Genomic DNA, 72089 nt, shown 5'->3' on the forward strand with positions numbered 1-72089 from the left:
TTTGTATCCTGCAACTTAATTTGTCAGTTCTAAGGGATTTTTGGTGGAGCATTTACAATTTTTTAAAAATTATAAGATCATGTCATCTGCAACCAAGGAAAATTTTATTTCCTCTTTTCCAATTTGGATACACTTTATTTCTTTCTCTTGCCTAATTGTTCTGGTTAGGATATTCAGTACCATGTTGAATAAAAGTGGTTAAAGTGGATATCTTTGTCTTGTTCTAGTCTTTAGAGGAAAACCTTTCAACTTTTCCCATTCAGTATAATGTTTGCTGTGGGTTTTTCACATATGGCATTTATTATTTTGAAGTATGTTCTTTCTATACATAACTTGTTAAGAGATTTTATCATGAAGGGATGTTACATTTTATCAAATGTTTTTTCTGCATCTGTTGTTATGAGTGTATGTTTTTTTGTCCTTTATCCTGTTGATGTGATATATCACTTATAGATTTTAGTATGTTGAACCATCCTTGCATCCATGGGATAAATCATACTTGAATACAGTGAATGATCTTTTTAATGTACTGCTGGGTTCAATTTGCTAGTATTTTGTTGAGGATTTTTACATTTTTATTCACCAGGGATATTGGTCTATAGTTTTCTTTTTTGTTGTGTCTTTGTTTGGTTTTGGCATAAGTTTAATGCTAGCCTGATTAAATGAGTTTAGAAGAATTCCCTCCTTTTAAATTTTCTGGAAGAGTTTGAGAAAAATTGGTATTAGTTCTTTAGATGTTCAGTAGAATTCTGCAGTGAAGAGATGATGGGAGACTTTCTATTACAGATTCAATCTCATTACTCATAATTGGTATGTGCAGGCTTTCTATTTCTTCTTGGTTCAACCTTGGTGGGTTGTATGTATCTAGGAATTTATCCATTTCTGTTAGGCTTTCTAATTTGTTGAAGTATAGTTGTAATAATCTCTAATGATCCTTTGTATTTCTTAGGTATCAGTTGAAACATCTCATTTTTTATTTCTGAATTTATTTGAGTCTTTTCTGCTTTTTTTCTTGGTTAGCCTAGCTAATGGTTTGTTGATTTATCTTTTTAAAAATCAATGTTTTATTTTGTTGATCTTTTTTATTTCTTGTCTCAATTTTACTTCTGCTCTGATCTTTATTATTTCTTTCTTTCTACTAAGTTTGGGTTTGGTTTTCCTGCTTTTCTTAGTTCCTTCGATGAATCATTAGGTTATTTACTTGAAATCTTTCTACCTTTGTGATACAGGCAGTTATTACTATTAACTTTCTTCTTAATATTGCTTTTGCTGTATTACATAGGTTTTAGTATGTTATGTTTCTATTTTCATTTGTTTCAAATAGTTTTTAAATTTTCTTCTTTGTTTATTCACTGACCTATTGGTAATTCAGGAGCATGTTGTTTAATTACCATATATTTGTACAATTTTGAAAGTTCCTCTTGTTACTGATTTCTAGTTTTATTCTATTGTGATCTGAAAATATACTTGATATGACTTAAAATTTTAAAAATTTGTTGAGACTTGTTCTGTGGCCTAATATGTGGTCTATCCTAGACAATGTTCCATGTGCTGGTGAAAAGAATGTCTATTCTGCAGCTATTGGGTGAAACGTTCTGTAAATGTCTGTGAGGTCCATTTGGTCTAGAGTGCAGTTTAAATTCAATCTTCCTTTGTTGATTTTCTGTGTAGATGCTCTATTCAATGCTGACAGTGGGGTGTTGAAGTCCCCAACTCTTATTGTATTAGAGTGTATCTCTTCCTTTAGACCTAATAATATTTGTTGATATATCTGGGTGTTCTGATATTGAATGCACATGTATATTTACAATTTTTATTTTGTTTTGTTTTGTGTTTTAGATAGGGTCTCACTTTGTCTCCCAGGCTGGAGTGCAGTGGCATAATCAGAGCTGACTGCAACCACCTCCCAGGCTTAAGTGATCCTCTGATTTTGGCCCCCTGAGTAGCTGGAACTGCAGGCATGTGCCAACATGCCCAGCTAATTTTTTGTATTTTTTAGTAGAGACAAGGTTTTGCCATGTTGCCCAGGCTGGTCTTGAACTCCTGAGCTCTGAGAGATCTGTCTGCCTCAGCCTTCCAAAGTGCTGGGATTACAGGTGTGAGCCACTGTGCCTGGCCTACAATTGTTATATTCTCTTGTGAATTGAAAGCTTTATCATTACATAATGACTCTGTCTCTTTTTACAGTTTTTGACTTAAAGTCTGTCTTATCTAACATAAGTATAGCTATGCCTGTGTGCTTTTGATTCTAATTTGAATGGAATATCCCTTCATTTTCAGTCTGTATGTGTCTTTACAGTGAAGTGAGTTTCTTGTAGGCAGCATGTATTTGGGTCATGATTTTTTAAATGCATTCAGCCAGGCTGTATCTTTAATAATTTAATCTGTTTACATTAAAAGTTATTTTTGACAGGTGAGGACATACTCTTGTTATTTTGTTAATTGTTTTCTGGTCAGTCATTTTGTATATTCTTCTTGTCTCTTCTCCTGTTATTATTGTGGTTTGGTGGTTTTCTGTAGTGTTACATTTTGATTCTTTTCTCTTTCTCTTTTGTGTATCTTGTGTGTCTTCTCTACCAGTAAGTGCTATACCTCTGTGTGTTTTCATAATAGTGATTATTGTCTTTTTGCTTCCAGATGTAGGATACTTTGAGCATTTCTTGTAAGGTTAGTCTAGTGGTGATAAATTCCCTCACTTTTTTGATTGCCTAGGAAAGACTTTATTTCTCCTTCCTTTCTGAAGGCTAGTTTTGCTTTGCATAGTATTCTTGGCTGGCATTTTTTTAAATTGAATTTCAGCAATTTGAATATATCATGTCATTCTCTCCTGGCCTGTAAGGTTTTTGCAGAGAAATCTGCATTAGTCTGCTGAAGATTCCCCTTATATATTTCCTGGCACTTTTTTCTTGCTATTTTTAGAACTCTCCCTTTGTCTTTGACTTTTGACAATTTCACTCTAATGTGTCTCATTAAAGGAGGATCTTTTTGGGTTGCATCTATATGGAGACTTTTGAGCTTCCTGGATCTGAATGTTTGTATATTTCCTTAGACTTGGGAATTTTCAGCTATTATTTCATTACGTATGTTTTCTATGCCTGTTCCCTTCTCTTCTCCTTCTGGAGTTTCCATACTATAAAAATTGTCCCATGAATCTTGTAATGGTGTCCCATGAATCTTGTAGGCTTCATTGGCTCTATTTTTTTCCTTTCTGACTTTTATTTTAGGCTCAGTGGGTACATGTGCAGGTTTGTTGTATGGTAAATTGCATGTTGTAGGGGTTTAATGTATAGATTATTCTGTCACTCAGATAATGAACATAGTAACCAGTAGGTAGTTTTTTGATCCCCACCTTCCTGCTACCTTCCACTGTCAAACAGATCCCAGTGTCTATTGTTTCCTTCTTTGTGTTCTATTCATTCTTTTTCATTCTTATTTATTTGCTCTCTGACTGGGTAATTTCAAACAACCCATCTTCAAGTTCAGAAATTCTTCTGCTTGATCAAGTCTGCTGAGCTTCAGCAGCAGACTTGCTGTTGAGCTCTTGTATTTTTAATTGTATTCATTGAGTTCTTCAACCACAGGATTTCTGTTTTGTTCTTTTTAATAATTTCTATCTCTTTGTTTTACATCTCATTCACATCATAAATTGTTTTTCTAATTTTGTTGAATTGTCTATCTGTATTTTTTGTATTTCATTGAGTTTCCTTAAGATCATTATTTTGAATTCATTTTCCTGCAATGTATTGATTTTCTTTTCACTGGACTCTGTTACTAAAGTTATTATGTACCTTTGGTGGTGTGATATTTCCTTACTTTTTCATGTTTCTTCTGTCCCTGTATTTATGTCTATGCATCTGATAGAACAATTGCCTCTTCCAAATGTTGTAGAGTGACTTTCATAGAGAAAGACTTTCATCTGCAGTTGGATTTTAGAGTGCCAGTTGTGATGGGTGTGGTGACCCTATTTCTGGATAGGTGCATTAGCATACTCTTTATGCAGCTTCTTCTGTTGTGTTCAATGTCAGTAATAACTGTGGACATCTCAGTGGCCTAGGCTGTAAAAATTTGTGACGGGGCAATGGTGGCAATTGTTGTTAATATCCTCAGTATAAAGGGCTTTTGTGGTCCTCCTATTGTTTTCTTTTCAATGAGGGGACTTAGCTGAGGGGATCTCTCTTGGTGTTGGGTCTGACATAGCCTACAAGCATCTGCAGTGGCACTGGATTACAGGTGCAAGTGCTTTAAGCAGTTGTGGGGTTGTGGTCTTAGGTTCACGGTCTCATGAACTTATCATGGCACCTGGGTCTTGGGGTGCAGGTTTGCTCTTTGTGGCAGGGTTGGATGTAGGTTGCCCACAGAGCCAGGATCTGTGACTCTATGGCACCCCCTAGTAGCTCAGGCTCAGGGGCGGAATTGTTGCTGAGATTATACCCCTGAGGGGAGGGCACAGCCCTGGCCTGAGTTTGGGGAAGAAGGGATGCTCTAGAGGTTTGAGCCTGGGAAGCAGGGTATGGCTGCAATTTGGGAAGCTGAGCCAGTAGGGCTCAGTGATAACTCAGGTCCTATTGGATGAGGTACTACATAGTAGTGACTCTAGGCCTCGAGGTGGTCAGGGTTGGGAGTATCTCAGACTCAGTGAAGGCCAAGTGCAGTGGCAGTAAGTACCCCAGAATGGCAGAGCACAGCTATCATTTGGGCCCTGAGGAGTAGGGCAGAAGAAAGCACAGTGATGACTCTACTCCCCAGGAAGAGGGGTGTTTCAGCAGCTAAGACTTTAGTAGGCTAGTCCAGCTCCAGGGAAGCAGAATACTAGATCTGTTTGGCCTGTAGGGCTGAGTATCTCAGCTCAGCCATTGCTCCATTTCTCTGGGACACTGGATACTATTTCAGCTCAACCTTGGGATGTGGAGCTGCTAGCGGGCACCAATTCCTTAGGGGGCAATGTGCTACTTCAGCTCAGGCCTGGAAAGGCAGGACTGTTCTGGGTGACCCAGGAACCATTTCCCTGGAATGCAGGATGCCCTGCAGCTTAGGTACTGGTGTGTGTGTGACTGCTCTGGGTGGTCAGGGCACCACTTCCTGGGATGCAGGGTGCTGCTTCAACTTAGGTACCAGAGAAGCAGGAGTGCCATACGTGTACAAGGTACTGTTTTCCCAGGAGACAGGGTACCACTTCAGCTCTGACCTGAGGGGCTGGGTAGGAGTAGGTGGAAGACCTTTGCCTCTGCTTGGTTCCATAAGGAAGCGTGTAATAGCTGCTCACAGCTGAGCTTGGGGATGTTGGGCCACTGGGCTGGAGTAGCTCAGTGGTGGCTTAGCCTCAAGGATGAAGGTGAGCCATGGGTACTCACTCCCTGGACAAGACATTATCCATCCATAGTTTCAAATCCAAGATGGCACAGCACAGTAGTTTTGCAGGCCCCAGGATGTGGATCACAGTGTTGGTGCCTTCTCTAGTGGGACCACAGCTATGTGGACTCCAGGCAGTTCCCTCACTGGGCTTAGTTCCTGTGAGGACTGCAGGGGACCCCAGTGGTGAGGCCTGTAGGTGTCCAAGGTGTTCATGCAGGTTGCTGGGATCCTCTTTCTTACCTCATTACAAAGGAGAAAGTCTCTTCTCATTCCCAGCCCATCCTGATTAGGGAATGGGATGGTGGAGGCTCAGTGTTTCCTTTGGTTCTCTATGTGGCCATTCCAATTTTCTGTGCCCACCCGGATTTCTGTTACTCCTCTGATGCACAATGACACTCTCCTTCAGTTATTTTTATTGCAATGTCATTGTTTATTCATTGTTCTGGATGTCTTTGTGAGGGGGACAAGCACTAAAGGCTTCTGGTCAGCCATCTTGCTCCATTGAACCATTCTTGCTTTCTGAGATTAAATCCCACTTAGTCATGGTGTTTAATCCTTTTAATATGCTGTTGAATTTGGTTTGCTAATTTTTTTTGAGGATTTTTGCATTAATATTCACAAGGGTTATTACCCTACAGTTTTCTTTTTTTGGCAACATCTTTGTCTGGCTTCAGTATCAGGGTCATGCTGGCCTCAGAGAATGACTTAAGAAGTATTACCTCCTCTTCAAGTTTTTGGAAGAGTTTCAGAAGGATTGGTGTTAATTCATTGTTAAGTATTTGGTATAGTCCAGGCATGGTGGCTAATGATTGTAATCTCAGCATTTTGAGAGGCTAAGGTAGCAGGATCGCCTGAGCTCAGGAGTTCAAGACCAGCCTGGGCAATGTAGGGAGACACTATCTCTACAAAAACATTTTTAAAAATATTAGCTGGGCATGGTGGCATGTGTCTGTAGTCCTAGCTACTTGGGAGGCTGAAGTGGGAGGATTGCTTGGGCCCAGGAGGTAAAGGCAGCAGTGAGCTGTGATCACACCACTGCACTCCAGCCTGGGTGACAGAGCAAGACCCTATCTCAGGAAAAAAAAAGCATTTGATGTAATTCACCAGTAAAGCCATCCGTTCCTCAGCTTTTTGTTGTTGATATTGTTGAGAGGTTTTGATTATTGATTCAATCTCCTTACTAGTTATGTCTATTCAGATTTTCTAATTATTTATCAGTCAATTTTGATAGATCATGTGTTTTCAGGAATTTGTCCATGTCATCTAGGTTATCCAATTTTGAAGAATACGCTTGTTTAGCATAGCTTTTAAAGATAGTAATGAATTACACATGACATAATAGTAATGAATCACACATGACATATGACATAAAATTTAAAATTTACCATCTTACCCATATATATACATATATATATACATATATATATACGTGTGTGTATATATATATATATATATATATATATTTTTTTTTTTTTAGACAGAGCTTCATTCTTGTTGCCCAGGCTGGAGTGCAATGGCCCAATCTCGGCTCACTGCAACCTCCACCTCCTGGGTTCAAGTGATTCTCCTGCCTTAGCCTCCCAAGTAGCTGGGATTACAGGTGCTCACCACCACATCTGGCTAATTTTTGTATTTTTAGTAGAGATGGGGTTTCACCATGTTGGCCAGGTTGGTCTTGAACTCCTGACCTCAGGTGATCCACCCACCTCAGCCTCCCAAAGTGTTGGGATTACAGGCGTGAGCCACCATGCTCGGCCTGTCTTACCCATTTCTAAATGTACAGTTCAGTGGCATTAAGTATACTTAGTTGTGAACCATTACAACATCCATCTCCAGAAGTCCTTTCATCCTGCAAAACTAAAACTCTGTACCCATTAAACAATAATTTCCCACTTTCCCCTATCCCCAGTCCTTGGCAACTACCATTCTACTTTCTATCTCTATGAATTTGACTACTCCAGGTACCTCATATAAGTGGCATCATCCACTGTTTGTCCTTTTGTGACTGGCTTATTTCACTTAGCATAATGTCCTCAAGATTCATCCATGTTATAGCAAGTATCAGCCTTTCCTTCCTCTTTATGGCTGAATAATATTCCTTTGCATGTATAGACCACTTTTTCTATGTCCATTTATCCATCAATGGACACTTGTGTTGCTCCCACCTTTTGGATATTAGCACAGTGTTTTCAGTCACAAAAACCTGATTTTGAGAACTGTTTCTGTACTTGTGAGCTTTTGGACCTTGGGTAACTTAATTTGTGTAATCCTCAGTTTCCTCATCCTTAATAGGGGGATAATGATAGTGCCTTCATTGTAGAGTTATGAGTTAAATGACTATATTTGAAGCACTTAACACATAGTGCCTCCATAACCATTTGTTACCATCAGCATAGTGGTGCTGGAGAGTTTGTTTTTAGAATCAAATAGCCCTGTGTTCATCTAGTTATGTGACTAAGGGAAGTTATTTGAGTTACAGTTTCCTTATTTAAAAAATGGAAATAATAACACACTAATTATTTTATTTGACAAATGTTTATTGATATCTACTCTCAATATCTGCATTATTCTATGAGATGGGATACAGGTGAACAAAACAGAAAAAGTAATCCATGCCCTCGTAGAACTTACATTCTAGTGGTGTGAGAACTGAAACAGAAATAATTCTCAATTCATGTATTAAACAATACTAGGAAATGGTGCTTGTTTATCAAGACTAACAGTTTATGTATCAAACCCTACAAGACCCTCACCTCAATCCTCCCACCAATTCAAAGCTGGTATGTCATACATCGTCTGATTCCAGCCAATTCTCCTCCTTATAAGATCATCCTTGGCATCACCTAGCTGAAGCCTTAAATCCCCACAAAGACTCTGCTCTAACTTCTCATTTTGAAACACTACTAAGATTCTGTCAAAGTGGACTGCTTCCTTATTGCAGGAAATCTCATAAACCCAGTTTTGATTGACTAACAGGTTTTTCTGGTGATTGGGTAGTCAACAACAATAAACAAGTGTGTTAGTCTGTTTTCATGCTGCTGATAAAGACATACCTGAGACTGGGCAATTTGCAAAAGAAAGAGGGTTATTGGACTTACAGTTCCACATGGCTGGAGAGGCCTCACAATCATGGCGGAAGGCAAGGAGAAGCAAGTCACATCTTACATGGATGGCAGCAGGCAGAAAGAAAGCTTGTATGGGGAAACACCCCCTTATAGAACCATCAGATCTCATGAGACTTATTCACTCTCATGAGAACAGCATGGGAAAGACCTGCCCCCATGATTCAATTACCTCCCCCTGGTTCCCTCCCACAACACATGGGAATTCAAGATGAGATTTGGGTGAAGACACAGCCAAACTGTATCAACAAGATACATAAATTATATAGTTGTGATAACAAGATGAGGGGAGAGGGCTCATGGGGAGGAGGCTTTGCAGGGCAGATTGTTTTATTTGTTTGACTTTACTCTGAGTAAGGATGAGAAGCAATTGGAAGGCTTGAGCCAGAGAAGTGGCGTGATCTGCTTTATCATTTAGCAGGATGACTCTGGCATCCATATTGATAAATGACTGAAGAGAGCAAAGGGAACCAGGAGGTGGACATGGTGGTTCATTCTCATAATCCCAGCACTTTGGGAGGCTGAGGCAAGTGGATCACTTGAGCTCAGGAGTTCGAGACCAGTCTGGGCAACATGGTGAAAACCCACCTCCACAAATAATACAAAAATTAGCTGGGCATGGTGGCACAAGCCTGTAGTCCCAGCTACTTGGGAAGCTGAGGTGGGATGATCACCTGAGCCCAGGGAGGTTGTGGCTGCAGTGAACCATGATCACACTACTGCACTCCAGCTTGGGTGACAGAGTGTAACCCTGTCTCAAAACCAAACCAAACTAAAGTAAACTAAACTGAAGGTGGGAGCCAGGGACCATTTAGGAGGCTCAGACTGGGGTGGTAGGGATTGATCTGGGGAGAGGTGGTTGGACTCTCTTACCTATTTTGAAATTGGAACCAATGGAATTTGTCGATGGATCAGATGGGAGTGTGTGAGGAAACAGCTCACCTATCCTACAGGATGTCATGAGCTTTCAACATCACGATGGTTGTAATCTGTCAGTGCTCAGTAAACAGCAGCAATTTGAAGATTCTTACATGTTTCTTCTCTGCCTAGATCTGGGTGTTCCCACCTCTGTCACTTGCTAAACTGCCAAAGATGCCTCTTTCCCCTGGAGCACCTTCCTGATGCTCTCACTCAAGCTTAGGTGTCCTCCATATGCCTCTATCATCCACTCTCCTTTGCAAGCATCACATGTGGCCCCAGTGCTGTGGACTCTTGCAGCCCCTTACTTGTTTCTGTTCCCTTGCAGACTGCCCTCTCCATGAGGCTGGCCTCGTCCACCCTGCTCACTACTGAATAATCTGCACCCAGGACAAAGCCTACAACACAGCCGGTGTCCAGCCCGTGCTTGCTGATTATTATTAACATCTTTTTTTTTTTTTTGAGACAGGGTCTGTCTCTGTCACCCAGGCTGGAGTGCAATGGCGTGATCTTGGCTCACTGCAACCTCTGCCTCCTGGGCTCAAGCGATTCTCATGTCTCAGCCTCCCAAGTAGCTGGGATTACAGGTGTGCGCCACCATGCCTGGCTAATATTTGTATTTTTAGTACAGAAGGGGTTTTGCCATGTTGGCCAGGCTGGTCTTTAACTCCTGGCCTCAAATGATCCACAAGCCTCGGCCTTCCAAATTGCTGGGATTACAAATGTGAGCCACTGTGCCTGACCTTAACATCTTAATAATCTGTAATGAGGCAAAAAGGGTAGTTCCTTTATCTCAAGCATGAAGTTTGGGTTCCACTCACAGAGGCTCTATGCCTGTAATCCCAGCACTTTGGGAGGCCGAGGCAGGCAGATCATGACGTCAGGAGATTGAGACCACCCTGGCTAACATGTGAAACCCCATCTCTACTAAAAATACAAAAAAAAAAATTAGCCAGGCATGGTGGTGGGCACCTGTAGTCCTAGCTACTTGGGAGGCTGAGGCAGGAGAATGGCATGAACCCGGGAGGCGGAGTTTGCAGTGAGCCGAGATTGCGTCACTGCACTCTAGCCTGGGCAACAGAACGAGACTCCGTCTCCTCTACCAAAAAAAACAAGGGAGAAACAGCTATAATAAACCACGACTAGCTGTGGGCAAAATTGTGAAGTAGCCAAAGTCTTATGGAGTTTTTGCATTAATTTTGATTTTTTTTTTTTTTTAGATGGAGTCTCACTTTGTCACCAAGCTGGAGTGCGGTGGCATGATCTTGGCTCACTGCAGCCTCCCAGGTTCAAGCTATTCTCCTGCCTCAGCCTCCCAAGTAGCTGGGACTACAGGCGCACACCACCACACCTAGCTAATTTTTGTATTTTTAGTAGAGACAGGGTTTCACCATGTTCGCCAGGGTGGTCTCTATCTCTTGACCTCCTGATCCGCCCACCTTGGCCTCTCAAAGTGCTGGGATTACAGGCATGAGCCACCGCGCCTGGCCTAATTTTAACTTTTTAAAACATTTAATTAAAATGTTATTTAATTACTGAGTTTTTGGTATCCCTGTCATTTTTGTGCCCTGGGAAGGAAAGTACCTCCCCACCTTACCCAGCCCTGGCCCTGCTGGAGAGGCAGTAGGGGTTAGGAAGGCGCTGTGGGATGTGGGATTAGGTAAGCATGGCATTTTTCTGAGTGTTATATGAGGTGTTTTGAAGAGAAAGTCTTAAAGGCACCAAGGTGGGTGTACTAGTCTGCTCAAGCTGGCATCACAAAATCCCTAAGGCTGGATGGCCCAAACAACAGACGCTTATTTTTTCATAGCTCTGGAGGCTGGAAATCCAAGGTCAAGGTGCCTGCAGGGTAGGTTTCTGGTGAGGCCTCTCTCCCTGGCTCACAGATGTCCACCTTCTCACTGGGCGCTCACATGGACTCTTTTTTGTGTTCACTTGGAGAGAGTCATGGTGCCAGTTCCTTTTGTTTTCTGAGACAGAGCCTCACTCTGTCACCTAGGCTGGAGTGCAGTGGTGTGATCATGGCTCACTGCAGCCTCAAACTCCTGAGCTCAAGCAATTCTCCTACCTCAGCCTCCCAAGTAGCCAGGATCACAGGTGTGTGCCACCATGGCTGGCTAATTTTTTTTTATCTTATAGAAAGAGGGTCTCACTGTGTTGCCCAGGCTTCCTTTGCTTATAAGAACATCAGTTCTATTGCTTTGGGCACCCCCTTATGACCTCATTGAACCTTAACTACCTTCCTAAAAGCCTGACCTCTGAATGCAGTCACATTGGGAGTTATGGTTTCAACATACAATTATTTTGTATTGGAGGCACAATTCAGTCCATACCAGTGGGTACAAGCCCCCATTCAGATCGTGCTGCCTGGGGTAGGAGCTCGGTGCTGAGAGACGAACAGGTCAGGTTTGGATTTGGGCTCTTCTTCTAATTAGCTGTGTGATCTTGAGCTAATCACTTAACTTCTCTGAACCTCAGCTTCTGCACCTCTACAATCAGTGCATATTTCTTATCTCACAGGGAGATGGAGGGACTTAACTGAGATGCATATAAAAACCTTGAAGACAATTCTCAGTAAACTTTAGGTTTCCTCCCTTTAGCAAACTAATTGGAATTCAGGAAGCAGCAACTGGCACTGTAGTTAGAAGGCGGTTCTGTTCATTGACTTCGGGCAGCTGCAGGGCTCGAGGGTGACATTACACAGAGTCTGTCTATGATTTTTCTAAGTTTCAGTGGCTGCACACCCTTATCCCACATAAGATTAGATTTTCATGCAGACATTGGGCAAGAGTCCCAGGCCTCACAGATATTCTTGGGTCAACCAGGAACTCTCCATCGCTGTCGAGTACGAGGGAAAGTGCCGAGTCATGGATTTGTTTCCTTCAGATTTTGTATGGTTCTTATCATGTTCTTCAGGAAACATTAGCACACCCAGCTATTAATAATGATGATGGAATGAAATTTCTGACTAAATCCGGGGTGGAGGTGAGGGTCACCTGCCTGCCTGGCTAACCTATACTTCTATCTATCCAGGAAGGAAGGGAGCTATCTGGAGGCAGGCTAAGGAGATAGGAATGTCCAACATGCTGGGAATCCCTCGACTTCACGCAACAGGGCAACCCAAGCCTCCTGAAGGTCAGGCTTGGGCGGGAGGGGTCAGTGTTGTCATTGGCACATTTTCCCAACCAAGTCCAAAATCCCTTAGTAGGCAAAGAGTTGAGACAGGGAAACAGTACCTGGGGCCGCACTGAGAGTGAGATGATGGTCCTCATCCCAGCGCAGATGGAATCTTTGTTTAGATTAACAGAGGACTGTACATACACCCTCAAAACAGATTAGATATTTTCCCTGGGAACTTGCTGTAATTCTTACTCCCCTTGTCCCTCTTTTCCATGAAAGCATGAGGTTACACTGATGAATGCTCCTCCCTTCCTGCACCCCTTCTTTGGCCCTTGCCGCCGCTATGTCTCTTCAATTGCCCTAACAGTGTTGATGAGCAGAAATAGTGTCAGATCATGATGTCAGGAATAAGGTCAGATTTCTGTTTGGTGCCTAGGACCTTCCAAGATTTATGGCTATCAGTAAATCACAAGAGAGACTTTCCTCCCAGAAGATGAAGGACAGCTATGGACATGCCTCTCACTGAGTAGTCTCTTTTAGGCAATTGCCGGCATTACTGGGCGCAGAAGCTCATTTGTTTCCCCACAACTTGAGTGGAAAACTTCACTCAGGTGCCAGAATATATGCTATGCTCCCATTGCCCATCAAATCCAGACCTGACTGACATAAGGGAATGTTCATTTCAGCTATTATTGGCCCTTTCCCCTTATGGCATTCATCCTTGAGAAGTTTTCACAACAGAATTAAATTTCCAACATTTAAATCAGGTTAATGATTAACTCAAGGAAGCCAGAAAAAATTTCTGTTGGAATCTGTTATTGGAAATAGAGGAGTAACGTACTGCAGCTGACTGGAGCCATGAACTTGGTTAAGTCCTCAACATCTACAAGTGCACCGGCAATACAGAAGAACCACAGGCCAGAGGGGGCTTCTTCTTTTTTTTTTTTTTTGAGACGGAATGTCACTCTGTTGTCCAGGCTGGAGTGTGGTGGCACGATCTTGGCTCACTGCAACCTCTGCCGCCTGCATTCAAGTGACTTTCCTGCCTCAGCCTCCTGAGTAGCTGGGACTATGGGGGCCCACCACCACACCCAGATAATTTTTACATTTTTTAGTAGAGACGTGGTTTTGCCATGTTGGCTGGGTTGGCCTTGAACTCCTGACCTCGGGTGATCCACCTGCCTCAGCCTCCCAGAGTGCTGGGATTACAGGTGTGAACCACCACACCTGGCCCACAGGTGGCTTCTTAAATTAAAACTTAAATTAGTTAAAATTAAAAATTCAGTTCCTTAATTGCACTAGTCACAGTCAAGTGCCTAATAGCTACATGTCGCTGTGGCTATGACATAGAGCAAGCAGATATAGAATGTTTCCATCAGCGCCTATTTCATCATCTGAGAGGGGAGTGACAGGGACCTCAGATGTCGCATGAGACGGTGCACGTAGAGACTCTTTGCATATTATGAAGTGCAACACAAGCCTTGTTGTCAGCCTTGACTTGTCATTTGGATGGATGCAAAGTGGATTCCAGGTTCCTAATGAAAAGCTTTATGAAATAATCTGAATCTTTTGGTGTATCTGTTGAATGGTTTTCTAAGTCAACCCTAGTTTTTTTTCCATTATAATCAGCAGTGCTGAGAACCCACCTTTTCTGGGCAGAAAGAGGGTAAAATTCTTGTCCACTCTAACTCCTGGATTCCCACTGTCCTCAATCAATCAACACCTCCTCCTGGATAAGCGCAGGGACTCCTTTTTATCCCGACTCTTGTTCTCCTGTTCTACAGCAGCATAGTACCTTTGGGAGGGCATAAAGCTATCTTTCCTCTGCCCCCGCTGTCATACATAGACGGTGTCCCCTTCTCTCCACATCCCAGCCGTGGCTGCCCTCTCAGCCCCTCCATTCTGATGATGGGCCACATGAAGATGTTAAGGACCCTTGGCAAACTCCAGGGTTTCTTTACAATTAGTAATCTTTTCTGATGATCTGAAAGTGTGTTAGCACACTTCTCCCAATGCTCGACAGCATAAAAGGCTGTGTTCTCTCCTCCTCCAAACAACAGGATCTCCTTTCCCCCCCCTTAACACTCCTCCATCACCATCACCACAAGTTCCTGCTCCCCGCACGCTTGTCTTGGGAATCAAGCAGTGGAGATGTCTGCTGGAAGAGAAGGAGCTTGGGCCTGAAGTAGGTGTGGGCTGGCTCTCACCTCTGTCGTGGCTTAGCTTGTGACTTTGGCAAGTTACTTAACTTCCTTGAAGCAGGTGTTTGCCTGTTTTCTTTCATTTGCATAAATGAGGGTAATAGCATCTACTTTGCAAAACTGTGGTAAGAACAAAATGAGCTATGGGCTAAAATGCTTAGTGCGGTGCAGTGCTGGGCATGTGGCATTTGGCATACAGCTGGTGCCACAGAAATCAGTAGTTGTGTTTATTCAAGAGCCGTCCTCAGTTCTGGCGGAACATGGTGTTTACCCTTTCCCTTGTAAAACAATGGAAGGATCTCAGACACTTCATTGTCTAAACATTGTTGGATGGGACTAAATAGCTTCAAGTGAATGTGCCAGCTACAACAGGCATGTTGCAACAAATACTCTTCTTTATCCCCATAAAGCCATTCCCTCTTCTTTACCTTTATAACAGAATCCAGATTTTGTTTAGGTGTCTGGTGTCCAGGACTCCTTCTCCAGGTCCAAAGAAATGTTGACTCTTTATTGGTCCAAGCAATTGGGTTAATATTCTCCTTGCTGGTGATTCATCTAAGAATGGTCATGTGATGTACTTGTGATAAGTGAGACATAGAGGAAGTCAGGGAGGGGTAGTTCCAAGGACAATTTCCTTCCCATAAAAATAAAAGAAAAACAATTAGAGACATTGGCCCCTCTTCTTTCACCCAGAGTGGTTGTGCCCCTGTGGAATGACTGAACCTGTGGCCCTCTTGTGTCATGAGGGGACAAGCTTGAAGACCAAGGCCAACATGCTCAGATGGCAGAGGGTAAAGATGGAAAGGACCTGGCTCCATGAAGTCCTCAAGCTGTTATGTTAACCAGCCCTAGAATCATCCTATTTCTAGACTTTTGGTGAGATAATAAATTTATTTAAAAAATCAATTAAAAGTAGGATTTTTCTGTTATTTATAATTGACAGTCTCCTAAATGATTTCTAATACAAATAACCAATATGTTTGCATTCTAGTTATTTCTATATGTGTCTTATATTCTCTACTTAACCCTCTGTTCTTTTTTTTTGAGACAGAGTCTCGCTCTTGTCGCCTAGGCTGGGGTGCAGTGGCGTGATCTCAGCTCACTGCAACCTCCGCCTCCTGGGTTCAAGTGATTCTCCTGCCTCAGCCTCCCAAGTAGCTGGGGTTACAGGCATCCGCCACCATGCCTAGCTAATTTTTATACTTTTAGTAGAGGCAGGGTTTCACCATGTTGGCCAGGCTGGTCTGGAACTCCTGACCTCAGGTGATCTGCCCGCCTTGGCCTCCTAAAGTACTGGGATTTCAGGCATAAGCCACCGCGCCCAGCCAACCCTCTGTTTTTCTTAGATGGTATGCTGTATCTTTCTCCCTTGTTCAATCTCCTAACACCTGGTTCACCATCTTGCACATACAAAGCACTAACATGGAGTTTATAAACAAATATGAAAGTGAAATATGGCCCTTGAAATGACAGCTTGCTTCCAGCACAGCTTCCACCCCAAGATTTTAAGATAGACAGTGGAGGTGAGAGGAGACCTGAAGATGATCAGTATTGCAATGGAGTCTAGCTTTTTGTGTTCTCTATGTGGTATATCCTTCTTCTGGGAACTCTGACCTCAAAATTTGATATTACCATTGACTCTTTTCTCATTGTCAACTCCTCATATCCGAAGAGTTGCCAAGTTCTGGTCATATTATTTTGACTCTTCAGCTTATCCAAAGTAATTAGAGAAATCTGGGGGAAAACTGTTTTATACTGTCCAAGCAAATGACATTGGTCTGAGACAGAAAGGCCATGTAATTCTTTTGAATAGGAACTGCGTATTTTCAGGAGGGAAGTCTACTAGGAAAGCCACATGAAGATAAAAAAGCTGTTTAGGTTGGGCAGGGTGGCTCATGCTTGTAATCTCAGTGCCTTGGGAGGCTGAGGCAGGAGGATCGCTTGAACTCAGGAGTTGGGGGCAGCAGTGAGGTATGACTGTACCTCTGCACTCCAGCCCAGGCAACAGAAGGGGACCCCACAGCTTTTTTAAAAAAAGGTGCTTGGAGAATGGATGGAAAAACATGAAAACACCATAGGAATTGGCTCCAAGTCCCCAGTCCTCTGGACGTCATCCTCTGGTGTGAAGGCCTCTGCCCTCCTGACTGCTGGAGACTGGTGTCCCCTTCTCTCCACATCCCAGCCGTGGCTGCCCTCTCAGCCCTTCCATTCTGATGATGGGCAACATGAAGATGTTAAGGACCCTTGGCAAACTCTAGGGTTTCTTTACAATTAGTAATCCTTTCTGATGATCTGAAAATGTATTAGCACACTTCTCCCAACGCTCAACAGCATGAAAGCCTGTATTCTCTCCTGCCCCGAACAACAGGATCTCCTTTCCCCCCCTTAACACCCCTCCATCATCATTCTTCCCAGTGCACCGATGGGCAATGAGCACTCTGGATAGAGTGGCCCCCAGGGAGAAATGTTCCAGCTGGGACAAGTGACATTCTGTTGGAGAGGGGAATTGTGCACCTGCAGAGGTCTGAGAAGCTGTGAGTCCACACTGAGCTCTGTTGTCTTCATTCCCAGCCACGACATCTCCCCTGGGGGGCTGTTCTCATCTGAACAAAGTAGGCAGGGTTTTCAGGATGAAGCCTCACTGGGATGCTGTAAGTGATTCCATCTCCATATTGAGAAATTTTGTGTTTTCCATCCAGATTCGAGAAAAAAGAAATAAGAGGAAGAAACAAGTGTACCATGAGCGGAATAAAAGAGATAACAAGTCAGGGAAAAGTGCTTGGTGAAAAAAATGGAATAGAAAGACAAAATGGGCTGGGTGCAATGGCTAACACTTGTAATCCCAGCACTTTGGGAGGCTGAGGTGGGCAGATCGATTGAACTCAGAAGTTTGAGACCAGCCTGGGCAACATGGCAAGACCTTGTGTCTACAAAAAGTACAAAAATTAGCAGAGCATGGCAGTGTGTGCTTATAGTCCCAGCTACTCAGAAGGCTGAGGCAGTTAGATCACTTGAGCCTGTGGAGGTCGAGGCTTCAGTGAGCTGTGATCATGCTACTGCCCTCCAGCCTGGATGACAGAGTGAGATCCTGTCTCAAAACAACAACGACAAAAACAAGCTATTGGTAAGAGGCTTAAACAAGAAGACAGAAATAACCACAAACAACTCTGACACCAAAAAATAGTTCACATATAAAAAGAAAGTCAAAATGGTCCATGAAATATATAAAAATAAGTTAGGGATAAATCAAAGTAAAGAAGATAGTGGTGTAATCTGAGAAGACTGGCACATGTCAACCTGGCTGCTTTTACAAAAATCCTTCTTTCCTAGTCCTTTTTAAGAATGATGAGGCCGGGCACAGTGGCTCACGCCTGTAATCCCAGAACTTTGGGAGGCCGAGGTGGGCAGATCATGAGGTCAGGAGATTGAGACCATCCTGACTTACACGGTGAAACCCTGTCTCTACTAAAAAATATACAAAAAATATTAGCTGGGTGTGGTGGCAGGCGCCTGTAGTCCCAGTTACTCGGGAGGCTGAGGCAGGAGAATGGCATGAACCCGGGAGGCGGAGCTTGCAGTGAGCTGAGATTGTGCCACTGCACTCCAGCCTGGGCGACAGAGCGAGACTCCATCTCAAAAAAAAAAAAAAAAAAAAAAGAATGATGTATTGCTTGGTAAATGTTTTTGTAAGTTTTTTGGACATACTACAAATAGTGTGAAATAATTTTCTTATTGTTTAACTGAGAGTCACATGCTGTTCCTTTCATGGTCCTTTTCTTTATAGAACCTAGAATTTTAGTTGTGAAAAGGGGGCTGGAGAATACCTATTGTATAGTCATTTTAGAGAAAAGGAATCCCCAGTCTGGAACAGTGACTTTCCCGGTATTGTGTGGCTGGTGATCCAGGACAGCCAGGACCCTGCCCTGCCTGAGCTGGGGCTCCGGGCTGCTCCAGCGCCCACCCAGGCTCCTGCGCTCTCTCTAGGCCTCCCAATCTGCAGACCTACTCCTGTCTCCCCACCTAGCAAAAGTGATTACTGCTGTGGCTCTTTCTTAGGAGTCTTATGAATTTAAATTAGTACTTAAAAATTACTAAATAACATTCTAACATGAATATAAATTAGTATTAAAACAATTACAAAATAACATTGTAACATTTTACAATGTAATGCCTAATTTTTTTTCTTTTTCTTTTTTTTTTTTTTGGAGATGGAGTTTCACTCTGTTGCCCAGGCTGGGTGGAGTGCAGTGACACGATCCCAGCTCACTGCAACCTCTGCCTTCCAGGTTCAAGCGATTCTCCTGCCTCAGCCTCCCAAGTAGCTGAGATTACAGGCACCCAGCACCACACCTGTCTAATTTTTATATTTTTAGTAGAGACAGGGTTTCGCCATTTGGCCAGGCTGGTCTTGAACTCCTGACCTCAAGTCATCCACCTGCCTCACCATCCCAAAGTGCTGGGATTACAAGCGTGAGGCACCACGCCCGGCCAATACCTAATATTTATATAGAAATTTTACCATGTGCTAGGTATTGTGCTCAGGGTTTTATATATATTAACTTTTAATCCTTAAGTAACAATATAACATGTTAATGGTTGAAGGCTGACGGCTAATATTTATAGAAGTTTTACCATGGGCCATGTATCGTGCTGTTGGCAGTTGGATTGTCGCCTGTCCCCCATTCATATGTTGAATTCTTACCCCTTTGTACCTCAGAATATGACCTTATTTGGAAATAAAATTGTTATTAATTAATGTAAGTCCTAATCCAATGTGACTGATGTCCTCATAAAAAGGGGAAATTCAACACAGAGACAGGGGGAAGATGACAGGAAGACAGGGAGACAATGGGCATTTTCAGCCAAGGAGAGTGGCCTGGAACAGACCTTTCTCTCCCAGCCCTGGCAACACCAGCCCTGACAACACCTGGATCTCAGGCTTCCAGCCTCCTGCACTGTGAGACAACACATTTCTGTTGTTTAAGCCACCTAGTCTGTGGTACTTTGTTTTGGCAACTCTGGCAAATTAATATACCTGCTGAGCACTTTACAAGTATTAACTCATTTGATCCTTACAATTCAACCTATGAGATATGGAAATGGAAGAAAAAAGTTAAACACCACTGGAAGGAAGCAATCAACCTAATCCAGAATGTGGAACATTCCACAAGACAAATGATGTGGTTTCTCCAACAAAACAGTGATATGACTTAAAAAAAAAAAAAAAGGGACAATAACCACATCCAATATCCAGACCCCATTTGTGTTCTGATGTGACTAAACCAACTGTAAAAATACATCTTTGAGACAACTGGGGAAATTGGCTTTGGACTAGATGTGACATGATGTTAAAGAATGATTGTTAATTTTGTTAGGTGTGACAGTGGCACGTTAAAAAAATGCAATCCTAATTATCAGCGATGGGTGAAATGGCATGATGCCTGAGAATTTTTTCAAGGAATCTAGAAAAAAGTGTTTGGGACCAGGTGATGTATACATGGCAGCTTACTATTCTGCTTACTTTTAAAAATATGCTCTAAAACTTTAACTCATAGAAGCAGAGGGTAGAACAGTGGTTACCAGGGGCTTCGAGAAGGGGGAAATGAGTGGGAAGGTGTTGTTCAAAGGGTCCAAACTTTCAGTTATAGGATGAAAAAGATCTGGGGCTCTAATATACAGCATAGTGGTAATGGATGTGTTAAATTATTTTGATTGCGGTAATCATTACACAGTGCGTATGTATATAAAAAACATCATGTTGTGCACTCTGAATATATATAATCCTTATTTGTCAATTAAATATTTTAAAATAAAAAAACACACTAAAAACAAGTTTGAAAGCTTCCATAAAAAATGAGAAAACCTATGGGATTCTTTTATTGCTATTTTAAAGATGTGGAAACTGGGGCTCAGAGAGGTCTGGTAAATGCCTTGGAAGAGCTGAGACCAGTCAGTCTGAATTCAAAATGTAATTCCAAATAGGCATTTAAAAATATTAATATTAACGGCAAAGTGATAACGCTTACCTCTCCATTCTACACCAATCCTCTGTGATACGCAGGGGCGACATCATCCCCACTTCAGAGGTGGAAGCAGAAGTTTAGAGAGGTCAGGTATTCACTAAAGAATGCTGAAACCAAGAGTGGAACTGAAGTTTCTCAACTTCTAGTAAAATGCTGACAGCAGACCCAGTGGGCCAATGGCATCACATTTAAGAGAAAGGATTTAGGGACAGAACTTCTGGGTTGCAGTCCCCCTTGGTCAGCTCCCTTAGCTCTGTGGGCCTTAAATATCCCATATGTGAGTTGGACAGCACCACCCCTTCTGCTGGGCCAGCCTCCCAGGGCTCCTTGAGGTGCAGAGGGACTCGGTGAAGAGGTTGGCTAACTGCAAGAACGCTGTAGAAATGCTACTAGCCTTTTCTATCTGAGCACTAGTGTTTATCAGTTGGTGTGAAGACGAAAACGTGGCTAATGGGCCCTCAGGAGAGGCAATTTTGGGGCAAAATGGAGCAGAAAGAGTTTCTTACCATGCCATCAGATTTATACTCATCAGACTTCAACTTATTGAGATAAAATTCAGGGCATAGGTTGGATCTACTGAGGCCAGTCCTGGGAGGTGCTTGGTGTTCCTGACCTTTCTCTTGGCACTGGGGTTGTGGATGGTACAGTTTTAGCCCGAAGTTCTCAGAAGCAGCCTGCATTATCCATTAGGGCCTGTCCATCCAGTTCAAGTTCACAGTGATAAATCTCACAGCCCCTGAGGGTCCTCACAAAGGTGGGTGTGGTGTGCTGATAGCAGGCATGATTAAGTGCTTTCCTGTGTCAAATATAGCTGTAATATACTACAAACAGGCAGTCAGGCTTTATACAAACTGATCTGGCTGCTATCAGCTGCTCTGACATTTTATACTAATACTTAAAATAAATCTAGAAACAGGAAAGAAAGTACAGAATTATTGTTTTAAGCAGACTGTGAGAGCTTATCTTCAAAGTGGCAGAGGTTCTATTGTATTTAGAGAAACTGCTCACTCCTTGGGCATGAAGTTTGTTGCAGGGACTCTGGGCCGCCTTGAGCAGTTTCCCACGTGAGTGCTGAGGGCTGCCTCCAGGCAGAGCACTCACTCCTGCCCAGGGGCTCTGTCCCTGCTCCTTGCTCCAGGGAAGACCTTCCAGTGCACCTAAAGCCCCAAACACACTTTAAGAGGCAATTTAGAATTCCCCTTTAAAACAAACAAAAACGTCACATTTTCCCTTGTCAATATTGGTTTTGCCTTCGCATGTGGTGTCTCTGCCCTTGTATGTTTCACAGTTGAAAACAAAAGGAGGCTTCTGACTTTCTGGAGTTTCTTTCTGGACTGGGAGACCAAGGGAGAGGTGCCCATGAAATAGAGATCTAAGACTTTTAAAAAGAACGTGCTGGATGCAGTGGCTCATGCCTGTAATCCCAGCACTTTGGGAGGCCGAGGCGGGCAGACCACCTGAGGTCAGGAGTTTGAGACCAGCCTGACCAATATGATGAAACCCCGTCTCTACTAAAAATACAAAAATTAGCTGGGTGTGGTGGTGCGCGCCTGTAATCCCAGCTACTTGGGAGGCTGAGACAGGAGAATCGCTTAAACCTGGAAGGTAGAGGTTGCAGTGAGCTGAGATCACGCCACTGCACTCCAGCCTGGGCGACAGAGCGAGATTCTGTCTCAAAAAAAAAAAAAAAAAAAGAACACAGAAATCACTGAGGTCCTCTAGGAATTCTCCATTCTGGCAACACCTTGGTCACTCAGGGGGGCTTTTTAAAAATACTGATGCCCAAGATGTACCACCAGGGTCCAGCTTAATTGTTCTAGAATTTTTGAGGGGTGAGGATTGGGGCATTGGCATGTTTATAAACCTCCCTAGGTGATTCTAATGGGCAGCAGAGTGGAGAAACAGCCATTTATTCATATGGTTCATTAGACAGATGGCAGGAAGGAGTGGCTGCCGCCTCCCACAGAGTGTGAGGACCGGACCAGGGCTCTCCAGCCCCCTTTCAGGAATCTGCATTAGACACTATGATTTATTGGTGCCCTAACCAAGATAAATCTAAGAAGACACTGGCTGCTAAGTACTTAGTGCTACTTGAAGTCACGGGTTGGTTTCTTCCTCAGCTTTATCTCATAATTTAAATTAGTTTTTTTCTACCAACGTAATCAAAGGATCTTATTTTTTTGTGTCATTTCTGTAAAATGCCTTTATTTCTTGGATCCTCCTTCCTTACGCAAAACAATTTCGTGTAGATTTGAGTCATGAAAGACTTTAGAAAGATTGACGCTCATGTTCACTTTGTAAAACTGAACCAACAATTAAAAATGACCCAGCTGGGATAACACAGAGAACTGAGTTAAATTGGTGGCTGTCTTAAGTGCCACTTCTGGTGTTGTTTGTAAGAATGAGGAAGCCAGTTACTCCCTCTGCTCTGATGCCTGCATTTTTGGTGGATGTTTTCAAAACATTTTAAACCAACTACACAATACATGCAGTACATGATTATAGAGATTATATATTTGGAATTCTCTGGGATAGTCTCATTTTATTTTATTTTTCAGACAGAGTTTTGCTGTGTTGCCCAGGCTGGAGTGCAGTGGTGTGATCTCGGCTTACTGCAACCTCTGCCTCCCGGGTTCAAACGATCTTCCTGCCTCAGTCTCCTGAGTAGCTGAGGTTACAGGCGTGCGCCAGCGCGCCTAGCTAATTTTTGTATTTTAAAGTAGAGACGGAGTTTCACCATATTGGCCAGGCTGATCTTGAACTTCTGACCTCAGGTGATCTGTCTGCCTCAGCTTCCTAAAGTGCTGAGATTAGAGACAAGAATCACCACGCCCGGCTGTCTTATTTTATTTTTATTTCTGTATTTACAGATTGAGGTGGGGTTCCCTATGTTGCTCAGGCCAATCTCCAATTCCTGGTCTCAAGGGATCTTCCCGCCTCAGCCTCCTGAGTAGCTGTGATTACAGGTAGGAGCCATGCTGCCCAGCTCAATAGTCCTATTTTACATATCCTATCTTTATATTCACATAAAATAAAAAGGACCCAGAAATTTGACTACTTTGATATCCAAGTGATATCTCCCAGACTGTAGCAAAAATTCGATAAAATGCACAATCAGCTGTTGTGTTTCAGCTCCTGGTTTGGAGAAGATGATCAGTCTACAGACCTTCTGTTATGCTGATGGAGCCTGCCTGGGGCTCTAAGATGCAGGCATGGGCCCTTGCTCCTGCTCTCTGGTCTGTGCCTCACACATGGGGGCAGTGGCTCCTGAGGCCAGGGCTACAGTGCAGCATGGAGCCTCAAAGCCTGTCAGTCTTGTCAGCTTGTCCCGGCTAGCAGATCTTGAAGGGCAGCGGGAGATGCCGACGAGGCTGCTTTTGCAAGCCATCACCCGCTCTTCATTCTTCACGCCTTTGGTCATGAAGCCTTCCCTACTCCCTGACTTCCCATGTCACATCCTCTACTATCTCAGCCCCACACGCTGTGTGCTCTGGATGCTTGCTGTGTATCCACAGGCCTGCAGACTCTGCAGTCTCCCTCTTGGCTGCCTTGACAGCCTCTTCAATGCCTTTCCTGCTTCACCCTTGCTATCTTCCCACTCACTATCCATCCACCTGCAGCATCTGGTCATGCTCCTCATGACTAAAAAACAGACAATTCCTGGCCGGGCGCGGTGGCTCATGCCTGTAATCTTAGCACTTTGGGAGGCCGACGTGGGCAGATCACTTGAGGACAGGAGTTCGAGACCAGCCTGGCCAACATGGCCCAACCCTGTCTCCACTAAAAATACAAAAATTAAACAGGCATGATGGAGCATGCCTATAGTCCCAGCTACTCAGGAGGCTGAGGCAGGATAATGGCTTGAACCTGGAAGGCGGAGGTTGCAGTGAGATGAGATTGTGCCACTGCCCTCCTGCCTCCAGCCTGGACAACAGAGTGAGATTCCATCCAAAAACAAACAAACAAACAAACCAAACAATTCCTTAGGGGCCCCACTGTCTCTTTAACATACTTCCTGATGCCACCCCCCAGCCTCATTGCCTGCCTTCCTTTGTGCTCACTCTGCCCACCAGGCCATGGGCTGCGCTTGGGACCATGAATGGCTGCGTCCCCACTCCAGAGGTCCTGATTTCATTAATCTGGGTGCCACAGGAGCACGGGGATTTTATTGTGCAGCCAAGGTGGAGAAGCTCTGCTTAGCCTTTATGAACTGCTCACTGTGGCCCAAGCTTGCGTGCTTTCTTATCTCCTGGCCTTTGCATGGGCTGCTCTCTCACCCTGGATGTCCTTTCCCACCTACTTTTTTTGGCTACCTGTCCACAGAACTCAAGGAGGAGGCTATCAAAGAGTTCAGTGTTAGCTGTGGGGCAGGGCAGACTAAAGGGAGGTTCAAGGGAGATTCCACACTTTCAGGACCAGTAAATCATCATTTTGTAAGAATATGAGAGGAAGGGCGTTACATGGAGGAGAGAGGGCTACCCTCCCCCATGGAAAATGGGCTTTGTCTTTTCATTCTGGCTGGCTGTGGTTCCAGACCATGTCCTCTAATACAAAGAAAGATTGGAAATGTGATGCTTTGGGGACCTTGGAGGCCATTCCATTTGTGAACTTCTGTGTCCTTACACATTCTTGGCATTGCTTGCTTGCTTACTTGCAACTTTCTCCCACCTCTACATGTTACAGAGAGGTGGGGGCCTCAGGTCTCCAGGTCTCACTTGCCTAATTGGGGGTGGAAGGGGTGGAGGCAGGGAGGGGTTGTTAAAACCTCTTCAGGAACTGCACCAATCACAATGATCACTCCCCAAAGATAGGAATACAAATTGGCTTTGATCACTCCATTCTGTTTGTATAACCAAGAGAGCGGTTCAGCTATTAGTCAAAGCAGCTTGAAACTGATGTTTTCCCTCAACCATCTAATTATATTTTATGCTCACCCTTCCCCCACAAACATCCTTAACATTATCTTATTCTGATTTGTACAAGAACTTACAGATTTTATCTTAGAGGACTATCAAATACATATCAACAAAAACCCAAGTTCATGTAACTAAAGGAGAATTTTAGGTCAGTCCCAAAGCGAACCCTGTGTAACAATCTATTGCTATGTGCAATCCCAGGTGCTCACAGTACGGGTGGAATCGAAACAGCTGTGGCTATTAGACACCATAAATACTAGCAATGAACGTAAGACCTGGATTCACTCAAATCCCAGCACTGCTGTTTACTAGTGTGTGACCTGAGCACGTTCCTAGCCTCTCCGTACCCCTGTTTCCTTGTCTTAGAAACGGATAGGATAATAGTGTCTATCTCAGAGGTTGGTGTGAGATTTACCTAAGTGCCTTGTGAAGTGCTTACTTAGCACTTTATAGGCACTTAATAAATGTTAACTTTAAAAAAGTGGCTAGAATTTTTTTTTTTTCCTGGCAGGGCCTTCATCTTGATGTTAGAAATGCCACTTAAAAAAAAAAAAAAAGATTAGACTAAATAGTTCTCATAAATCAAAGATGACACAAGAGGCCGGATGCGATGGCTCATGCCTGTAATCTCAGTACTTTGAGAGGCTGAGGAGGGAGGATTGCTTGAGCACAGGAGTTCAAAACCAGCCTGGGTAACATAGCGAGTAAACGTCTCTACAGAAAAATGAATAAATTAGCCAGGCATGGTGCCCTGTGCCTGTAATCCCAGCTACTTGGGAGGCTGAAGTGGGAGGATTGCTTGAGCCCAGGAGTTCAAGGCTGCAGTAAACAACGATCATGGCACTGCCCTCCAGCCTGGGCCACAGAGCAAGACTCTGTCGTAAAAACAAACCAAAAAGTGATGGCACAAGACAGAAAGTCTCCTGTCTAAGTCTAAGTCCCGGTGTCACATGGACTCTCTGCTTTACCAACATGACCCTTGCAACATGCATTATACACCCAGGAGTGACAGCAGTGGTCCAGCGGCTCTGGGTCATCAGCTGGCTTGGTGGCAGAGCTGTAATTGGCTCTTTGGGTACCGTGTTATCCCACGACACCTGGCTTCCCGTCTGCATTGGGCATGACTTCCCTGCTCACACTAGACCAGGTGCTATCTTACCCCATATCACCTTTTATCATCCCCTGGGGCCTCGAATTAAGTGGATGTCAGAAACATTGATCATTTCTGAAAAGACAAATTTGTAACAGAAACCCAGAGGGACTTTTTCCTAAGGATCCTTTGCTGTCCCCCATCCTAACAACCCTGCCGGTAAAGGATGAGGACAGTGGCTGCGTGGTGGAAAACAGAGACCCATGCATCAGAAAGGAAAGTCATTGCAGTTGTTTCTAAAGCGTAGATCTGCAAGTTCACAGGATTTAACCAAACAGGTATTCTTTCTTAGTTCAAATGAGAGAAACACTGAGCATTTAAAGCTTGTAGCATCAGGTGTGGTGGAGAGCATTGTCTCTTGTGGTTTACTGAGAGGGTAAAATCTCTTGTAATTAACTTAGTGCCAAGCAAGCAGCATGATCAGAGCTAGATAACATCCAAAATAGGTCCATTAAAAGAGAGGAAGTCACCAAAAGAAGTGGGTAACTAAGATATTTAGGGTTAGTGCTATACATACCAGTATGTTCCCCATCCCCCAAGGTTTTCCTTCTCTTTAATCACCTCACAATAGGAAGTGCTGGAAGGCGACCAGGCAGGTACCTGCACTGGGTCACTCCATGTACCTGCACGGGGTCACTCATCCAGCTCTGGCTTTTGGACACATTGTCAGACAAGGGTAGGTTTGAATGCCACTTGTCTTTAATCATGTCATCACACTGATAGCCTCCTAGCAGCAACCATCAGTGTAGTAACTATGTGTAATTCAGACCTCACCTGGGAGGTGAATAGAGCTTGGGTGATAACACTGAAAAACGCAGGCACCCTTCACAGTCTGAATTTCACCAAGTGCCTTTGAGGTTGCATCAGTCTCGGGCTTCACAGGCAGAGGGAGGGGCACAGGCATAGTGATCACATTGTTCAGAGACAGGCATTGATTAGATGGCCCCTAACACTGGGGGTCAATCTGTCCAGGTTTAGGGGGTTGCTTTGCTGTGATGCCACCTGCAGAGTTGGGACAATGCTTACGAAAGCTGAGACCTGCAACCCTAAACTGGACAGAACCTACACAGATAAGCTTTGGGAAGATCTTTAGCCTGACTCTCTTCATACCTGCAAGAAGCCACTGTAAGATTAGGAAATGTAATTACATCTGATAAAGTGATTGCCAAGACATTGTTTGAAGAGAGGGCTTTATCAGCCCTATTGTGTGAAGATTAATAGAGACCTGGATCTCCTTCTAGCCACTGGTCTTGCGCCTCCAACAGAATGAAATCTGATTATATTAGAATGTTTACATAGTAGCTCCATCTTCCTTAGACTTTCAACACTTTATAATTTATTCCCTTTGCTATACACTAGCCTGGGAGCCCACAAATAACCTCCAGTAGTGGGACCTTCCCCAGGGCTCTGGACTGGTGATGCATTGACTGGCTTCACATTCTCCAGTGCTTGCTCTGTGCTCCTCCCTGAAGCATGTGCCTTGCAAAGCACTGACTTCATTACGTTACAATTCTGTTTCTCTGCCTCTCTCCCCACTGGACTGGAAGACCCTTGAAAGACAGGCACTTGCTTATTTTGTGTTCCTAGAGCCTAGCATGGATTTTGTCTTCTAAGAGACAGCCCCCACATACCTGCTCAGAGAAACCTGGGCTTTTCCCACTGGGGAATACTGGAAAGGTGGGTGAGAGTTGAGCAGATCAGAGGAATCCATGAGACCCCAGGAGGCTGGGTTGACTATTTACTAAAAGCCTGGAGGGGAGGAAGAGGACAGGCAGGTGGGGCAGAGCAGAGGAGAACATTCCCACAGCTGAAAAATGTTCACTCCAGTGCTGAACTGGAAGGGAGCACCTCATCCAAACTTCTTATTTCATCAATGGCGAAACAGAGCTTGAACAAGGTCACACAGAAAGATTACATCACGAGGAACGTTCCATGTGACATTAGCCATGAATACCACCTAAATGTCCACCACGCTTACAGAGATAGCATACATATTTCTATTCTTTTTAGGTTTTTTTTTTTTTTTTTTTTTTTTTTTTTTTTTTTTTGTGATGGGATCTCACTGTGTTACCCAGGCTGGAGGGCTGTGGGTATTCACAGGTGCGATCATAGCTCACTGCAGCCTTGAACTCCTGGGCTCAAGCAATCCTCCTGCCTCAGCCTCTGAGTAGTGGTGAGTGCTGCCAGGCCTGGCCATGTTTCTATTATTTTATAATTAGATAGGAAAGAAGATAACATTTTAATGAATCAGGGGATTGGGTCTAGATCTCAAGAATTGGGACTCAAAGAATCTTAAAAATACATGACATAGCTGGACACCTAAAAAACAGACACTTTCAGTTAAGATCCTACCACAACTTAGAAAATGCCACCTTAGTCTCTTTCTCCAAAACTAGGTTTGACTGAATGGGCCTAACAGGAGAGATGTTTACTGTGGCACATTTACCAACCAGGGCTCCACCTCCCTCAGCCTATTTCCACCTTTTACCCAGACCTTTGACTTAGAAGGGTCCCTGCTTGGCTTGAGTAAGCAATCAGCATGTCCCCAGTGCCCCACCCCAATGAGGAAAGGAAGAAATACAACTTTTGCAAATATGGAAAGCAGCTCTCAGTTAGTGTAAAAAGGAGAGCCTGGCAGGGCGCGATGGCTCATACCTGTAATCCCAGCACTGCGGGAGGCTGAGGCGGGTGGATCACGAGGTCAGGAGATTGAGACCATCCTGGGCAACATGGCGAAACCCTGTCTCTACTAAAAAAAAAAAGTACAAAAATTAGCTGGGCGTGGTGGCACACGCCTGTAGTCCCAGCTATTTGGTTGGCTGAGGCAGGAGAATCGCTTGAACCTGGGAAGCGGAGGTTGCAGTGAGCCGAGATTGCACCATCACACTCCAGCATGGTGACAGAGCGAGACTCTGTCTCAAAAAAAAAAAAAAAAAAAAAAAGGAGAGGCCAAGAAGAGGTGCACCTATCAGTAACAGCCCGGAAAGACCTAGGCTATGGCACATGTTCAGTACCATCCTTCTCTCCATATCTGGTCATCAACACAAAATAGAGATAACTTACTTGCATAAAGTATGCCCACCTACATAGGTCTGTCTCTTTGTTCCTCAATGACATTCCAGTGAGAAAAATAAGACAGTTATTGCCCCTATTCCATAGGTGGAAGAAGAGACCACAGAGGGGTTGAGCAGCTGGCCTGGGGTCACCCACAAAAGGTGAATGTCAGGGCTGGTGTTCTTTTCTTCCAGTTACACTTTATGGGCTCCTGTCCAGACATAGGAGTACTTGTTAGACACTGCAAGTACTTTAGACACCTACTTGAAGGGGTCAGCCTAAGAGACCCAGCTTTTCTCTTCTGAGTGCCCCCACCTCAGAGGCTTTCTTGTCTCAGGGCATCAGTACCAAGATCTGTCTGTATCAAGGTCCTCTGACCCAAGGAGGAAGGAAAAGGCAGAGAACTTGATCACAGAACACATTGGCAACCACCACATTTTCCTTCTTGGAAACATCTGGGTTTTCGTTTCCCTGCTGCTCAGTAGAAAACACGCAGCTATGTAAAACCTCCTAGTTAGAAGTCACCGCCAGCTCCGTGTAGGAGGTGAGATGTGAAATAAATGATTTCCATGTAATTTTCCATCATCCCAGGGCCTTCTTAGTAACTGTCTCCAGTTGGCTGGTTATTCAATCCTGGTGCAGACAGTGCCAATACAAAGATGTCATGTGACCCAGAAATCCATGTGCAGCAAGAACCCTTGGTAGCCATGGAGTTTTTGTTGTTTTATTCCAGGGATTTAAAAATCCACTTAGTGATTAATGCCCATTCCAGGCTTATGTACAGCAAAACAGTCTCTTGCAGTTGAAGTTGGCCTTTATATTTCCTTTAGAATGAAAGTATCAAACCATCCACTGATATACTTAAAAGCCTTAAGAGCATCTTCCACGTGTATAGAGTGTCCTTGTAGTTCCAAACGTGGCTTTGCAGGGAGGCAGTATCTCTGGCTTGGCAGTTCCAAAGATAGTTTTTCCTGGGTCTTCTTTCTTGAAATAGGAGCCATAGGTTTTATATATATTTAATAAAAATCAGAGAAAAGACAAGAGATTTCCAGTGTCCCCAAATCAGATGGAGGAGCCTGTAAACCATCCTTACTTACACGGCCAGCGTGGTGGCAGCCCAGGTGGTGAGAGGAACCATCTTCAGGGGGACAGACCTGGAGACTGAAAATGAAGGGAAAATGTGGAAAACTGGGATTTAACCAACTCGGCCTTGCATCTGCCACAATGGGACATTGTTAGGCCTGGGCTTCATGAAACAATAGACTTCGATAGGACATAATACCCATTCAGAGGTCAGCTTTACATCCTAGCTCTTGGGCCACTGAGCTCCCTTTGAATTTGCAACTGCTGCACACAATGTGTGTGTTACAGATTATTTGGCCTAAATCTCTTCCTGTTCTCCCTCCCCCATGACTTAACTTCTGCTCTACTCTTCCAGTAAGTCCAGGAGGGCTTTTCCCTCTGGAAATGTTGGGAATTTGCCACAGGGCTCTCCACTGCCGAAATCCACAGCACTGCTTTTCCTGGCCATTTCAAAATGAGATGAGCACATCGCATGAATGGATTTTAAGCACACATTCGTTCAAATGTGTCTGTACCCCAAATTCTCCAAGAGTGTAATCCATCCCCAGGCCAAATCACTGGGTGTTTTAGGTGAAGAATCTACTATTTATTAATGAAGGACCACGCTCATTTTTTATAGTGGAATGCATTGTAAATACAAACCATTGAAGCCTTCATAATTTTTTCAAAGATATAATCCACCAAAAAGAAAGGTGAAAAAGAATAAAAGCATGCTCATAAAAAGGCTTGTTGTAGCGAAAACCTGAATAGAATATTAATATCCAGTGTTATACAACTTTTACAACGTGATCTATCCTAGAGCCATTTTATAGTATAACACGAGAGCTGTACTGGCAAAAAATGATGTCGCATAAAAAAGTAGAACAGAAAACTATAAGAAACCATTTCTGCATATGGACAAATGATGCAAAGTAATAGCTAAAAATAAAAATAGTTGTAATAAGAATGTTTGGGGGATTTGGGAGAGTATGGCTCTTTACAGTCTTTAATTTATTTTATTTCAAATTTTTTTAAATTTTATTTTTATATAGAGACAGGATTTCACCATGTTGCCCAGGCTGGTCTCGAAGTCCTGAGCTTAAGTGATCCACCTGCCTTGGCCTCCCAAAGTGCTGGGATTACAGGCGTGAGCCATCGTGTTCGGCCTATTTTTTTATTTTTATGGGTACACAGTAGGTATATATATTTATGGGGTATTTGAGATATTTTGATAGCCATGCAATATGTAATTATCACATCAGAGTAAATGGGGTATCTATCCCTTACAGCATTTATCATTCTTTGTGTTACAAACATTCCAATTATACTCTTTTACTTATTTTAAAATGAACAATACATTATTGTTGACTGTAGACACCTTTTGTGCTATAAAATACTAGATCTTATTTATTCTAAGTTTTTATTTTTCAAACTTTACATTTATTTATTTATTGAGATGGAGTTTCTCTCTTGTCACCCAGCCTGGAGTGCAATGGCATGATTTCAGATTACTGCAACCTCTGCCTCCCGGATTCAAGCAATTCTCCTGCCTCAGCTTCCTGAGTAGCTGGATTACAGGTTCATGCCACCAAGCCTGGCTAATTTTTATATTTTTAGTAGAGACGGGGTTTTGCCATGTTGGCCAGGCTGGTCTCAAACTCCTGACCTCAGGTGATCTGCCTGCCTTGACCTCCCAAAGTGTTGGGATTACAGGGGTGAGCCACCGCATCTGGCCACATTTTTACATTTAAAATAATTTTGTTAAGGAAAACTTTCCAACAATAATAGGACAATTCCTGTGAGAATGACAGTTTGTTCCATGGATCTGTATGTAGTTTATTGCATGGAGATACTTTGTCTTACAAGTTACATTTGCCTGTGGTGTATTCTCAGCGATGGTCAGAACTGTGGGTTATGTTTTGGCTTTGAAGTAGTCTCAAGGATGCCTGGAGTGTGCAGTGAGGGGCCCTGGAACCAGGCTACCTTTTTTCTTCCTGTGAAGTTGTTATAAAGTGGAAAGGAGAAAATTAACAGGAGTCAGTCCATCCCAGTTAACGCCTTACAAGCACAACCTCCTATCCAAAGAGTGTTTGATACTCATTTCAGAGAAGGGGCAACCGGGATTCAGATGTTAATTAAAATGCCCAAGGTCACTCAGTGAGTCAATAGATAGGATCTGAGTGTGAGCCCAGGGGTAGGCTCCAGAGGCTTTATTCTTTCCCAGGACACCACTATACTGCTGAAAATGGTGTTTACTAAGAGCAGCCTTCCTATTTCCCAAATGGCATGTAACTTCACTAGACCACAGAGGACTCCTTTAACAGCACATTCCCCAGCCCCAGGGCTGTGCCAGCCTGAGTACTAATCAAGGGTGCTTGCTATTCTAAGAACTTCACATGCATCCTCCTTTAGTCTTCACAATTTAGCTCTCCTCATTTTAGAGTGGAAACTGAGAAGTTTCCTTCTTTTTTTCTTTTTTCTTCTCCCGGAAGTTTTCTTCTGGGAGAAGTTAGCAACTTGTGCTGATTTATAGAGCTTGTAAACGTCAGAGCCAAGATTTGAATGTTTGAAAACAGAATACCATAGGTGCTAAAAAAATACCTGTAAAATACATTTTCTGCAATCTATCTAAGGCAAATCTGATCTAAGGCAAATCAGAGGAGAAAGGTATAATCAAGAAACATTAAAAATATATATACTTCCGGCCGGACGTGATGGCTCACACCTGTAATCCCAGCACTTTGGGAGGCTGAGGCAGGCGGATTACCTGAGGTCAGGAGTTCGAGACCAGCCTGGCCAACATGGCGAAACCCTGTCTCTACTAAAAATTCAAAAATTAGCCGGGACTGGTGGCGGGTGCCTGTAATCCCAGCTACTTGGGAGGCTGAGGCAGGGTGAATTGCTTGAACCCGGGAAGCAGAGGTTGCAGTGAGAAGAGATTATGCCACTGCACTCCAGCCTGGGCAACAGAGGGAGACTGATCTCAAAATTTATATACTTCCTTAGTTTTTTCAGCTCTGTTTCACCAAAGAAGGTGTTAAAGAGTGGATTGTCTGAGGGAAGTACCTGGAACTTATCAGGGAAATAAGCTAATGGTGGCTTTCCTTGAGATTCAAGCTTACCTACTCTAGATTTGCCAGTGACCACTAGCAATGCAAGATTAACCCTCCCTCAACTTTTCCCTGAGAAAAACGAATTCTCCTGTTTCCCCCTTCATGTAGCTGTTACTTTTTTAAAGTAGAATGCCTTGTTTTACTTTCAAATGAAAAGAACCGTAGTCTATGGCAGAGACATTTAAACTTTTGCATGTGACCCGCAGTTGAAATCTGTCTTCTATATGACCCCTATAAACATAAACAAACAAACACACAGTTGAAGCCACAGTTTCATAAGACACAATCTGTCTTTATCCAATCCAATATGTTTTTATTTTATAGTAAAATAATTCTGTTTATAACTCTAAATTGATTGCAGGATCCATGGATTGAAAACTCAAGTTAGGAACCTTAACTTCAGGTTCTCACAGACAAGTTTTAGAGCTGTGCCCCCAAACACACATCTCCAGAGCTATCCCCTCCACTTTCATATCTACTGACTGTCTGTTCATTGGTTAAGATGTGCTCAGCTCTGGAGCTGTTCTATCATAACTTATATCTTTGACAGCTTCACCAGGTTGGGTGAGAACCTTCTGCATTGCAGAGTGTGTGGCTCCTTTCTCTTCTCTCTGTATCAAACACTCAGTGAGACTAGCTGGCCTTTGAGCTTGTTGGATATAATAAGATACAAGGATCCTGGTAGAACCCAGAGCTGTTTGAAGGCACAAGTCCTATGTTCAGGGAAATCGGGAAACAAAGAAACTGTGTGAGAATGTGAGCCCAGACTTTTTATGAGCTAGGACACTCACCTGTCTCTGGCCTGCTACAAGGAAGAAGAGTGGAAACTCTCCTTGGATGGAAACAGGAAGCATTCATCACATCGACTAATGCTCTTATGTCCTACAAAGGGATGGGTGGCTCTCAATTGCCTTGTCTTTAGGGAGTACCTGCTTATGAGGGAAAGTTTCCTTCATCGTAGAGATACACAGAACATTTGCTAAATAATGAGTTGGTTTTTTGACCATGAGAATTTCCTGGTCCTAAACCTGGGTTATATATGAGAAAGCTGAAGTTCAGGGGTAAACTCTCTAAGGTCCAGTCTTGGTAGAACCATGGGTTCTTTCACTACCTGCGCTCCCTATACTCCCTGGATTCTCTACTTCTCCTGATTCTACACATTATCCCCTTAAGAACGCAACATTGTCAATAATGGATCCCACTGTATGTTAATACATAAGGTTATGTGGTTCTAGCTATTTTTGAGTAAGGAAGGAAAGGAGAAGTGTGCAATTTGGGTATGAGACACATACATGTAACATTGTCAAGTCATCTGCAAAATACAGGATGTGAAACTTTCCAACCTTCTACTTTCCAGGCAGAATTGATCACTTTTAATTCTTTATTGTTACTGGGCAGAATATCCAGCTCCATGGCCCGCTGTTTGATTTTAAAATGGGACCATAGAATGCGTACTTATTAGGGCAAGAAACAGAATATTTGGAATAAGCCATATCCCAGAAAACTCGTTCATTCATTCATTCATCACACAAACATGCTTTGTGCACCTACTAAACATTACTAGTTATCAAGAAATGCAAATTAAAACCACAATGAAGTATACCTCATGCCCATTAAGAATGAAAATGCCAAATGTTGGCCAGGGTGTGGAATGACTGGATGTCTCAGACATTGCTGATGGGAGTGTAAAATGGTACAGCCACTATGGAAAACTGTCCGGCAGCTCCTTATAAAGTTAAATGCGCATGCAAACTATGACCCAGCAATTCCCAAGAACTGTGAACACCTATGTCCACCAAAAAACTTGTACAAGAATGCGCATAACATCTTCATTCATTATAGCCCCAAGCTAGAGACAACCCAATGGCCAGCAACAAGAGAATGGGTAAATAAATGGTAGTTTAATCACACAATGATTCAACTAGACAACAATGAAAATGAATGAGCTACACCTATAAGCACAGCATGGACAAATATCTTAAATATTGAAGGAAATTAAAATATTTTAGCTTATAATACATATTTTGACATGTTTTGAGATGGCTGTTCAGAGTGCCAACAGAGGAGCCCTCAAAACTGTTTTTCAAGGGGATGATTTACATCTGTAGCGAATCTGCACTGAGGCAACCAGGCCTTCAATTGTCTGGACCCAGGAAAGATTATCTGAGAGTTTGATATTTTATTTATTTATTTATTTATTTTTGAGACGGAGTCTCACTCTGTCACCCAGGCTGGAGTGCAGTGGCATGATCTCGGCTCACTGCAAACTCTGCCTCCCAGGTTCAAGCGATTCTCCTGCCTCAGCCTCCTGAGTAGCTGGGATTACAGGCACCCCCCTCCCCACCCCCACCCCCGCCCCCCGGCCGCCATGCCCAGCTAATTTCTGTATTTTTAGCACAGAGGGGGTTTCACCATTTTGGCCAGGCTGGTCTTGAACTCCTGACCTCAGGTGATCCTCCCGCCTTGGCCTCCCAAAGTGCTGCCACGCCCTGCTGAATCTGATACTTTTAAACGTCTGAAAGAAACATTTACCATCTGTTCTCTTTGAGGGCTGCTACCTCTGTGGTTTTATTTGTTTAGCAAGACCACCTTTGCTAGCCAGGTCTCCTCTTCTCTCCCTCTCATAATCTGTCTTGCCAAAATAACCTGATTTTCCACCATATCCTGTTTTTGGCTATGCTCTAGGCCCCATTCCTTCTGTAACCCCAGGATGGCCAGCAATCTTCTGCGCCCTATTGGGAGTTGAGGGAATCACCCTGCCTTTCCTATGTGTGCATTTTTCCTTGGCCCCTACAACATTAAGTTAAGCTAAGAAACCAGATACAAAAACAATATATACGGCCTGATTTCATGTATACAAAGGTCAAAAAGAGACAAAAACAAATCAAAAGTGATCAAAGTCAGCATAGTGGCAGCCTGGTGAGGGAAGCTGGATGAAAGGAGCCAGAGGGAACTTTCCGTGCCGACGAGAAACATCCTATGTCTTGATTTGGGTGTTGGTTACATAGCATGTACTCTTGCAAAACCCATCAGCCTGTACAGTTAAGATCTGTGCATTTTATTGTATGTAAAATTTACCTTAATAAAAATAAATTGGGTCTTTGAGAACAAGCAGAGGTTTTGAGGTTCAGAAGAGGGAACGATAATTCAAGGTGGAAGGATCTACTGAACAAAGATTGGCAAATGTGTGTGCTGTTTTTTGTTTGTTGGTCTGTTTGTTTGTTTTGAGACTGAGTCTCGCTCTGTTGCCCAGGCTGGAGTGCAGTAGCGTGATCTTGGCTCTCTGCAGCCTCTGCCTCCTGGGTTCAAGACAGACAAACAAACAAACAAAACTTTATTAATAGATGCAGAAATTTTGATTTCATATGATTTTTGTGTGTCAAAAATATTGCTTTTTTTTTTTTTTTGAGACAGAGTCTCACTCTGTCACTCGGGTTGGAGTGCAATGGCACAATCTCGGCTCACTGCAACCTCTGCCTCCTGGGTTCAAGTGATTCTCCTGCCTCAGCCTCCTGAGTAGGTGGAATTACAGGCGCCTGCCACCACGCCCAGCTAATTTTTGTATTTTTAGTAGAGAGAGGGTTTGGCCATGTTGGCCAAGCTGGTCTCAAACTCCTGGCCTCAGGTGATCTGCCCTCCTGGGCCTCCCAAAGTGCTGGGATTATAGGTGTGAGCCACCATGCCTGGCTTTCTTTTGATTTTTTCAACCATTAAAAAAATATAAGAACTATTCCTGTCTTGTGGGTGATACAATGATCAATAGGTGACCAGATCTGGCCTGTGGATCTTAGTGTGCTGACCCTTGGCCTGGGGTGTAGAACAACTGGGCCAGTGATATTGTAACTATTAGTTGCTGGATAATCACGATGCTGGCCCCATCAAAGGCAGTGTGTAGTGACTGGAAAGAGACGACTGCCTGGGGAGATGTTTCTAGGGTGGAGTTGATAGGATTTGGGTGAGAACTTTGAAGAAGGTGGAGTCATGGAGAATTCTAATTTGGGGAACTGGATGGATAATTAAAGCAGAATTAACCAAAATTAGAAGGAGAAATTGAACAAGGAGGGCGATTTGGGAGGAGACTAATAAGGTCAGATTTGGGTGTGTTAGGTTTGACGGGACTGTAGGACAATCATGTGGACATGCTCAAAGGCAGGTGGAGGTAGAACATGCTCAGGAACATGGGTCTCACGGGGCCGGGTGAGAGCAGGTTGGAGATACCCATGTGAGAGTCAAAAGCATGTCAAGTGTAGGTGAAGCCAGAAATCGCAAACATATAAATACTGGGTTTAATTAAACCTAAAACATTTTATGTACTTTCTAAGAAATAATAATGATGGAATATGACACACTATCACTTCCAAGACACGGAGACAATCATGCACAACCCAGCTTTATGCTTCTGTCTAGAGACCCTCCTGGCCAGGTGAAGTGCCTAACACCTGCAATCTCAGCACTTTAGGAGGCTCAGGTGGGAGGATTGCTTGAGACCAGGAATTTGAGACCAGCCTGGGAAACATAGCGAGATCCTGTCTCTACAAAAAAATTTTAAAAAATTACCCAAGTGTGGTGGTGCACTCCTGTAGTTGCAGTTACTCTGGAGGCTGAGGTGGAAGGATTGCTTGAGCCCAGGAGGTGGAGGCTGCAGACAGGTATGATGGCACCACCACACTCCATCCTGGGTGACAGAGTGAGACCCTGTCTCAAGAAAAAAAAAAAAAGAGATACTCATTAAAAAAAAGAGATAGAAAAAAACACAGCAGGCAAATCCATATAAAAATAAGGCAGATTTAGCAATATAAATATTAAACACATAGATATTGTAGCCAAAAGTATAAGACAGATCAAAGATGGGCATTTCTTGTTTCATCATCATCATTGCTGTTGACGTCATCATCCTAGATAATTTCTTTGAAAACGTGTAATGTGTCAGAGGCTAGTCTCAGCTCCCTACACATGTTATGACACTTGATCTCCCAGCCACCCCAGAAGGTGACAGTCACCAGGATCTCCATTTTAGAGATGAAGCCACTGATGCCCAGTTAGTGGAAGGAGCTGCCACAGAGCCGTGAGTGGCAGAGCCACATAGATGCAGGCATTGGCCCAGCTAGTGCTCTCATCCAGGGGCCATGGGCCTTCGACAATATGGATCAGCGGTACTAGTGACCAAGAAAATAGAAGTGTCATAGATCTTTTATTTTATTTTATTTTATTTTATTTTTTTGAGATGGAGTTTCGCTCTTGTTGCCCAGGCTGGAGTGCAATGGCGTGATCTCAGTTCACTGCAACCTCCGCCTCCTGGGTTCAAGTTATTTTCCTGCCTCAGCCTCCCGAGTAGCTGGGATTACAGGCATGTGCCACCACGCCCGGCTAATTTTGTATTTTTAGTAGAGACAGGGTTTCTCCATGTTGGTCAGGCTGGTCTCGAACTCCCGACCTCAAGTGATCAGCCTGCCTCAGCCTCCCAAAGTGCTGGGATTACAGGTGTGAGCCACTGCGCCTGGCCGAAGTGTCATAGATCTTTATGTGCCTGGTCACATACATTTGGAAAATAAAAAGCAAAAATGGCTAAGAACATGAAGAAAATGGACAAAGTTCTAATTATTTGGAGAGACCAACATATCTCTTAATAGGCAAATTAGTCAGATAAAAAATTTAAAACTGTGGAGAAGTGGAAAAATTGACATGCTTGATATAACAGATGTACAGTATATGGAACACTTTTTTTTTTTTTTTTTGAGATGGAGTCTTGCTGTCGCCCAGGCTGACATGCAATGGCATGATCTCGGCTCACTGCAGCCTCTGCCTCCCGGGTTCAAGCAATTCTCCTGCCTCAGCCTCCCGAGTAGCTGGGACTACAGGTGTGCACCACCATGCTTGGCTAATTTTTGTATTTTTAGTAGAGACGGGGTTTCGCCATGTTGGCCAGGCTGGTCTCAAACTCTTGACCTCAGGTGATCCATCCACCTTGGCCTCCGAAAGTGCTGGGATTACAGGCATGAGCCACTGGGCCTGGCCAGGAAGACATTCTTGACCCCAAAGCAGAAACCATGCAGGTCACAATCAATTAATGGTGCAACAAAGTTAGAAATGAGCAATAAAAGCAAGTTAAGAGAAACAAAGAAAAACCCAATCACTAGGACATTTAAAAAATATACTCTTAAGGCTGGGCACGGTAGCTCACGCCTGTAATCCCAGCACTTTGGGAGGCTGAGGCAGGTGGATCACCCGAGGTCAAGAGTTCCAGACCAGCCTGGCCAACATGGTGAAACTCTGTCTCTATTAAAAATACAAAAATTAGCCGGGTATGGTGGCACGTGCCTGTAGTCCCAGCTACTCGGGAGGCTGAGGCAGGAGAATAGCTTGAACCCAGGAGGTGGAGATTGCAGTGAGCTGAGATTGTACCACTGAAGTCCAGCTTGGGCAATAGAGTGAGACTCTGTCTCAAAAAAAAAAAAAAAAAAGAAAAGAAAAACAAACAAACAAAAATACTCTTGAATCACTCATTGGGTCAACAAAGAAATTTTAAAATGTAATTTAAACAATTTACAAATTAATAATAAAGAGTGCTTTAATATTAAATTTCAACCAAAGCAGCTCCGGAGGAAATTGTTTTGGTTTCAAATTCAATTGGTGGAAAACAATAAACATTTAAAATGGGCAAACAATCTAGAAAAAGGACAACAAAATAAAACAAAGGACAGAGGAATGAGGAATTGCTATAGCTTTAAGCGGAAATTAATGAATAGAGAAGAAAAAAGTAGATGATCAATACAAGTTCAAAAAGAATATAAATATTTGACAATTTTGATTAAGAAAAAAATGAGAGAAGACATTAGAGAACAGCAGTAGAAATAAGACAGGAAACACAAATACAGATAGTGAAGAAACTATAAAATTATTTAAAATACTAAGTGCAGTAGGTCAAAGAGTATTCCTCCTCTCCAAATTTATGTCCACCTGGAAGCTATGCATGTCACCTTATTTTGGAAGGAGGATCTTTGCAGATGTTATCAAGATGAGGTCATAGTAAATTAGAGTGGTCCTAAATCCACTGTGACTAGTGTCCTTAAAAGAAGAGAAAAATTTGGACAACACACACACACACACACACACACACACACACACAGACATCACCATGTGGAGACAGATACAGGGATGGAAGTGATGTGACAAGTCTACAAGCCAAGGAACACCAAGGATGCCACCAAGCACTGGAAGCTACAGAGAAACATCGAGCAGATTGTTTTTCAGAGCCTCTAAGGGTGCCTTGGTTTTGGACTTCTAGCCTCCAAAATTGTGAGAGAATGAATTTCTGTTGTTTTAAGCCACCCAGTTTGTTATGACAGCCCCAGGAAGCTAATACACTATGTAAAAATTTTATGCCAATAAATTTGAAAACATAGATGAAATGTGTGATCATCCAGGAAAATTAACTCACGGAAAGGTAAAAAGCTTGAAATGGTGATCAAGTATCAGCCCCACCAAAAGATTTAGCCTGCATAGTTTTATGGATAGAATCTAGCTAATCTGTAAAGGGTAGATGACCCCCATGTTATATATAATATTTCAACGCATGGGAAAAAAATGAGACGCTTTTAAATTGTTCCAACAAGGCTAACATATCCTGATATTAAAAGAAGGGAAGGAGAGCACACAAAAATAAAACTGCAGGATTTTTTTTTTTTTTTTTTTTTTTTTGAGACAGTCTCCCTCTGTAGCCCAGGCTGGAGTGCAGTGGTACGATCTCAGCTCACTGCAACCTTCACCTCCTGGGTTCTGGTTCAAGGGTTCAAGCAATTCTCCTGCCTCAGCCTCCTGAGTAGCTAGGATTACAGGCACGCACCACCATGCCCAGTTAATTTTTGTATTTTTTTGTATTTTTTTTTTTTTTGAGACAGGAGTCTCGCTCTTTCGCCCAGGCTGGAGTGCAGTGGCGCTATCTCGACTCACTGCAAGCTCCGCCTCCCGGGTTCACGCCATTCTCCTGCCTCAGCTTCCTGAGTAGCTGGGACTACAGGCGCACGCCACCGCGCCCGGCTAATTTTTTGTATTTTTAGTAGAGACGGGGTTTCACCATGTTAGCCAGGATGGTCTCGATCTCCTGACCTCGTGATCCGCCTGCCTCGGCTTCCCAAAGTGCTGGGATTACAGGCGTGAGCAACCGCGCCCGGCTAATTTTTGTATTTTTAGTGGAGACGGGGTTTCACCATGTTGGCCAGGCTGGTCTTGAACTCCTGACCTCCTGATCCGCCTGCCTCGGCCTCCCAAAGTGCTGGGATTACAGGGATGAGCCACCACACCTGGCCAACTGCAGGAATATCTTATTTCTAGGTGGTAAATTTCTAAGCAAAATACTAGTAAATCCAACCATGCGACGTTAATAAAATATACAGTATGGCCTGAGTGTGTGAGGCAAAGGAAACATGAAGAAATTTAGTCATGGAATTGAAGGGAAAAACAGCCATAATCATTTCAATAGGTTTTGCTATAAAAGTGTTTGATAAAATTCAGCAAACAACAAAAAACAAAAAATAGTAATTTGGCAATACAGAAAAGCTGACCTACCCAGATAAGAGGCATCTATGACAGAATCGTTAAAGTGAAGATAGAGATAAGAAAAGAATGCTGCTCTTGCCGCTATATTCAATATTTATTCTGGAGGTTCTGGTCAATACAAAGACATGAGATACAAGTCTTTGCAGACATCAACTGCAAGATGGTTAGGACTAATAAGAGTTCTGCACAATAGGTGGACTCAAGGCCAACATTATAGCTTTGTTATATAGCAGCAATGACTGATTAGAAAATATTGTTAAAAAGCTACATTAATAATATCCACAGACTTGTAAAATACTAAAAAGAAAGCTAAAAAGTGCATAAGACTTATGTGAAGAATGAACAAAATTTTGCTGGCGGAAGGAAAAGAAGATTTAAATTTATATGAAGCGAAATACCATGACAGGTAGTTAAATATATAACAGACATTAAATAGTGATATTAAATAAATGGCAGGTATTTAAGTATATGGAGAGAAATACCACTCAAGGTAGAAGCTATAACATATCTTCCACCACCGTCAACATATCTCTCTATGAAGAAAGAACACAGCGTATTTGAAATTAGGCTATTTCTGGAAACAGTAGAAGTTACTATTTATTAAATGCCAACTAGATGCCAAATGCGCTAAAATTTCATTTCAATTAAACTCTCATAAGCCTCAATTTTCTCATCCGTGACATGGGATAAAAAGCCCATCCTGAAGAGCTGTGAGATTTAAAAGGGCAAACACATTAAAACAATAACTCTTGGCGGGGCACGGTGGCTTACGCCTATAATTCCAGTACTTTGGGAGGCCAAGGCAGGTGGATCACCTTAGGTCAGGAGTTTAAGACTAGCCTGGCCAACGTGGTAAAACCCCATCTGTACCAAAAAAATACAAAAATTAGCCAGGCATGATGGCGCGAACCTGTAGTCCTAGCTACTTGGGAGGCTGAGGCAGGAGAATTGCTTGAACCTGGGAGGCAGAGGTTGCAATGAGCCAAGATCACGCCACTGTACTCCAGCCTGTGTGACAGAGTGAGACTCCATCTCAAAAAATAAATACATAAAAAATAAAACAGCGACTCTTTTTATACAGTGCCTGCCACCTAGTAAGAACTCAAGAAAATTACAGGAAAAAGAATGTGTTATTTAACAAATATGTTCTTTCCTTTTTATAGTAACCTTGTCGAGGAGGAATTTGTATTGATGAGTACATTGAGGCAACGATGACGTTCATATTTGAAGAGTGTTTCATTTGATTTTAAAACTTGATCATATCCTTCCATATTATACAGCTATTCAGGATGTGTGCTGATATAGTCAGAGAGAGATCAAACCCAGAAGAGAGATCAAGGGTTGCAGAGGGAAGAAAATATTGTGTGAAGTCAAGCTCTGAGCATTGCAGTACCTTGCTCAAAAGTACCGGCTTGAGTCCTGAGCTCTTCCTCTGCCATAGTCACTGGCAAAAGGTAACTGCTTTGTTGTGTAGATTTGGGCAGTCCTTTGCAAGCCTGGTAAGTCACACACACTCTCTCTCTCTCTCTCACACACACACACACACACACACACACAAGCAGCTAAGGTGTCCTTCTGGAAAGCCGCGGTTTGGAGGCCTACATCAATTCAGTTCTTCCTTGAAGTCTTTTCCCCCAACAGCTGAGCCCACTGCTGAGTTAGTGCTGGTTGAAGTGCACTAAAGACCTGCTTGGGTCAGAGATCTGTTTCTGCACCCAGGGATTCTAATCCATAGGTTACCTTTTTTGCCTAGTCTCAAATAGCTTTCCTTTATAACCCTATCACAGTTATTACTTTATAAGTCCTTGAGCAATTATTTACATTTGCGTGTATTCTCTCCTGTATCCCAGGCTGGGCAGAACCTCTGTGGGGTTTGCTCTCCATTACTTCTCAGTGTTGTGAAGGGACCTCAGCCCATGTGGCCACACACAGCTCTTGGGTTCTTTGAGGCAGATGCTGGTACCACCCAGAAGTCTGAGGTGTGAGGGCTCCCACCCCATCCCCACTCCACTTCCAGATTGTGAGGGAAAGACCTTTAGCTGGAGTGTCTCCCATGTAGACGTTAAGCAAAGTAAGCTCCAGATCTCTGGCCTCAGCTGGCCTGAGAAGACCACTCAAGGGAGACAGCACATTCTGAGGATCTGCATCAGGGGATGGCAGACTAAGCTGTGGGCCAAATTCTTATAAATGAAATGTTGGAACATTTGGGTGTTGCCTGTCACCTCTTTCCTGACATACTGGCAGAGCTGGGTGGTTGCAATAGAGGCTGTGTGGTCCACAAAGCCTAAAATATTTGCTTTCTGGCCTTTACTGCAAAAGTCAGCCAACCCCTGATCTAGAGCCTAACTTGGAATCTGCTTGTTGACACGAAGCATTCAGGAATCCATCTAAAGCAACAGGGAGGGGAGAACAGAGCAGAGAAGGAGCCTCAGGGGCCATTCTGAAGGGCACTGGGGACAAGGTTTACTGTTATTCCCTGTTCGTGCAAGGATGGGTCATGTCTAAACCTTAAAAAAATTTTTTTATTGTGGTAAAACATACATAACACAAAATTTACCATTTTAACCATTTTCAAGTGTACAGGACAGTGGCATCAAGTACATTCACATTGTATGCAACCATTACCACCACCATTGGCTTCCAGAACTATTTTCTCTTCTCAAACTGAGAACTTTGTGAACCATTTCTCCTGTCTTTTTTTTTTTTTTGAGACAGTCTTGGTCTGTCACCCAGGCTGGAGTGCAGTGGCGCATTCTCAACTCGTTGCAACCTCTGCCTTCCAGGTTCAAGCAATCCTCCCACCTCAGCCTCCCAAGTAGCTGGGATTACAGGCATGTGCCACCACACCCGGCTAATTTTTGTATTTTTAGTAGAGACAGGGTTTCACCAGGTTGGCCAGGTTGATGTTGGAACTCCTGACCTCAGGTGACCCACCTGTCTTGGCCTCCCAAAGTGCTGGGATTACAGGCATGAGCCACCACACCAGGCTGATTTCTCCTGTCTTCAATGCGTTTATTCTTACCAGTAAGAGCTCACTTTTAGGATTCATCATGATAATTAATAAGTTGCTGGTGTTGGCAATGAGTGTCCATTTTTGACACTCAGGCTGCAGAGGTGCAAATCTTTGGTGCTGATGGTGCTGTGCCTGACAGGAGGCTTGTGATGCTGCCTGGGGCGCTGCGTGGATGTGCAGTGCCCAGTTGGTCCGGAGCAAGCACTCTGGATGACGCATGGGTGGATGAAAGCTGACATAAACATTTGAGTACTGCTCTTGATCCTGATGAGAACCATTGTTTCAAACTGGACATTGCCTAGGGGTGCCCTGAAGTCCTGCTCTCCTAGAATTCCCACACAGGGTCCCTGTTCCTCTCTTCCTCCCTTCCCGGTTTCCTTGATAGCTGGGCAGTGCTCAGATTTCCACCAGGGCTGTCTGGTGCTGGGTAGATGGAGTTCCATTTGGGTGAATGACTCTGGGGGAGGCCCTTGTTCTCCTGTCCAGATGCGCCATTGAGCAATTGCTAGAATTTGCATTCTGTTGACACTCAGGATGGGGCTGAATGGTTGCTGTCTCCTCTATTCCTTCCCCCTACATCTGGCCAGAGCCCGACCGTGGGGGTGGGGGAAGGAAGCGAGAAGAACTGGTGTGTGTTTTTTTACATTGGGGATGAGTATGGGAGCATGGATGGGTAAGTGGATTCATGGTTGGAGGAAGTGAAATAGGAACTACTTCGCCTTTCTCCCAGGCTGACAAGCTCTTTGAAGAGCACCAGGATGGATGCACTCACTGGGCAGGATGGAGAGACATGGACCAGGAGGAGCTAAGTGACATATGCAGAGTCCTCCAGGGGCCAATCATACACCTCATAGAGGAAGAGCTTGAACAGACTTCATGTCCACATCCCTGTGACTTGAATGTTGAGTATACTTGCCTGGATTGGCTGTCATTCAAAAAAGACCCAAGTAGAATGTAGCTTCAACTGCAGGCCTTTAAATGAGGATGTTAGAAGTTAGAAGGGACTGGGGAAATACGCTGGTCTGGCGGCAGGCAGAGGAAGAAGGTCAAGGACAATACATAAACAGGCCCACTGCTCTGAACATTCAGTCCTGATCTGCCCCACCCCTAGCTTTCCTGGCTGTGGTCTTGCGGGCTCTGGGGAGGCTCAGTGTCTTCAGTCACAGTCTTCCTCATGTGATGATCTCTAGGGCAAAACTCTGGTTCTCCCGGGGAGTCAGACTCACTGAGTTGGCATGGCCTTCGTTGTCCTGTCTTACTAAGCAGGACGCTGTGGTGACAGTGAAATAGACGATAGACACAATGCTCCAGGAAACCACAGGATTTTTTAAAAATTTAATTTTGATGTGAATTATCTTGAGATTTGCCTTGCTTTAATACTTGACTCTTTGTAGGGTGCAGTAGTTCCTGAAGTTGCTTGTCCACACCATCACAGGCCCCGGGCAATTTAAACCGATTGACCTCATTTTCTACCTCTCCATCCTCAGATAATTATCTCGAGTTTTTCCTCCTTTGATTTAAGTTGAGAGAGGGCTGGGGAAGACAGAGAAATAGAAACAGGGAGAGAGAATGAATGTGTGATTGGATCTTTCCATATCTCTTTAAAATTGAGTTGAATGCGCTGGTGGCTCCTGCCTGTAATCCCAGCACTTTGGGAGGCCGAGGTGGGTGGATCACTTGAGATCAGGAGTTCGAGAATAGCCTGTCCAACATGGCAAAACCCCATCTCTACTAAAAATACAAAAATTAGCTGGATGTGATGGTGGGTGGCTGTAGTCCCAGCTGCTAGGGAGGCTGAGGCAGGAGAATTGCTTGAACCCAGGAGGCAGAGGTTGCAGTGAGCTGAGATCGTGCCACTGCACTCCCATCTGGGCGACAGAGCAAGGCTCAGTGTAAGAAAAAAAGATAAATAAAATAAAGTTGAGTTCAATACTAACATTAATTTCTGGCATGGGAGTACTTGTATTAATTTAAGATATTAGGTTAATGGCTAATAATAACTTTTTTGTTTGTTTCTGAAAGGTAGAAACAAGCCAGCGAGACTGTTTGGGCATGCTTGTGTCACTAACTCTCTTTGGGACGATATTACAGTCTAGTGAGATCAACCAACAAGGTCAGCTGATCCACTTTTTTATTTTTCCTTTTTTAAAAAGTAAAAGCTGGAGAAAGGAGCTGGCTAAGTCCAAGGCTATTTAGATTGTGTGTGGTTTTCTGGAAAACATCTTCAGTGCACGGGGTGAGAAGTTGAAGGTTTATTTTTACGCGTCTGTTTTTAGCTGCACATCCACATTGCTGGCTCACGGTGGAAGCCCCTTTGTATGAGACATCCCTGACTGCATTTGACCCGGGAGCACAACCCATGCCAAATGATCATTTCTCACAGGCTGCTTGACTTTCTGGAGAGAGGAAACACCTTGATAACTCACTGAGATGTGTTATGTCAGAGAAAGTGTGCCATGGATCCCCGACAGCTCCCACGGGGCCCCTCAGCGGCGCAGCGTGAGTGCCAGGGCCTCCCTGCTCCCCTGCTCAAGGCCCACTGCTCTTCGCCTCTCCTTACCCAGCCGTGTACACTTGGCTGCCATTTTCTCAAAGACACTTACGCAGTGGTATTTTGTAACGACGTCAATTCTTTTCCTGCCTGACCCAGAAGATTACAGTGACTCAATGCTGGCTGGTCAACCTTAAAGATTAAATCGGGGATATTGGCTTAATGATTTTAACAGCTAGTGTAAAGGATTTCCCAAGTATGAGAATCAGGATGGGAAGGAGGGTTGGGATTTTATTTAATCTTAAAGAGAAAGTCAGTAACATAGCTGAAAGCAAACTTTACTTTTGTATTTCTTAAATAAAAAGCTTCAAGTTTAAAAGATTTAAACAGAAATATAGATTCTAATGGAGAATCAACATACGCCAAATGGATAAAATGCCTTACCACGTGAATGAATATCCAACTCTATGTTGGAAACTATGCAAGAATCATTATTATTCTATGATTGTGATATTTATTTGCTCTAGTTCAGTGCTTCTCAAATGTTAGTATGCCTAAGGATCTCCTGGGGAGCTTGTTCATAATGCAAATTCATGGGTCACATCCTCAGACCTCAGTAGGTGTGGAGTGGGCCCCAGGAATAAGAATTAAATAAGCGCTCCCAGGGATTCCAATGCAATGCAGATGGTTGTGGGGATGGGGCCCCCTTAGCCACTCTCTGGGCACTGACAGAAAATGAAGGAAAAATAAGAAAGCCTATGGCAATTAAGCTTTATGAACATAACTGCCCAGAAAAACCTTTTTTTTCACTCCAACTTCTAGCATCCCAGAGAGAAATACAGTTTCAAGAGAAGGGAAGCCCTGGAATAGTGATTTCTTTGTAGAGCTTAGTATACTGTCTAGAAGTATTTGGAAATCCATTTAGCAGATAATAAAAATTCCTGCCTGGAATTTGCTGAGAACAAATCTAGGTGTGTGCTCCAGGATTCTGCGTCTGGTCTGGAGCACTTCCCTGTTGAGCTCTGTGTCCTTGCTGTCCATCCTCCCAAGCAGTTGCACGTGGTGGTGGGGCTGTGGTGCCGGCCAGGTGGGACGGGGAATGCCTGGGCAAGCCGGCTGCCCGGCCACTGGGCTACCCTGCCAAGCTGTTACTGGGCGCTGGGCTGCTGCATATGGGTCAAAGGAAAGGAGAAGGGTGAGTGATAGCCTCCTCCTTGGCTTACAGAGTGTGTCCTCCCTCAAATTCAGGAAAGTCTTGTTTTTCTCTTTGAGGAGAATAAGGCCAAATTACTTTATTTTTAAAATACTGTGTGTAGACTCCATGGACGAATAGAGATGCAGTACTTGCAAGAAAATATCAACAATAAAAGCATCTCTTTTCTTTTGTGATTTATTTTCCTGCTGCCATCTTGAAAGGCACCAGTCACTTGAAGCTTCTTGGGAAGGCAGACATGTTATGTAAGGTGACCGATTCTGCCCTCGGTGCCTGTGAGTTCTATATAAATTACCTACTGGACTTGGATATCACACAGAAACTGCAAACTTGATGTGCACAAAAACTGGGTGTACTATCAAAATCCCTTTGGTGTTTTTTGCAGAAATAGAAAAAAGTTCATCCTAAAATTCATATAAGAGCTCAAGGGACCCTAAATACCTAAAATAATTTTGAAAAATAAGAACAAAGTAGGTGAACTCTTCCTAATTTCGTATTACATATTACAAAGCTACAGTAATCAAAACTGTGTGGTACTGGCAAAAGAACAGACCTATAGACCAATGCAATAGAATAGAGAGCCCAGAAATAAACTCTTGTGTATATAGCCAAATGATCGTCAACAAGGGTTCCAAGACCACTTAGTGGGGGAAAGAAAGGTCTCTTCAATAAATGGTGTTGGGAAAACAGGATATTCATGTGGAAAAGAATGACGTTGGACCCTTATTCTACACCATATGCAAAAATGAACTCAAAATGGATTAAAGACCTAAATGTTAGACTTGAAATCATAAAACTCCTAGAAGAAAACATAGGAAAAAACTTCATCACATTGGATATGGCAATGAGTTCTTGGATCTGATACCAAAAGCATAGGCAATAAAAAGCAAAAATAGATGGCAGGGCACAGTAGCTCATGCCTGTAATCCCAGCACTTTGTGAGGCCGAGGCAGGAGGATTGCTTGAGCCTAGGAGTTTGAGACCAGCCTGGACAACATGACAAACCTTGTCTCTACCAAAAATACGAAAAATTAGCTGGGTGTAGTGACAGGTCCCAGTTACTCGGGAGGCTGAGGTGGGAGGATTGCTTAAGCCCAAGAGGCAGAGATTACAGTGAGCTGAGCTCACTTCACTGCAATCCAGCCTGGGTGACACAGTGAACCCTGCTCAAAAAAAAAAAAAAAAAGTGCAAAAATAGATAAATGACACTACATCAAACTTAAAACCTTTTGTGCATCAAGAGATGCTATTACTAGAGAGAAAAGGCAGCTTATAGAATCGTAGAAAATTTTTGCAAATCGTGTATCTCATAAGGGGTTTATATCCAGAATATATAAAGGAATCCTACAACTCAACCACAATAAAAAAAAAAAACTCAATTAAAAAATGGGCAGAGAGAGGACTTCTGGACACTGACATCAGGGCTGCATGGGGAAGGGGAGATGTGGAGCAAAGAGTGATCATGATGAATTTAGCACAGTGGCTTTGGGGACTGGCACTCCTGGGCTCCACCTGGGTGGACCGGACCATGGGACCCCTAGGCCTGGAGCTGCCCTCATCCTGCTGGGAGGTCCTGTGGCAACTGCCTGCCTGCTTGCTGGTGTCTGCCAGCTGCTGTACCCTGGGCACTGGGTGCTATCATGTGACCACTTTCCAAATTGCTGAGAAGGCTGCATTCAAGCTGCAGAACAGATCCAGGAGGCCCCAGATGACTCAGCCCTCATTCCCAGCCTGGACAGTCCTTCCCAGTCCCCATTAAGGAACAAGTTTATTTTCTTAAAAAAAAAGAGAGAAAAAGAATTGCATAGAAACTTCTCCAAAGAAGAATACAGATGGCCAATAAGCATATGAAAAGATGTTCAACATAATTAATCATCAGGGAAATGCAAATCAAAACCACAATGAGATATCACCTCAAACCCATTAGAATGGCTACTTTAAAAAACAACAACAGAGAATAAGTGTTGGCTATAATGTGGAGAAAATGGAACCCTTATACACCGTTGATTGATTGTGAAATGGTGGAAAACAGCTATGGAAAACAGTGCAGCAGTTCCTCAAAAAATTGAAAATCAAACCAATGTGTGATCCCACAATCCTGCCTCTGGGTATATATCCAAAAGAACTGAAAGCAGAGTCTTGAAGAGATCTTTGCCATTGTCACAGCAGCACTGTTCACAATAGCCAAGAGCTGGGTGGAAGTTACCCAAGTGTCTGTAGATGGATGAATGGATCAACAACATTTGGTATAGACATACAAAGGAATGTGATTCAGTCTTAAAAAGGAAGAAAATTCTGACATGTGCTGCAACCTGGATGAACCTTGAGGACATTATGCAAAGTGAAATAAGCCAAACATGAAAAGACAAATACTGTATGATTCCATGTATGTGAGGTTCCCAGAGCAGTCAATTCCACAGGTACAGAAACTAGAATCCTGGTTACCAGGGGCTGGGGAAAGGGGAACAGGGAGTTATTGTTTAATGGGTACAGAGCTTCAGTTTTGCAAGATGAAAAAGTTCTGGAGATGGATAGAGGTGACGGTGGCTTAATAATGTGAATGTACTAAACCACTAAACTGCACGCTTAAAAATGATTAAGATAATAACAGCATTGAGAGAATAACAGGACTAATTCTTTGACAAGACTGAGCACCCAGGTTGCTCTAAAAGCACTCAAAGGGCATCTGAATCAATCCTAGGGATGCCAGAAAACTTCCCGAAGTAGGTGACTGAAGCTGACTCAAAAGTACAAGTATTGTATTTTTTTCAATGCTAATATGTACGCTTTTCTACCTTTTTACATCTCTGACATCGGGATGTGTCTTACAATGCATGGTAAGTCATTGTGTGGCTGGGTGCATTTTTTCTTTGTCGGTGGTACGTAAAATAATGATGCATCTTGGGCTTGTTCAAATGTGGTGCCCAAGCCAGAGCCTGCCCTTTCCAGAAATCTGCACAGCCCTAATAGTCACCAAATCTTACAGATTCCACTTGCATAACACACTCCTCTGCATTTCTACAACCACTATTCCCTACTGCAAGTGATTTCAGCAGCCTTGTTCTTTTCCCTCTGCTCCAAAGCTTGTCTTCTGCTAGCATAATCCACCCTTCAACCAGGCTGATCTTTCCAAAAACAAAATTTGGTTACATTACTTTCCTTCAAGACAAAGTCTGAGCTCAATTGAGCAGCATCCAAGGCCTTTTACAATCTAGTCTGTATTGGCTGCTCTGATCTAGTCTCTACTGGCTGCTCCAGGCTGTTTCCCCACCTCCTGACCCTTGCTCTTGGCTAACTCCTGGCTTATTCTATGGAATCTAATGGTGTGTCATACCTTTCTTTTAGGGAAAATTAAGAAAGAAAAACGGACTCCCAATCAAACCGTGACATGCTGACTTAAGCCGGTTCCTCTGATTAGGTGATCTGAGTGCAGGTTGATAGGGAAGAGCACCCCAGAACAATGCCTGGATGGGAGTGAGGGCAGAGGGCCGGGCAGCGGGAGGGGTGAGCTGCACTGAACAAGGAGGGGCCTCAGCAGAGCCACGGGGACGCTGCAGTCAGAGTGCTTCAAAGATGTCTGGCACGAGGGCTCGGGAGCCAGAACTTTGTACCCGTGCACAGACTTGTCACTGGATGTGGGGTGCAGCTTTCTCCAACAGCAGGCAACTCTCTGAAAGGGGCACCCAGCTAAGAGCTGTCCTCTGTCAACACTCCAGGAAGACGGACTTGGAGGGGGATCAGGGCAGCAACCACCTCCACCTTATCCACTGTAAATGTCATCAGCTGGGAGATGAAGTCTAGTACTAGACATGCTAGGGTGTGAAAAGGTGTACATCTTATCATCAATAAAATATGATCTATCTGTGACTGGTTCCTCTTCTGCTCCTGCTGCTTGTGGTGACAGCCAATGGCCCCGACTTGACCTTCTGCATCTGCAGGAAGTGGGCCCACTAGCCAGGCAAGTCAAAGAGGACCAAGGTAGGCTAGCAGGAGAAGGCCACTACGTGGGAATCGTGTCTGTCCCTATCCATGGCACTCGAGCCATGCCAGGCGGGGCAAGGGTCCGCCCCCTCCCTTGGCTCTGCACGCTGCTGTTCCTTGAAGGATTCGTTGTGTATATTACATTTGATTGTAGTGGGCTCCCGTATGCCCTTTTTTCTTGGTTCGTCCTCTTGTTTTACTGCATAACACACCCTCTGATAGCACCCAAGAGAGCTTACATGAGAGCTCAGTTTTCTGATTCTTTGTACATTTTTATTCTATCCTCACAATTCACTAATTCCTTGACTGGGTATAAAATTCTCTTTGAATTTCAAAGTTCTGTAACATCCAGCTTGGCTGTTAAGAAATTTGATGGCATTTGGATTCCTTTTCCTTTGTTTGTCACTTGGCTTACTTTTCTTCCTTCTGTTCACATATAGGGAGACAAAATTTTCAATGATATGTCTTTGCATGAATTAAAAAAAAATTGTGGAGGGTATTTGGTGGATTTTTTCAAACTGCTAAATAATACCTAATTCCACTATTGTGGAAATTATTCAGATATTATTTGTTATGATCAAACTCCCTCATTTTTTCTGGTTTCTTTATATGGAATGCTATTTATCAGATGTTATAACTTTTGGATCCATCTATTAAATATTTTACTTATTTCCTATTTATAATCTACATTTATTTGATTTTAATATTCAACATTCCATTGATTTTTAAAATTTCAAAACTGATATTCATGCGACCAATGGTCTTTTTCTTCTTTAATCCTTTCTATATCTCAGATATGTATATGTGCATATATATATACACACACACACACACACACTTCCCATCATCTTTCTTTGAAGATGTTATGGTTCCTTCTATTCTCTGCACTGTCTTTGCTTCTTCTTGTCCCCCCCTTCCTGTGTTTCTCTGTTTCTTTTGGTCTGGTGATGAATATCTTCCATTTGTCCTCCCAGTCTACACTCCAGCCCCGACAGCCCCACCCTTCTGCTTTTTGCCGTGATGACTTTTGCCTCTAGCAGCTTCTTTTGCCTCTAGTGTGTTTGGGTTGTGCCTGTGGCAGAGTGGGACAGGGGAGAGGGGATCAGAGTATGGGTTCCCCCAGGCTCCTCCTAGCCAGGGAAGCTAGATTCTTCCCTGACAAGCCACTGTTCCAGGTGAGTGGTCTCTCCACAGTGACATTCTGCAGATTTTGGCAGCTGCTTCTTGTGGCTCAGCAGACTTTGTTGCTAGCCTCTGAGCACTGCTTGCTTTTGTGGACTGTTCCTCCAGTAAACTGACTTTAAATTTCCAAGTTTTAGTATGCCGGCCATTTTTCTCAGAACCTTAGCTGATACACTTTTTCATGTAAGAAGCTTTCTTCAAATGTAGAATGATCTGCAGCTGTGTCTTTGCATCTAAGAGTGAGGCAGTCAAATGCTCACTGGGACCCTGGCATGTTGCGGGGGCTTGCTACCTGGCAAGCTTCACGGTAAGACACGCAGGACAGACAATCGCTTCACTGGGGGACTCTCAGATGTCACCATCTGGATATATTTTCTCTGGGACTTTCTTGGGTGAACAATAATGCTCTATTTTCTACCTGATAGGGGAGGAGGTAGAGGTGGCTGCTGGTATCTGTGAGCAGGACAGAGAGCCAGACTCCAAAGGTGCGTAGGTGGACCAGCAGGGAAGCATCCTGTGGGAGTTGTCCTCTCAATCCTGCCCTCTTCTGGCTCTGATCTTGGAAAAGAGGGAGGGGATGAGAATGGGGATAGAAAGGAAGTTGCTGCCAGCTGTGGGTGATGTCAGGGCTGACCTAGGATCTAGGTCTTCTTTGTCCAGTTTCACACGATTCTCTGGTTTGTATGGCACCTCCTCCTTCCTTCCAGGATACGCTGTCCTTGAGAGTCTGGGAATGAATTGCTGGCCTCTCAGCTCCCTCAGGCACATGTTTAGATTGGGCTAAGTCAGCTACCATGCCTCCTTCCACTTTGTGTCTACGCAATTTACTGAGTTTTTTTTTTTTTTTAACTTTGATTGTCTCCTCTTCCCTTCTTTTTATAATTTTGAGTCAATAACTTATGTTATTCCTGTCTTGTCACTTTGGCAGGGTTTTTGAATAAAGAAGAGATGAATGTGGCCAGACGCCATGGCTCACGCCTGTAATGCCAGCACTTTGGGAGGGATTAGTGAGGGAGGCTGAGACAGGAGGATCGCTTGAGCCCAGGAGTTCAAGACCAGCCTGGACAACATGGTGAAACCCCGTCTCTACAAAAAATACAAAAATTAGCCAGGCATGGTGGTGTGTGCTTGTAGTTTCAGCTACTCGGGAGGCTGAGGTGGGAGGATCGCTTGAGCCCAGGAGGTTGAGGCTGCTGTGAGCTGTGATCACACTGCTGCACTTCAGCCTGGGCAACAGCAAGACCCTGTCTCAAAAAAAAAAAAAAAAAAAAGGAAAAGAAAATGAAGAGATGAATGTATGTACATGTTACTTTTAGGAACAAAGGAAAAGAAGAAGAAACTTTTTCTTAGTAAGCAAAAGTAAGAGATAGTCTACCCTTGGATTCTGAGCCATTTTGTGACTTCATTTCCTTCTTGGTAAATAGCAGAAGAGTGTAAGAATAACACTTTCTTTAAAGAATTTCCAGGAAGATTGAATTAGTTACTATAAAGTGCTGAAAACAACATGGGTTACATAGTTAGCACTACCTGTAAAGGACAGTACAACACATTTGATTTTAAAATGTTCTGTTATGGCCAGGCATAGGGGCCCGCGCCTGTAATCTCATCACTTTGGGAGGCCCAGGCAGAAAGATTGCTTGAGCCCAGGAGTTCAAGACCAGCCCAGGCAACAGAGTGAGACCCCATCTCTAGAAAATACAATAATAATGATAATAATAAATTACCCGGGTGCAGTGGCATGCATCTGTAGTCCCAGCTACTCGGGAGACAGTTTGAGGTTGCAATGAGGTATGATAGTGCCACAGCACTCCAGCCTGGGTGACAGAATGAGATGCTGTCTCAAATAAATAATAAATAAATAAATAAAATCTCTGTTAAGAGCAATAGAACTCTGATGTAGGGTCCTGAGATTCCTTGGCATGGGTCCACCAGAAGCTGATTCTACCAGGAGCTGCGGCTTGGCCGGCCCAAGAACTGAGATCATCTGGGGTCACAGTGTGAAGCTTGCAAGGGATTTGGGGAGCCAGAAGAGGGAGATGGCAGAAGATGGAGGAGGGGCATTGGGAGTGTGCAGCCGTCTTTGACCCACCAGCCACTCCGATCCTGCTGGGTTGGGTTCAGGCTGGGATATGCAATTTATGCACCATTGCAACCTGGAAGAATAGGAATCTGCCCAGAATACCTGGAAGAACTCATCAGGAGACTGACTGCAGGAATAGGAAATAATGACGCACTTGAAAGACATACTGCTGTAAGCAATACTGTGAAAAACACGGAAAAATAATTTAGAGAAAATCAATCAACACATGTGTAGGCTGTACCAAGCATTTGAAATAAATCAGGGAAGTCTTTTATTAATTTTAATTTTTAATATTTCATTTATTTATTTATTTACATATATATATTTTTTAATAAGATGAGGTCTTGCCATATTGTCCATGCTGGTCTCGAACTCCTAGGCTGAGGCAATCCTCCCACTTCGGCCTCTCATGGTGCTGGGATTACAGGCGTGAGCCACCACTCTTGGCCCAGGGAAGTCTTAATAGAAGACAAAACCTAGTATACTTATAAAATCCTGATCTCTCTGTCTTATTTGTCCATTCATTCAATATTTATTGAGCACTGACTCTATGAAAGATGGCATTAAAATATTACAAAGAAAAATCGAGCACCACCCTTTTCCTCTAGAGTTTTCCATCTAAGTGAGACATTGTAAAAATCACTACATCAAAGTAGCATGTGATGAGAAGTAAAGTTTGATCCTATTATGAGGGTCAAGGAAGGCTACACACTCCCAGTGCCCCCTCCTCATTCTCCTGCCACCTCTTTAATAGGTGTTCTAGAATTCAGTGGAAGAAGAAACAACCATAAGCTGAAGATGGCCAGTGAAAATATGGGAGGGAGGCTCCAAGCTTGGGTCTTGGTCTTTCTGCTTCTGGAGCCTGGTTGCTGGTTCATCCTCACCCTAGACTCTATGCCTAGCAGTGCTGAAATACATGTGTCCTCATGCAGGTCACACTGTATCTCCCAGCAGCCTGATAGCAGCAAATCATTTCCTTGGAATGCTCTTCCTCAACCAAGAGAAAGGTCTCTGGGTGGCTAATGGCTGGGTGCTCCCCAACCTTTAAACATCATCTTTGATGCCAACTTTTCTGGGGGCCTCTGTGACCACCTGTGACTTAGTGAGGGGCATTTTCTCCATTATGTAAAATAATTTAACATATGCCAGCCAAATAGAGTATTTGTATCTTTATTCAATTCAATTCAAACATATCAGGCTGAGCGTGGTGGCTCACACCTGCAATCTCAGCACTTTGGGAGGCCAGGGCAGGTGGATCGCTTGAGGCCAAGAGTTTGAGACCAGCCTGACCAACATGGTGAAACCCCATCTCCACTAAAAACACAAAATTAACAAAGTGTGGTGGAGTGCACCTATAATCCCAGCTACTTGGAAGGCTGAGGCACGAGACTTGCTTGAACTTGGGGGTTGGAGGTTGCAGTGTGCCAAGATCGTGCCACTGCAATCCAGCCTGGGTGACAGAGCAAGACTCTGACTCAAAACCAACCAACCAACCAACCAACCAACCAACCAACCAATGAACCAACCATATCTGCCAGTGAACTATGGAACTACAGACCCACAACTGAGGCAATGCAAGGGAAGTTTCGATATGCTGATTCCTCAGCTCTTAGTAAACCATGCTTGGTGTCAGGGGTGTCCAGAACCCCTATCTACCATGGGTGACTGCATCTCCATGGTGTAGCTGAAGGGACAGCTCTGAGCCATGACATGAAATGGATTTCTGGTAAACCTTTGTGAGAGAAGATGAGAAATGACAATCTAGTATACATTAACACTCTCTGAAATGTCAGGGGAGTTTTGTACGGAGTCTTCTAGAGCCCCTGCTTGTCCCACTGCATGGCTCAGCATCCTGCCTTGTAATCAGCCCTCATTACTGTATCTCCTTTTGGCAGGTCTTGCAGACAGTTGTGTTCCCAGCACCCAGTACTGAACACTTACACTTTTGTAGATGGAGTGTGGCTGGCGAGGCAAGAAGAATAGCAAAAGGAACTTGCAGAAGGTATTTGCAAGTTTGTGCATGTGTGTGGGGAGAGGAAAAAGTTTGCTTCTTGTTCACTGGGAATGACTACTCCAGTGAGCTGGACTGGGCTCTGGCAGACACAGGCAAGAGGGCAGACAACGCACGTCTCAGCCTGCAGACTAAGGGGGCGCTCCTTTGCTTTAAAATTCCTCTACCTCCATCCTTGCTGAGAAAAATGTAGTCTGAGGACCGGTGGCATCAGCATTAGCTGGGAGGTTGTTAGAACTGAAGACTCTCAGCCCCACCAAGATCCACTGGATGAGCTGGCATCTTCCCAAGATTCCCCAGGTGATTCAAGTGCACCTTAAATTGTAAGAAGCATGCTTCATTTGATGCCAAGATTTTCCCAATTTTACTAACTTTACTTGAAATTTTGTCCAATAACTCCTTACTTCAATACTCTATACCTTTGCATTGATTGAATTTCTTTTTTTGTTTTTTGAGATAGGGTCTCACTCTGTCACCCAGGCTGGAGTGCAGTGGTGCAATCTCAGTTCACTTCCACCTCTGCCTCCTGGGCTCAAATGAACCTTCCACCTGTTTCCCAAGTAGCTGGGACCACAGGTCTGCATCACCACACCCAGCTAATTTTTGTATTTTGTGTAGAGACGGGGTTTTGCCATGTTGCCCAGGCTGGTCTCGAACGCTTGGGCTCAAGTGATCTGTCACCTTGGCCTCCCAAGATGCTGTGCGAGCCACCGTGCCAGGCCCAATATTGAATTTCTAATAGCCTCTTGTGAATTGTTGAAAAAATGTTAAAAACGAGAAAATAATTTTCACACAGAAAGCAAAGCCTCTTCTCAACGCCAGACCTTGAGTCCTTGTGAAGGACTGCATGGTATAACCACAGGATGGTCAAGGTCCACTGGCAGGATCTGGACACGCATCGATTGGTGACACAAAACCTTGGTGACTTCTAGCTCCATGAATTTCCTGCAATAGCATCAGTCCATGTCTTTTATCTTTCCTCAGGAAGATGAAATAGTATTTATTGAGGGGTAAACATATTAACTTATTCTTTAATAAACTTTTATTTTTATTTTTTTGAGACGGAGTCTTGCTCTGTCGCCAGGCTGGAGTGCAGTGGCGCCATCTCGGCTCATTGCAACCTCCACCTCCTGGGTTCAAGTGATTCTCCTGCCTCAGCTTCCCGAGTAGCTGGGATTATAGGCACCTGCCGCCATGCCCAGCTAATTTTTGTATTTTTAGTAGAGATGGCATTTCACCATGGTGGCCAGGATGGTCTTGAACTCCTGACCTCCCGTGATCCACCCACCTCAGCCTCCTAAAGTGCTGGGATTACAGGCATGAGCTACTGCGCCCGACCTCTTTAAGAAAATTTAAATCTTAGAATAGTTCTAAATTTACAGAAACGTTGTGAAGATAATGCAGAAAGTTCCCATATACACCTATCTCAGTTTCCTCATTGTTAGCATCTTACATTAGTAGAGTGCATTTGTCACAATGAATGAACTAATATTGACACATTATCACAAACTGAAGTCTATACTTTCTTCAGATTTCCTTAGTTTTTCCTCATATCCTTTCTTGGTTCCAGGATCACGCAGGATCTCACACTATATTTAGTCATCATGTCCCCTTAGGCTCCCTTTGGCTGTAACGATTTCTCAGACTTTTCTTGTTTTTCAATATACTAATTTTAAAAACTCTTTTTTATTTTGGAATGCTCTTCCTTTCCCTAGCAGAGCAGAATCCTACTAAATGAGTTCCTATCACACTTTAAAGCAGATTTAAGAAAATAAATATCCACTTATGAGCTCCTGGAGGGTGGGGCTCGATTATTTTAATCAATCTGCTGCTCCAGAATCCAGCACTGGTCCTGTTTCTGGCACAAATAGGTGTTCAGTAAATTACGTAGTCGGTTTCTTGGTTGATTCTTTGCTGTTCCCTTGCTGGCACAGTTGGTTGATTCTTTACTGGGCTTATAATGATCAATGGGATAAGATTTCTGCTTTTTGTTGTTGTTGTTTTTAAGACAGGGTCTTCCTCTGTTGCCCAGTTTGGAGCACAAGTGGCACGATCTGGGCTCATTGCAGCTTCAACCTCTTGGGCTCAAGTGATCCTCCCGCCTCAGCCTCCCAAGTGGCTAAGACTACAGGCACACACCACCATACTCAGCTAATATTTGTACTTAAGATCCCTGTTCTTAAAGATCTTAGAGGCTGGATGAGAGAGACAGCTGTAGAGAAAACTAAGTAGAATGAAACATTATGTTGTTTATTGTTTATCTGGGGAGCTTTGCTGGACCCGTATTGGGTTGGGAGAGAGGGTAATCCTTTTCCTGGAGACCATTCCCAAATGTCAGTTGCACAGTATTAATCCATACCTGTGTAAATTGCAAACCTCTTATTGGGAAGCCTTTGGTGCAGACAGATAATCATAATTGTGCAGTGTAGACAATGCCTTCCAAAATGATCTCCAGTGTGTTCACAGAACAATTTCTACACAACCACCTTTGCAGGCAGGAGTCAACCAGGCTGGCAGTATTCCAGGCACTTAAGCAAAATGCCTTGAAAAACATTTTTAAAAAGAAGTTTTTCCAGGGTCATATTCCTCTTGATACTAAAGACCTTCAATATTTCAAGGAAATTATATCTCATCTGTTCTTAAGCCATTTTTTTTCCCCCACTGAAACGAGTTGTCTTGTTAAACTGTAATGCCCAGTAGCTCTTTCTTAGCATTCTAAGGCTGCATGGTCCAGGAAGATAGACACTAGTCATATGTGGCTTTTTAAATGTAAATAATTAAATTTTAATAAAATTTATAAGTCAGTTCCTCAGTCATGCTCGCCACACTGAAAGTGCCCGGTAGCTGTACATGGCTAGTGGCTACCATGTTAGACATCACAGGCATAGTACACACCGTCATCAAGGAAATGTCTGTTAGGCAGCTCTGCTTAAAATACAATTTTCTTTTTTTCTTTTTTTTTGAGACACTCTCTTGCACAGACTAGAGTGCAGTGGCGTAATGTCGGCTCACCACAACCTCTGCCTCCCAGGCTCAAGTGATTCTCCTGCCTCAGCCTCCTGAGCAGCTGGGAATATAGGCGTGTGCCACCACACCCGGATAATTTTTATATTTCTAGTAGAGATGGGGTTTCATCATGTTGGCCAGGCTGGTCTTGAACTCCTGACCTCAAATGATCCACCTGCCTCGGCCTCCCAAAGTACTGGGATTACAGGCGTGAGCCACCGCACCCGGCTGACAACTTTCTTTTTATTTGTCCTTCTTCTTTTAATCAGAAAGCTACATTTTTCCATTTTAAAAGAATGTAATTTAAAGGAATACAATGAACACAATTGAGGGTGAACAAAATTCTTACAAAAACGCATATATCGTAGGGAATAAGGAAAATGTCACAAAAACCTGATTTTTGAAGCCTTAAGGGTTCCAAAAGTTTTTTTTTACTGGGAGAGTAAGGATTTTCAGGCCTCCCAGCCTTTAAAAATAGAGTCTACAATTTTCAGTCTTATTCTCCTTCCATGGGCGACCTGATTTTGGATTAAATCTTAGGACCTGTGAAGAAATTAGTCATGGTGTATTTTACGTACTATGCACATTATCCCTAGCCCTTTTCTTACTTCAACAAATGTTGGCACCTTCCTTAAGTTATCTCAGTGGGTCTCAGTACACTGGAGAGGAGCCAGAGGGAGCTTCAGGTGAGCCGCACTCACTAGGGCACTTGTTGGGGAGCAGGAGGGAGAGGGAGAAAGGAAAGGAGAGAGAGGATCTTAGGCAGACAGATAGGGCCCAAGGGAGGAGGAAAGGGCAAGGATGTATAAGGGTAATTTCCTTAACTTTACAAAGGACTTACAAAGATGTAAACATATTTTTGCCTTCATAGCCATGTGAACTGTGGGTTTGGATAGGTGAAAGAAGAAAGAAACAGCTGGGCGTGGTGGCTCACGCCTGTAACCCAGCACTTTGGGAGATTAAGGTGGGTGGATCATCTGAGGTCAGGAGTTCGTGACCAGCCTGGCCTACATGGCAAAACCCTGTCTCCGCTAAAAATACAAAAATTAGGTGGGCGTGGTGGCGGGCGCCTGTAATCCCAGCTACTGGGGAGGCTGAGGCAGGAGAATCACTTGAACCTGGGAGGTGGAGGTTGCAGTGAGCTGAGATCATGCCATTGCATTCCAGCCTGGGTGACAAGAGTGAAACTCCTCGTCTCAAAAAAAAAAAAAAAAAAAGGAAAGAAACTGACTTTTCGCAGTTTATCTTGCTCTTTCTTTCAAACTTTGTTCTATGTGCAAGTATTACCTATTAAAATAATTGCATTTAAAATCATTAAATTTAAAACTGAGGGCATGAAAAGCCATTCCACTGTTAGCAACTCTTGAATTACTCAAGGTAAGTATAGACTTACTTCAAAAAATAAGCCATCTTATTTCTCCCCAGAGCTAAAAATCATCCCTCTTTCTTTCTGATGTATTCCTGTGACTTCCTATCTTCACAGCTATTGTGCACTTGATTTCATTTCCAAAGCTCTCTGATCCTGCTGTTTGCTTCTCCACTGTGTTACAGTTGGGGCTGAACAATGGACCTGCCCGGTGCTGTTAGCATTACATTTTCATACAATGTCTCCCTGCCAGCATTGAGCAACACTTGGCTTGGTAAATCTTGTGGTATGATACTTATCAGGTGTTCCCTAACTGTGGCTGCCAGCATACCAGCAAAGTCTAACAGCAACACACCTTCTATATATTAAATTTCTAATTTCTAAAGTTTTAATTTCTTGGAACTATGGTTGATGCAACAGTGCCCCAATAAAGTAAAAGAATTTAGATAGTACTCTAGCTTCTATGCCTCTTTTGGGAGCACTTCAAGTAGTCTTTTGATCCATTTTTCACTTTACATTTCCTAAAAGTAAGCCAGACTTATTTAGTGAAGGACTTCAAGATTTTCTAATTTTGTAAATGAACGAATTGCTATTGTAGACATAATAATGACTGAGTAACATCAAAATAAGAAAGCTCAACTTTGGCAAAGAAATCCATTATTTTCCAAACTATGGGAAATTTCTGATGAATAGCTTGTGAGAAACCAAAGCCATGAACTTTATATAAAGATGCTACTTGAATTAATCCCAGCTATACATAAATATGCCATTACTGAAATTTCACTTCTCACAAGGGACAGGAAATTAGAAAGAAAGAGAAGTGCTTAGATGTTTAGAATTAACTAGAGATTTACTCAAGACAAACCATGGGTAGAATGGTGGAAGGAAGCAAACCTTGGGATGACAGTTTCTACAAATTATTACTATTATTATTATTGTTTTTTGAGACGGAGTCTTGCTCTGTCACCCAGGCTGGAGTGCAGTGGCTCAATCTCGGCTCACTGCAACCTCTGCCTCCCGGATTCAAGCGATTCTCCTGCCTCAGCCTCCTGAGGAGCTGGGATTACAGGCGCAAGCCACCATGCCCGGCTAAGTTTTGTATTTTTGGTAGAGACGGGGTTTCACCATGTTGGCCAGGCTGGCCTCAAACTCCTGATCTCAGGTGATCTGCCTGCCTCGGCCTCCCAAAGTGCTGGGATTACAGCCATGAGCCACTGCGCCCATTCCCAATACCATTATTACACCTGAGAGAAGAAACATTCATTCAACAATCTTATCTAATCTATGATTCATATTTCAAATTCTTCACTTGTGTCCCAAATGTGCTTTCAAGCTGCTGTTTTTTCCAATTCAGAACCCAATCAAGGTTTACCCGTTACCTGTGGCTGTACCTTCTCTTAAGTCATGTTGTCTGGAAAATTGACCAATGAGGCTGTAGTGGCCACCTATGTGAGCCAAGTTCTCTGCGATTTTGCAACAGAAAGGCTCACAGCCAATGTAAGATGCTCGAGTCACCTGGTTTAGTCAATTAAAACATACCACAAACAACAAGGTGACACACCACCTGAGTCCTGGGTCAGGCTTCACCTTTCTGGCTGACGGTGTGGATCAGAAATGGAGTTTCAGCCAGCAGGCACCGCAGTGGGAGATTTCCGGAGAGACCTGGGCCAAACGGCTCTGGCCACAGTAGAGGCTGGCCAGTTAGCCAGATGCGCAGTTAGCCTAGGGATGAACATCACCAATGAGGGGCCGAATTTAAGACCTGATGGATATAGGGTGCCTGATGTACCGCTTCTGTATATTTAGCAGGAACATCCAGTGCTTTTGGGGTTTCCATCTTTTTCTATCCATGTTCAGCACATTTGGGCTGCATTTAGTCTTCAGGTATGTCTCAGAGGTTACTAACTTATTTATCTATACTTGGCATCTCTTATGGATTCTTCCTGAGCTGCACAAGCTTCTTCCTTCTTCAGTTACTTTCTCTACCCTCCTTAGGTGCTTTCTTGTGTCTATAACAGATCAACATTCTCAAGTAATATGGCATACACACATGACAATTGTTTATTATTATTATTTTATTTTTGAGACAGAATCCTGCTCTGTCACCCAGGCTGGAGTGCAGTGGTGCCATCTCAGCTCACTGCAACCTCCGCCTCCTGGGTTCAAGTGATTCTCCTGCCTCAGCCTCCCAAGTAGCTGGAACTACAGGCGCCCATCACCAGGCCCGGCTAATGTTTGCATTTTTAGTAGAGACAGGGTTTTGCCATGTTGGCCAGGCTGGTCTTGAACTTCTGACCTCAGGTGATCTGCCCACCTCAGCCTCCCAAAGTGCTGGGATTACAAGCATGAGCCACCAGGCCCAGCTGACAATTATTTTTTAATCTAGAGCAGTTCCCTCTCCCTTGGGTTTTCCTTGCATTGAATTTTTGAGAGTCTAGAGCAGCTATCCTGTAGAATATTCCATATTCTGGATTTTTGATTTGTCTGATCATTTCTTTTTGAATAAATTCAGGGTTAAAGATTTTGGGAAAAATTCTTCATAGGTGCATCATACCAAGTGGCACATAATGTGAAGCTGTCCCATGACAGTGAAGTTTTGTCACTTCGTTAAAGCTATCACTGTCAATCACGCTATAGTGAAGACAAAATTTCCCTATTGCATTAATAGGGAGATTTGTAGGGTGCCCCACCCTTGTTTGAGACAGGGTCACACTCTGTCACCCAGGCTGGAGTGCAGTGGCTCCATCTCAGCTCACTGCAACCTCTGCCTCCCGGGTTCAAGCGATTCTCCTGCCTCAGCCTCCCAAGTAGCTGGGATTACAGGCACCTGCCACTACGCCTGGCTAATTTTTGTATTTTTAGTAGAGGTGGGGTTTCACCATGTTGGCCAGAGTGGTCTTGAACTCCTGACCTCAGGTGATCCGCCCACCTCACTTCCTAAAGTGCTGGGATTACAGGCGTGAGCCACTGCGCCCGGCCAGGGTGCCACTTTTAAGTTTTATGAATAACCTATTAATGGAATTGGGCGTGCTGGTCAAAGTGTATACTTTTGTTAGATATTGCAAAATTCCCTTTTATATGGTTAGTGCTGTTTTCTACTCCCACCCTCAATTTGATAGCAGGCTTATCTTCTCGTTTGCTTACAAAGACAGTGTATTGTCAAACTTAAAGTTTTTAGGAATGTGATAGGATAGACATGGAATCTCAGGGTGCATTTTACTTATGAATTAAGTTGAGCATATTTTATTTTATTTTTTTGAGACAGAGTCTTGCTGTGTCACCCGGGCTGTAATGCAGCCGTGCAATATTGGCTCACTGCAGCCTCAACCTCCTGGGCTCAAGTGATCCTCCCATCTCAGTCTCTCTAGTAGCTGGGACTATAGGTGCGCGCCACCGCACCCGGCTAATTTTTGTACTTTTTGTAGAGATGGGGTTTTGCCATCTTGGCTAGGCTGGTCTCGAACTCTGAGCCTCAAGTGATCTGCTTGCCTTGGCCTCCCAGAGTGCTGTGATTACAGGCATGAGCCACTGCGCCCAGCTTGAGCGTATTTTAATATGGTCAAGTGCCATTATCTTTTTCTGTGAACTGCTATTCTTGTCTTTTTTCTATAAACTTTTAACTTTTCCTCTCGATATTTAAAGTGCATCGTAAATCAGAGAGATTATCCCTTTATCTGGGATATAAACTGCACATACTCTCTCCTAGGTTGTCATTGCCTGGTAATATTCCTTGTGGGGATTTGTTGTCATCATTATTATGGAAAAGTTTTAAAATTTTTACGACATCAAATTCATGAATCTTCACTGTTATTGCTTTTTGATTTTTTTATGAGACGTGGTTTAAAGGCTGCCCTACATCTAGTTTATAAAGGAATTCACCAGTTTCTTTAAGTGTTTTGTATTATTGCATTTCCTACATTTGTATTTCTTATCCATTTGGAGCTTATTTTGGTGTAAGGCCTGAGGAAATTTAATTTCTAAATGAAATCATACTATATTACCTCCCCAAGAAAGCCAATTTTAAGGTGAAATTCTCATTTAACAGACAAAGCAGTATGTTTAGGACATGTAAAGAACAATAAATCAGGCCAGGCATGGTGGCTCACGCCTATAATCCCAGCACTTTGGGAGGCCGAGGTGGGCGGATCACCTGAGATCAGGAGTTTGAGACCAGCCTGGCCAACATGGTGAAACCCCGTCTCTACTAAAGCCACAAAAATTAGCCAGGTATGGTGTCACACTCCTGTAATCCCAGCTGCTCGGGAGGCTGAGGCAGGAGAAATGCTTGAACCTGGGAGGTGGAGGTTGCAGTGAGCCGAGATCATGCCACTGCACTCCAGCCTGGGCTACAGAGTGAAACTCTGTCTCAGAAAAAAGAAAAGAACAATAAATCAACAAAATAGGGAAGACAACTCAGTGTCATAGGCAAGAGAAGTTGAAAAGGTACTTCACAAAAGAGGGAGTCCAGCTGTCCAATAAGCATATGAAGCAGTGCCTGCCAATCACACTACAGTGGTGAGATACTCTACACCCTCAGCAGAGAGAGGGAAAAAAAACCCAGCAACATCAAGTTTTGGCAAGGACAATGGACACTGTCTGAGAATGTGCTTTGGAAGACTCCGTGGCAGGAATTATTACACTTCAGAATGCGCCTTCCTCATGACCCAGGAATTCTGCTGCTGGGTGTGTAATCAAAGGAACTGAATGGTATGTTCTTCAGGTGATGTGTGCATGTTCATTGCAGCATTACTTTTTTTTTCTTTTTTTTTTTTTGAGACGGAGTCTCACTCTGTCGCCCAGGCTGGAGTGCAATAGTGTGATCTCGGTTCACAGCAACCTCCACCTCCTGAGTTCAAGCGATTCTCCTTTCTCAGCCTCCTGAGTAGCTGTAACAGCAGGCACGCACCACCACACCCGGCTAATTTTTTGTATTTTCGTAGAGATGGGGTTTCACCACGTTGGCCAGGCTGGTCTTGAACTCCTGAGCTCAGGCGATCTGCCCGCCTCAGCCTCCCAAAGTGCTGGGATTACAGGTGTGAGCCACCTCACCTGGCCACAGCATTTCTTTTATAATTGCCTAGTTAGAAACAACCCAAATGTCTTTCAACAGTAGAATGGATGAATAAATTTATAAGATGGAATATGTTATATTTATAAGATGGAATATGCTCTTGAAATGAGAATGAATAGGGCTACATCAAACAGCCTGAGCGAACCTCACACAGGCAATGTTGAGCAAAAGATGTCAGATACAAGACTATGTGTCGTACGACTTCATTCATACAAAGTTTCACGGCAGTTGTAACTAAGCTATAATGCTAGGTTGAAGACTGCTGGTAAAACTACAAAGAAATGCTACGAAGTCATTACCATTAAAGTCAAAATATTGGTTATTTTGGGGGGCAAGGAGGGGTTTGTGATTGGGAAGATGCAGACAAAGAGCTACTGAGATGGGTGCAAGATTCTGTCTACTGACCTAAATGGTAGTTTCAGGGTTTTTGTTTTCTAAAAAATGGTTACGTTGTTCATTTATATTTTAGACACTTGTGTATCCAGATAGCTCCTGCCTTTCCTTCAAGCCCCTGCCTGGAAATTGTTGGATTATCTAAAAGGGTGCCTCCTCCTCTTAAGAAAAACATTTTTATTCTCAGATATTGCAAGGTTCCTGAAAAAGTGTGAGTTGGCTATCCAGTTCTTTTCTTTTTCAGTAGGTAGAAATGAGCAGATGTAGTTATATGGTATCTTGGATTTTTGCTTTCGTAAGCTAAATAGATTTGCAATCTAAGATATTTCAGGGTAGCAGAATACTATTAACAATTATAGCTGCTGGGGAGAGGGGAGGGTAGGACAACATTCCAAATAGGATGTTGGAAAAACATCCTATTTTAAAAGTTTTGTTTTGCTTGAAATTTTGCAAAAGCATGATTATTTTTCTATGAGAATAACTTTAAAAAGGGTGACTGAGGCCAGATGTGACAGCTCATGCCTGTAATCTCCCAGCACTTTGGGAGGCTGAGGCGGCAGATCACTTGAGTCCAGGAGTTCGAGACCAGCTTGGGCAACATGGCGAAATCCTGTCTCTACAAAAAATACAAATTAGCCAGGTGTGGTGGTGCATACCTGTAGTTCCAGCTACTTGGGAGGCTGAGGTGGGAGAATCACGAGCACAGGAGGTCGAGGCTGCAGTGAGCCGTAATCACACCACTGCACTCCAGTCTGGGTGACAGAGGGAGACGCAGGTCTCAAAAAAAAAAGTGACCGAATCTCTTTTATTAGTGGAGAATAACATAATGGCATGTCTTATGGTCACTTAAACTTTTAATTTTCACAACCATTTAACCATTTTTAAATTCTCAGAATTACTTAACCATATGTGTTTCATCCGCATTTGATAGATGGAGAGATTGACACACAAAACAGCCAGTAACTTGCCTTAAGACATCAAATTAGTGACGAAGCCAGAACTAGAACTTGGGTCTTCTGTATTCTAGCTAAATTACACATTTTCCTAGATCCCACTGATCTTCAGGTGTTCATTAAATTCTTCCCCTAAGAAGAAAACAACCACAGGAATTTTAAAGTTCCTGGAAGTTATTTGGAATGAACACCCTCCCTCCTCCACAGTGTCCCGTCCAAATGTAGACTCTATGAGTAAAATTTATTAACGTATTTTTACTCTGTGCTTTAATGCAATTGTTAAAATTTTCCTGTACTTTCAAAAGTGATTTCTGGTTTGCCATTTATCATCACCAAGATGTAAAAGTAAAAAGATTTTTAGACCGGGCACAGTGGCTCACTCCTGTAATCCCAGCAATTTGGGAGGCCGAGGCGGGCGGATCACCTGAGGTCAGGAGTTTGAGACCAGCCAGGCCAACATGGCAAAACCCCGTCTCTACTAAAAATCCCCAAATTAGCTGGGTGTGGTGGTGCACGTCTGTAATACCAACTACACCGGAGGGTGAGGCAGGAGAATTGCTTGAACCTGGGAGGCAGAGGTTGGAGTGAGCCGAGATGGTGCCATTGCACTCCAGCCTGGGTGACAGAGGGAGATGCAGTCTCAAAAAAAAAAAAGAATTTTTAGGTCTGCATGGTTTTTTTTTTTTTAATTACAGAATTAAATAGCCAAACCAAAATATAAAAGGTTATAAAAATCCTATATAATCTATATGCATTTTTGAATAGAGAATCGGAGGCAGATATACATTTCATGCTGATTCGTTGGATGCAGATTTCTGGTTCCAGGTATGTGTTAGCCTGAGTCCTGGGCTGGCTGAGAACACAGGCATAAGGTGTGTTGTGTACCTGTCATAGATTGATTTCTTAGGTAGTCAAAAGCCACACGCCGAGAAACTGGAAATAATACCTAACATACAGAATGCCAGGCTTGCTTCTAAGCGCTTAGTATATAGTCACCTAATTCATCTTCCCAACAAAGCTAGGCACTATTATTATTCTCATTTGATAGATGGGGAACTGTGGCCTAGAGTGAGGAAGTGACATGTCACTGCACACAGCCTGGGAGTCCTGCTCTCAATCACCTCACTCTGTCACCTCCACAAGGTTGACACAAATTTCTGTTATTTCGGATAGTTCTCTCATAATTAATTTCAAGCTTTTATTTGGCTTCACAGTTTGGGCAGTGTTGCCCGCATCTGGGGGGTCAGTGCACAGTTAAGCATTCCAAAGCGATGCTGACTCTGTGTCCTTGCCTCTCTTGGTAATCAGTGACTTTTAGTGCCTGGTTTATTTTCATTCACTCAGAAGTCAAATTTCAAATATGCTAAGTTGATAAGATGCTAGATGAAAGGACGCTGTTTGGAAGGTTTCAAATCTGCAAGCTATGAGTCCTCCCACCCCCCCAACTCCAAAAATGTCCCCAACACTGGGAAGGTGCTCCCAGTGAGGGCCCACTCAGATGCAAATTTCTGGCTTCTAGTTAGTTTGTTTTGCATCTATCACCCAGCCTTGAGTCTCCGGAAGGACCCTCCACCGCCAAAGACAAAGCACTTCACATTCACACCCATGAGCTAGTGATGAAGGCAGGATAAGAGGCCCTTTCAGGATGAGATATGGGGCAAAGTCTCAGACCACACATTTCTGGAGGCCTTGTTTTGTATAAGGCAATTGCAAAGAGCAGTCTCCTCTCAGTAAAGGGTGGCAGACTTCTTAAATCCTGCTAATGGAGTTTGACAGTGAGGGGATTAGGCTTGAATCTGGGCAAAGTGGAAGAGGCCGGCTAGAGAAGACACTGGGTTTTCCTTGATTCCAAGCAAGTGTAGAATGCCTAAGAGGAAACCTGTTTGTTTCCTCAACCAAGATGTCCCTAACCTGGTTCCCTCTATTTTGGGTTGAGGAAATACCAGGTCTATTTTGGGTCACCCAGACTAATATTAATTATTTAAGACTTCTGTTCAAAGCCTTCAAGGTCACTTTGCTAAATTTCAAGTCTCTGCCTGATTTCACTGCCTAAGGTGTTTGACCATAGGGGAAGAACTCAAATTTTTGGTCTGGCTCTGCCTTTAGAGAAGTCCAAATTCATCATTCTTAGGGATTGTGGCACCAATGTCCAGGACGACAGCCCACAGGGGCTCTGGTTTCTCCCACTCTCAGTCCTCAATGCCTGGCAAACTGGCGAACTCAGAATGTTAAGACATGTGAGCTATTGAAATACAGAACTTGAGAAATGATCCCAGGGAACATGACTCACTGTGTGACTGGTTTCAGCGGTTGCTCTGTGGAAACTGCTCCATCTATTCCAGCTACAGTGGTTTCCTGCTCTGTCCCGTCGCCTGGCACTCAACACTCCGTGAGGCATGGTCACCACTGCTGGCTAGAGAGGAAGCCTGGGCCTCCCACCCCACACAGAGCAGACCTCCGCCATCTTGGAAGTTGGGTGTTTGCTTTTGGCCTGATTTAGTTGGCCTCAGTGAGATGTTTCTTAGCAGTGTAGGGATTGGGCATTTGCTATAAGAATTGCTGTCATGTTGAGGGTGTGTGTATGTGTAGGAAATGGGGAGAAAGTTTCATTTTTCAGAGCCTTTGTAGTTCTCATCAACTCCATCTTATCCACACTTAGATGTCATTTGTTTTGCTAGCTTAGCCCCTAGAAGCTGATGGGCCTCCTAAACTCAGTTGTAATTCAAAAATTGTTATTTTGAA

Source organism: Pongo pygmaeus, chromosome 7 (assembly GCF_028885625.2).
Source record: "Pongo pygmaeus isolate AG05252 chromosome 7, NHGRI_mPonPyg2-v2.0_pri, whole genome shotgun sequence".
Taxonomy (NCBI): Eukaryota; Metazoa; Chordata; class Mammalia; order Primates; family Hominidae; genus Pongo; species Pongo pygmaeus.